This window comes from Meles meles, chromosome 2 (genome assembly GCF_922984935.1).
Source record: "Meles meles chromosome 2, mMelMel3.1 paternal haplotype, whole genome shotgun sequence".
NCBI lineage: Eukaryota > Metazoa > Chordata > Mammalia > Carnivora > Mustelidae > Meles > Meles meles.
The window spans coordinates 27431109-27492056 of NC_060067.1; the positions used below are offsets into that span (position 1 = coordinate 27431109).

The 60948-nt window shown below is 43.0% G+C and overlaps 2 protein-coding genes across 5 annotated transcripts; both read left to right on the top strand.

The window, feature by feature from the left end:
* Positions 1-7598: 7598 nt before the first annotated feature.
* Positions 7599-24091, top strand: SGCB (sarcoglycan beta). Its single transcript, XM_045992954.1, has 6 exons — positions 7599-7673; positions 12921-13130; positions 17684-17869; positions 18504-18695; positions 19010-19141; positions 23884-24091. Exons 1-6 carry the CDS (start codon positions 7638-7640, stop codon positions 24085-24087), a joined length of 960 nt encoding a protein of 319 aa, XP_045848910.1. The 5' UTR covers positions 7599-7637; the 3' UTR covers positions 24088-24091.
* Positions 24092-24238: 147 nt separating this feature from the next.
* On the top strand, positions 24239-52152 carry LRRC66 (leucine rich repeat containing 66). 4 transcript variants are annotated; one of them, XM_045992933.1, is made up of 6 exons: positions 27227-27546; positions 29507-30001; positions 42993-43162; positions 47915-48104; positions 49388-49774; positions 49811-52152. In XM_045992933.1, exons 1-6 carry the CDS (start codon positions 27318-27320, stop codon positions 51583-51585), a joined length of 3246 nt encoding a protein of 1081 aa, XP_045848889.1. In that variant the 5' UTR covers positions 27227-27317; the 3' UTR covers positions 51586-52152. The 4 variants fall into 4 exon arrangements, with proteins under 4 accessions (XP_045848897.1, XP_045848889.1, XP_045848880.1 ...); XM_045992941.1 differs by lacking the exon at positions 27227-27546 and adding an exon at positions 24239-24363 and having other exon boundaries at positions 49388-52152; XM_045992924.1 differs by having other exon boundaries at positions 49388-52152.
* The last annotated feature ends 8796 nt before the right edge of the window (positions 52153-60948 follow it).

Consider the following 60948-nt stretch of genomic DNA (forward strand, 5'->3'; position numbering starts at 1 on the left):
CATTAGTCAATCACCAAAAGTTGAACATTTTTCTTGAGTACAACTTATTCTGCAGCCTTGCCAGAAGAACTAATGCACCTAGCCTCCAGGAAATAAGCAAGTGTTTTCTTTGTAGTTGCACTTTAAATAAATTTAAACCACCTGAAACTGTCAAAATCTTCCTAACTCCCCCAGGCTCTCAGAGCTCATCCCCACTCTTCTTTATGCTTATTTTCTTTCACTTTTGAACATGTTGGTACTGTTGCAGTTATCACACGACATTAAACTTATTTGTCTGCCTCCTGTATGAGCTTCTTGAAGAAAGGGACAGAGGTTTAAAAGCTTGTTGAACTTGGAGTGCCAGGGTGGCTCAGTTGGTTAAGCATCTGCCTTTGGCTCTAGTCATGATCCCAGGGTCCTGGGATCAGGCACTGCATTGGGCTCCCTGCTCAGCAGGGAATCCGCTTCTCCCTCTCCCTCTGCAGCTCCCCCTGCTTGTTCTCCCTCTCTCTGTCAAATAAATAAAATCTTAAAAAAAAAAAAAGCTTGCTGAACCAAATTGTTAATAAAAAGTAAAAGAGAAAGAAAAAAGGAAAGAAGGAAGGGAGGGAGGAGACCACTGGCTGCTTTATATCTGATGTCATAATCCTGTTGAGGCAAAAGAAAGCAAAGTTTTAATAGCCAGTTGGTTGATTCTTATGGCATCATAATTCTGCCACCCAGCCAGGAGCCACTTGTTCTAGAGAAGTGTCAGGTGACAAACATCTGGATGGAATAGGAAAAGTCCTGACTTGTAGAGTCCTTAACTCTAAAGTTTACATGCATCTGTCAACTGGGGAGATTTTCAGCTGGGGATTTTAAGAAGCCACCGAAAGATTCACTGAAGCCACTCGGTGTAGTGAGAGGTGTGTTGGTGTGGAGTTCCATGCTGCACTAAGTAGAAACACATGTGAGGATATACGGTGGCATCCTCGTCATTTTCAGTTCCTCACTAAGGACAGTTGCCCATCCCCCACCCCCAGCCAGTGTGACTGAAAGAATGTTCTGCCCAGCTGTGGCCTGGATGCTTTTACAGGTACCCCTGATCCTCTTCTGTGCGCTTGTTTTTTTGTGTTGTTTTTTTTTTTACTTTTTTTTTTTTAAGATTTTTATTTATTTATTTATTTGACAGAAAGAAATCACAAGAGAGGCAGGCAGAGAGAGAGGAAGGGAAGCAGGCTCTCCGCTGAGAGAGAGCCCGATGTGGGACTCGATCCCAGGACCCTGAGATCATGACCCGAGCTGAAGGCAGTGGCTCAACCCACTGAGCCACCCAGGCGCCCCCACTGTGCTGTTTTTGTCCAATTGCTTCTTTAGGGTAGGGCCTGGTGCCATCTGAAAATCTTTTAAGCTTTTCTTGCCCACTTGCATGAAGCTTCCTTTAAACCCAGTTTTCATTGGTGAGCTTGCTGGGTGCTCTGTCTCCATTCATGGGGAGCAAAACGCTCATTTGTCCATGTACTTCGTGTTCTCTAGTCTGAGTCTCCGTGTACTCATTTTAGCAGCCTCATTGGGTCTTTTTTGTTTCTTTTTAACAATTTTTTAAAAGATTTTATTTATTTATTTGACAGACAGAGATCACAAGTAGGCAGAGAGGCAGGCAGAAAGAGAGGAGGAAGCAGGCTCCCTGCAGAGCAGAGAGCCTATGCGGGGCTCGATCCCAGGACCCTGAGATCATGACCTGAGCCCAAGGCAGAGGCTTTAACCCACTAAGCCACCCAGGTGCGCCACCTTTTTGTTTTCTGCTGCATTGCAGGAAAAGATTTTAAATGATTTTAAAGGGAGAAAAAATCCACCACCCTTGGAGAAAGAACCAATTGGTTGGGATCTGAGCTGAAGGCAGGCTCCCCCACTGCACAGAAGCAGGGATGCTGTCGTGCCAATAAGCATTCCCTGCTCACAGCAACAGTTCAGAATGTTTCTGTCAAAGTATTTCATGCCCTTTATTGGTTAAGCGACAAAAACAAGAGGAAAATTTTCATATATCACAAGTGTATCACCTTAGCACCTAAACAAACTATAGACCTTTTGTAGCAAATATAGCTGAGAAGGAGGGAGCCAATTTAGTGTGACTTTTGAGAGTCACAGGTACCTCTCCTGTCGCAACCCAGGTTTCCATCACCATTGTGATGAAATATTGAGACATGCCTTTCCTCCATGTTTTCAGCTCATTAGCTAAATACAATGGCAGATACTTGGCTCTGAAAATGGCCATCGAAGGGGTGCTCTTAGGATACATGAAGGTGTTGCAGTGTACATGGGGTGTAATCTACACTGTAAGATCTCCTTGAACATCCCAGGAGAGGACCTAGGACAGCATGATGGCAGTCCCTAAAATGAAGGGTGTTGAAACAGGTTTTTCCATCACATCTGATAAACATTGACTGAATTTCTAGGTGACAGAAACATCTGCCTTAATCATAAGGCAGGATTAGACTTGGTCTCTGCTCCCTAGCATCTCACAATCTATTCAGAAGAAAGAGACATTACCATAGATCAATGTGACAAGTTACAATAGTAAACATAAAATTCTATGGAAACACTGACCAACCCTTCCCTTACTTCCTCCTCCAGCTCCCTGAAGAAAAGACCAAAGGAAGTTGTAGAAGAGAGTGCCACTTAGAGCCAGATCTGGAACGATGGAGAGGAGTTTCACCAGGAAGAGAAGCGATGATGGAACAGAATGGACAGTAGCCAAGAGGCATGAAATTGCATGGACAGGCAGGGAATGATGAATGCTAGTCCAGGGTAACTTTAGGAAACTTGGGACATCAGAGACAAGACTGTGAAGATAGCCCTGGGTTCAACTGTGATAAGTCTGGTAGAGCAGGCTGAAGAAGTTGATCATGACTTTGTAGGCAGTGGGGAAGCAGCAAAGAGCTATAAACAGAAAAATGATATGTTTGAGTCTCTTTTTTTATATCGTGTTGGTGCTCCGAGAGGTGAAATTTGGAGGAGTGATGGATCCAGCAAGAGCACTGATGGGACACAGATTTGAGAGTTAGTAAGGTGGTTCTCTGGAGCAATGCATGGTGAGCATTAGAGTGGACATATGTCAGAGACACTCAGATGTTAGTAATATTTTTTACCCAATAGAAGAAAGTTAGTCCAATATTCATTCATCAGTTATTAAGTGCCTATTATTTACTTCGTTCCTAGTATGTTCAGGATCACAGAAGTTGTAACACATTGCCCCTGCTTTGTAACGAATTTACGGTCTACTCTGGAGCAAGCTATACGTGCAGGTAAAGTAAAATAACACAAGATCGTGTATTATTAAGTATCAAAGGGTCATCATAGCAAATCAGGGCAATAACAATTACTGAGGGTCACAGAAATCAGAAATTGCTGATGAGGAAGAAAATTAAGAAGGGCTTTCCAGAAGAGATATTCCTTGAGCTGAGTTTTGGTGGCCAAGTAGGAGAATTGGCAGATAAAATACAGAAATAGCCACATCTGCAAAAGCACCGAGACATTAAGAACTTGATACATTCAGGCAAACAGATGAGAACTGCAAATTAGACACACGACTGAAGGAATAGTTTGTGGAAGGGGCAGGAATTAGGCTAAAAAGAGGTAGATGGGGACCAGAAAGTATAGAACTTTATGTGCTAATATGAAGAATTTTCATTGCGAAAGTTATTGGAGGATTTTCAAGTTCAGGATGAAGAGTGTCGTGATTGGGTTTGTATTTTAGAAAGGTCGCACTACAAAGAGTACAGAATAACTCTGAATGTTGCTGGCCGGATGATGGTGTCATTTACTATGGGAATATGCAAAGAGCAGATTGAGGAGAAGGATTTTAAGTCCCAATTTTTTTAAATTAATTTATTTTTTCAGCGTAACAGAATTCATTGTTTTTGCACCACACCCAGTGCTCCATGCAATACGTGCCCTCCCTATTACCCACCACCTGGTTCCCCCAACCTCCCACCCCCGCCCCTTCAAAACCCTCAGGTTGTCTTTCAGAGTCCATAGTCTCTTATGGTTCGCCTCCCCTTCCGATTTCCCTCAACTTCCTTCTCCTCTCCATCTCCCCATGTCCTCCATGTCACTTGTTATGCTCCACAAATAAGTGAAACCATATGATACTTGACTCTCTCTGCTTGACTTATTTCACTCAGCATAATCACTTCCAGTCCCATCCATGTTGCTACAAAAGTTGGGTATTCATCCTTTCTTTTTTCTTTTCTTTTTTTTTTTTATAAACATATAATGTATTTTTATCCCCAGGGGTACAGGTCTGTGAATCACCAGGTTTACACAGTTCATAGCACTCACGATAGCACATACCCTCTCCAATGTCCATAACCCCCTCCCCCTCTCCAAACCCCACCTCCCCTCAGCAACCCCCAGTTTGTTTTGTGAGATTAAGAGTCATTTATGGTTTGTCTCCCTCCCAATCCCATCTTGTTTCATTTATTCTTCTCCTGTCCCCCTAACCCCCCATGTTGCATCTCCACGTCCTCATATCAGGGAGATCATATGATAGTTGTCTTTCTCTGATTGTTAAGTCCCAATTTTTTGATGTGTTGGGCTTGAAGTGTGTGTTAATTTCCTAAGGGCTACTATAACAAATTTAGTCCCTCAGACATCAGAAATTTATTTTCTCACAGTTCTGAAGGCTAGAATTCAGAAAATCATTAGGGTTGGTTCCTTCTGTTAGCTTTGAGGGAGAAGCTGATCCATGCCTCTCTCCTAGCTTCTGGTAACAAATCGTGGCATTTCTTGCCTTGTAGAAACATTACTTCAGTTTCTGCTTCTGTCTTCACATTGCCTTCTCCTCAGTGTGTCTTTTTCCTCTCCTTCTCTTTTAAGGACACCAGTCATGAGATTTAGAGCCTAACCCAAATCCAGGGTAGTCTCTCTTAAGATCCTTAACTTATTTATATAAGTTAAAACCCTGTTCTCAAACCCTATTTTGAAAAGCTTATTTCCAAATAACATCACATTCACAGGTACTGGTGACTAGGACTTGGATATATTTTTGTGGGGGGACACAATTCAATGCATTCTAAAGTAAATGAAGGATAACTGTCTTCCTCATCTGACTAGTACTCTAGCCTTGGTTTGCACTTCCAAAGGCAAAAGGAAATGCAGAATTAAAGACTGTGTTATGTTGTAGAAAGAGCAAAAACTTTAGCCAGAAGAAACTGGGTTCAATCCAGGCTCTATATTAGTTGAAAACTTGGGCTTTTAACCTCTGAGAGTCTTGATTTCTTTATTTTTAAAATGGGGCTAGGGGCGCCTGGGTGGCTCAGTGGGTTAAGCCTCTGCCTTCGGCTCAGGTCATGGTCTCAGGGTCCTGGGATCGAGCCCCATGTCGGGCTCTCTGCTCAGCGGGGAGCCTGTTTCCTCCTCTCTCTCTGCCTGCCTCTCTGCCTGCTTGTGATCTCTCTCTCTGTTAAATAAATCTTAAAAAAAAAAAATCTTTAAAAAATAAATAAAATGGGGATAGTATGACCTATTATAAAACTGGCATAGAAATTAAAGACTCATTCCCAGGTGTATGGCAGACCCTACTATTAAAAAAAAAAAGCTTAAAGATAACACACTTGGAAATGACCCACATTAAAGATGGGGTTATGTGCAAGGGACATGAAGAACTGGGAGGTGACCTGTCAGAGAGATGGACGTCAGCAATGAGGGTACCCAAGAGAAGGTGACTTTTCAGATACTCAAAGGAGCATTTGGCATCAAGAAAATCAATTACCAGGTATCTCACCACCTAAGTCAAAGAGAAGTTAGCAAAACAAAGGCAGGGCTTCTAGTCTTAAAAACTGGGGTATCAGGCAGATTTCTAAGATGTTATGAAGTTTCTGTGCTATGCTAGGCATTCCAGGTAAAAGGACAAGTAAGACATGGACCTTCCAGATAGAGCTCACCATCTTTCAGGTGACATAGACAGGTAAACAAGATAATATACAATGATGTGCTACAAAAGACAGAGCAGAGTTCAAGGACAGGCCAGCTAAAAACTGCCTGTGGGAGCCTGGGAAAGCTTTAGAGAGTGTGTGACATTTGGATGGATTCTAGGAGGATGGCTGGAGTGTGCTTGACAGAGACAAAAAGAGGAGCTCTGGGGCGCCTGGGTGGCTCAGCGGGTTAAAGCCTCTGCCTTCAGCTTAGGTCATGATCCCAGGGTCCTGGGATCGAGCCCCGCATCGGGCTCTCTGCTTAGCGCAGAACCTGCTTCCTCCTCTCTCTCTCTCTGCCTGCCTCTCTGCCTACTTGTAATCTCTATCTGTCAAATAAATAAATCTTTAAAAAAAAAAAAAAAAAAAAAAGAGGAGCTCTTTCCAAGCAGAGGAAAAAGAGGCAAAGCGTAGGAAGTAAGGCCTATGGTACCAGAACTGGAGTATCAGTCAGAAGCCCAGTTATCTGAGTGGATGAATGGGACCAGAGCCAAAGTGTTAACAGACTTACTGCTGACTCCCAACACTTTGTGCTATAATTTACAGTGATCCTGATTAAGATGCAGGTTTGTCCTAGAAATCCTAGCAGGACCGAGCACAGAGATGTGAGTCAGTAGTCCTGGCATTTGGGAAAGAAGATAAACACATTCATGACCAGTGAGCTACTGACATTAGCCAAAATCAGAGAGAAGGGGAAAGTTTATGAGGGATTTCTTATGCAACAGATGATCTAATTTAAGCTTCACAGCCATGTTCTGATAGAAAGCAGGCAGAGCCATGAAGTAACAGCCCCAGTCATCAAAAAAAGGCAAAATGAGCTGGTTCCTAGAAAAAACACTTTTGCCAGCTGGTCTCTTTGCTCTTTTCTGCTGCTTAGGCGCCCCTGGGGCCCAAAGGTGCTTTCTAGAAGTGGTTTCAGCTCCCTGAGAAACAGTTCTTACACCTCGGTAGCTACCCACTCACTGCATTGAAAACAAGAAAACTAAATAAGATCAGCGTTGGATTCTCTGAAAACAAGGAACAAGGAATGTGTATTCAAGTTACTTGTACCTTTGGGCGGCACATTCCGGATGTGCAGTGAGCATCTGTTAGCTTGGGTTTCCCACAATGTGTACCGACAACACTGTCTCCAGTAATAAATGGAAAATCCACCCCCAATACCGCGGAAGAAAGCAACAAACTGCACAGGCTCTCCAAAGCTAAGAAGCATCCCTAAAGCGATTTTACGTCCTCCTTGAGTCCTCTCACTTCCCAAGATTTTAGCTGGCTAATCGCCAACGTGCTACCTTCCATGCACCAGGTCACCACCCCCGTCCCCATGTGTTCTCCAAAACGCCCCTTCCCACCCTGGCCACCACGGCCGGCCCGTAATGCAAGGAGGACGCCACAGCTCGGGACCGCGCCAGCCCTCGGTGTTGGGAACCGACGGTGAAGGAAGGGGCGACGTCGTCGTTCGAAGCGCCCCTTCGGGAGAATCCAGAGGTGGCCGGGGCTCGCGTGAACACCCCCCGCGCGGGAAGGCGCGCCGGGAGGCCACAGCGCTGGAGGCGGGGGCGGGGGACTCGGAGACTTGCCCCCGCCGCAGGGGCGGGGGTGCGGCGAGCGGAGCCCCCTTCCCCCCCCCCCCACCCGCGGCCAGGGCGCAGGCGCAGGCGTACGGGGTGCGGCCGCTGCGGGGAGGGCGGCGGCGACGGGCGCGGGAAGATGGCGGCAGCGGCGGCAGCGGCGGCGGCCGAGCAGGTCTGGGAGCCATGCTGCAGCCGGGGGCAGGAGGGGTCGGGGAGGCCGGGCCGGCCGGTGGAGACCGCCGTGGGGCGGGTTGGCGGAGGCCGGGACGCGAGGACGTGCGGGCGCCGCCTCGGGCCGGGCTCCGGGGGGCGGAGCGGGCGGGAGGAGCTGTCCGCAGCCGGGGATGCTGGCGAGGGCCGGGCGGCACGGCGGACGGGGGCTCCGGGTCGCTGAGGGGAAGCAGGCGGCGGCCCAAGGCCTGGCCGGCTGCCCCTCGGCGGGGCTGAGGAGGGGTCGCCGCCTGAGGGGCGGGGAGGCGGCCGTGGCCGGGAGCCTGCGCCAGGACGTGCCGGGGACGTGCCGGGGACTTGCCGGCTTCGGTGGCCAGCGGAGATGCCGGTAAAAATAGCCCGAGCCGCGGAGCCGGGAGGCTGCCCTGACACCCGCCGACACCCGTCAGCTGTTGCGGGATGTCAGCTTGCGGCCACTGCTTGTGCCTGCCATCCCTCATACGCAGGCATCGGGTTTCTCCCCGCCGCTTTGGTTTTGGAGATTCGGTCATCAGTTTAAAACTGCCTCCATCCAGTTGGTTTAAAATTATTTTTTTAATGCTTTATCAAGTATTTCCTGATCTGAATTGTAAACGTGTACCTCCGAGTAGTTTAAAAGACTATTTTCCCCCAAAAGCAAGCTAAACATATACATACACATACGTGCATGCATGTTACATACACATACCTAGAGTTGCCAGAGTATTTTGTTGTAATAAAAATAATTTTCATAGTCACTTTTTTCCTTAACTGTTATTTCCCTTTATGAAACTATGACATGAGAGTTTCCTTTGAAAAAGTCTCATTCTACAGCATTGCTGAAAAAATAAATTCTGTTCTCAGAAAACTTAACTGCTTTGTGTGTCACTGGGACAGTCATTCTAAAGGACACAAAAAATAGAAGAGATGAAATCCACCTTTAAGGAGCTTAAAGTCAGACTTCCAGATAAATACAGCGAAATCAGCTAAGAGGGCAAGCTACAGATCATAACAGTAAATTAAAACCTAAAGGAATAAATAAAAGTAAAAGGAGGCAAAGCTTCTTGGGGTTGTTGAGATTAAAATTGTTCCTTGGCTTCCCTGATTTCCCTCCTGACTTCTCAGCTCTTGTTTTAGATGGTTCTTTTTTTATCTGCATCCCCTGTTGATGCTCTGGGGGTTCCACCAAGGTTCTATTCTTGCTTTTCACATAAACTGGGCAGTCTGGTTCATTCTTTAGTTTCCACTTCGGAGTTAAGCATTTAGGTCTCCAGCCTGAACTAAATTTTCCACAGACACCCCAAACAAAAAATGTAGAGAACTGGATTGCGTTGTATTTACCATTAAAAGGGCTACAACCATCTGTCCTTGGTTAACCCAGCTAGAAACTTGAGAGCTGGACCCATCTAAGGGAGCTCAAAAGGGACCCACACTTGGTTTGATGTTCTGCTGTTCCACGTGTAATATTTGAACAAAGAGCCCCACATTTTCTTTTTCCTGCAGACTCCACACATTAATATAGCAGGTCTCTACCTGAGAGTCATCTTAGATCCCCTCTGGGTCACAGTCACAGCCAATCCATCACCAGGTTCTGTAGTTCTTCCTCTTAATGCCTCTCCCCATCTTCTCTTCGTCTAAAGCTCAGTCAAGCCCTCCTTTGGACTAATATCAACACTTACCTGACAGCTGATATCTTCATCTCTAAACTCTTCTGTTCCAGTTCATCTCTTTTTAGTACATGACTTTGATTTTGCTGTAATGCAAATCTGATTGTATCGCTAACCCATTTTAAAATTTTAGTAGTTCTCCATCACCTTCAGGACAAAGTCCATTGTTCTTGACACAGTACTTATGTCCATTCATTTGCTGGCCCCAAACCATATCTCAGACCTTATTTTTTTGTACCATTTCTATACTCATCCTCTTCCCATCCACAGAAACTACCAAAATTAGTTCACACTGAGATAACTTGTATTCAGAGTTTCCATGCTCTTCTCTCTGCCTGGAATGCCTTTTCTGTGCTTTTGCCTGGCTAATTCCTATGTATCCTCTCAAGAGTCAGATGAAATCTCAGCCTTTCTTAAAAACCTTTCTTAAAAACCCTGCTGCTTCTGCTTGCTAAGTCGAGCTGCAGTCCTCTTTGGTACCCTTTCAGCCTTCTCTGCATTTGCCACCACTGTTGAACTGCCGTTGCTAGTGACCTGGCCTGTCTTGGTGATCTGGGCATTTGGCATATAGTAACTCTTCAATAAATCATAAATGTATCAAATTGAATATAATAATTTACATGAATTGGCAGAAAAGAGTAAAGAATGCACCCCAGGAGGGATCAATTTTGTCTTGTCTCTCTTTGATGTAGACCTTTTATTCAAGCTCCGCCTTTTAAATTGCCCATACCGTGTCTGTGAGAATTAGAGGAAAGCATATCTCCCTTAAGGTATTCTACACCTTCTTGCAAAAAGTATCAAAGTGCACACTCCACTCTAAGATGTCAGCAGTATGAGTGTACCCTCACGCAGACACACAACCTACACAACACTCAACAACCTGTTTTGTGAAAAAAATCTGGTGAGTAGACTGAATTATCTTCTATAGAGCCTTCCTTACTGCTTTGTGGAATTACAAAAATTGTATCTGCTGCATTACTCACAATGATTAGTCCTGTCTTTTTCATTTTCCATAAGCCCCTAACCAGTCTACCTCTGCCACCACGGTAAGATTCCAGTAGCCTTCTCCACTCTTCCTTGGCAGATGACCTTGCCTTTCACATCCCAAAGAAAAAGAAGAATTGTTTTCTCTCCTGGGTGTGAACTGTGTCATTGAAGTGGGAAGCCTATCCCGAAAGCCTAGTCTTTCCGCAGGTACTCTGTATCACTTTCTTTCCTGCCTCCTAGAGGGTCTCGTTTCCTACATTATCCTGCCCTATGTGAGATCTTCTGTCTTTGCCCTTCTTGGCATCGTTCCCTCCGCCATCAAACATACAAGTCTTCCCCCAAATTGGCAGGGGATGGGGGGAGGTGGTTACTAACAGCAACCACAAAAGCACAGTTTTCCTCTGATAGTACATAATTCTTTAGCTATAGTCTTCTCTTTTTTCCTCTCTTCTCTTTCTAGACTGGAAAGTAGATGCATACATGTGATACCTTTTTAGACTGTGCCCAGCTTACTAGTTTGCTTCCCAGAGTTCATCTTTGAAGGTTGAAGCACTTCTTGACAAAGCAGGTTCAGCAATACTACATATCCTTGGTTTTCCTACCATTCATTGTATTTCTCATTTTCCACCGTAGCTGCACATTTAAATTTTCCCAAGACTGTGTCCTTGTGCCATCATTCTCTTTCATGTGTGCTGGTTTTCATAGTACACTGATGCACTCTCACGAATTTAATTTACATCGGGGCAAAGCTCTCAGATATGTATCTCTACAGATCTAATACCCCATTCTGTCCTTCCTTGCCTTTGAGCCATGTGGTTATTTCTCATTTAGTTTAGGTGCAGTATGTGCAGAATCTTCTGCCTCCTCCATTCCCCATATTTAGCTAGTCACCATTCAGTAAACATGAGATTCTTTGAAGCTGGCTGCCAGTTCAGTCAGCTCCTCTCACGAAGTACGTTTTTAATCTTTCCTTTTTCATCCCACGTTGGTTTAGGCCCTCATTACCTCATTACTTCAAACCTCCATTATGACAACGTCCCCAACAGCCTGCTCACTGATTGTCCTGTTTCCTCTCTCTCCTACAAACACCCACACATTTAGCATCTTGAAATGTGTGTTATTCGTGTCCAGGAACCTCCAGGGACTCCCAGTTAAACAGACAGAAGGACTAGAATTTGTACCCAGCAGTCTAAGAATTTTCTCAACCTGCTCTAATTTGCCACTGTATTCTCCCTGTGTTGCCCGCTCTGACCCACCTACTTCCGGTTTCCTTGACAACAAATGCGAAACCATCCTGTCTCTCCTCTGGTTGGATGGCATGAATTGGCCATACTATTGATTCTGGCATCTGAACATACAGATTACTTTATTGCATTGCTAACTATTTTATACCCACATCACATTTGTGATACCTAGAGAATAAGGGTCCTGTCCTATATTTCTTCAGTATTGCTATTTGTGGTATTAGTGTTTAAGCATAAAATATTTCATAAATGCCTATTCAATAAATAAGTTTTCTCAGAGCTCTAACATATATGTAAGTTGGGCGTATCCATTTCTATCCATTTTGTGTTCATGACATATTACCAAAAATACCATTCAACCATAGTCTGTTAGAGGTTCTCAAACTTTCTGGTCTTGGGTTATTTTTATGCCCTTAAAAGTTACTGAGGATCCCAAAGAACTTTAATTTATGTGAGTTATAGTCATTGATATTTACCATATTAAAAATTAAACCAGAGAAAATTTGAAACACAGGAATACACAAGCACACATTCCATTAGCTGTTAGAGCATTGATGTCACATACAGTCATTTAGCCTCTGCAAAACTCCATTGAACATTCATGAGAGAAGAAGAGTAAAAAAGGTAAATGACATTTTGGTATTATTTCGAACACAGTTTTTACTCTCCAGGCTTCTGTAAGAGTTCAGGGGGCTTCTCCTGGTCTCCCTTGCCCATACTTTGAAAACGGCTGATAGAGGATAATGTTAGCTTTAGCCAATTGGGGTGATAAATAGCGAAGTGTGTCAGCCTTTCCAAATTTTTTTCTTACAAATGAAATATATATATATATTTTATATATATATATAAAATCTAATGAAACAAATCACTATAAATTATTAATTTAAAAATTATTTTTTATTAATTAATAAAATATATAAAATATATAATTAAATATATAAAATATAATTAATTTAATATAATTAAATTAATTATAATTTTATAATTAAAAATAATTATTAATTTAAAAAAGATGAACCATGTGGAATGTGTATGTGAATTCTTCCCCCAGATGAGCTAGCTGAACACTTCAGGTACACTGGAAATGTTCAAAGCAGTGGGTAGAAATGTGTTATGAAGTGTCACACTGAAGCTTCTCCACTACCCCTCGAAGCATAACAACATCCTGACTTGGAGCCTACAGCTCAACATGACTTCAAGTTTATCCATGGAAAATATGTGATTCAGCAGTTCAGCAGTTTGGCTTTCTTTCATTAGGAACTTACACTTCGTAAATAAATGCATTGAAAAGAGTGGGTATGGCTGTTCCATTGTGTTGTATTTTGTTTTTAGCAAAGTTCCAACGGTCCTGTAAAGAAGTCCATGCGGGAGAAGGCTGTCGAGAGAAGGAATGTCAATAAGGAGCATAATAGTAATTTCAAGGCTGGATATATTCCAATAGATGAAGATCGCCTCCATAAAACGGGACTGAGGGGGAGAAAGGGCAATTTAGCCATCTGTGTCATTATCCTGTTGTTTATCCTGGCTGTCATCAATTTAATTGTAAGTATGTGGTACAGAATTTTCTTTTTTTAATTACCATGGGGAATTTTTTAGTGAAATCGTGGACTTTGTTTCTAAACTCTTTTTTTTTTTTTTAATATTTTATTTATTTAACAGAGAGAAATCACAACTAGGCAGAGAGGCAGGCAGAGAGAGAGGAGGAAGCAGGCTCCCCGCGGAGCAGAGAGCCCGACGTGGGGCTCGATCCCAGGACCCTGAGATCATGACCTGTGCCCGAAGGCAGTGGCTTAATCCACTGAGCCACCCAGGCGCCCCGTGGACTTTGTTTCTATAATTTCTTTCAAAACCCTCTTACCTTCTGCTTTTCAATACATGTTTTCTCTCTTTAAGTTTTTCTTAGATGCACAGTTACCCTTCACAGTGTGTGCAAAGAGCCCCTGACTTGCTTAATCTCCAAATATTGTCTAACAGAATCCTGTCTTCCTAATTTCACAAGCCACAGTGCCTTTTATCAGATGTTTTTGAAACAGGAGATTCCATCTTTTACACACATAGAAAAGACCCACTGGCCTTTTTTAAAAATTTATTATTAAAGTGTAGCTAACATACATTGTTATTCTTAGTTTCAGGTGTACAGCATAAGGGATTGGACAGTTCTATACAGTACTCAGGGCTCACTGTAAGTGTAGTCACCACCTGTCACCAAATAGTGTTATTACAGTGTTATTGACTGTATTCCCTATGCTGTGCTTTGCATCTTTGTGACTTAAAAAATAAGTCTGTACCTCTTCTTACTGAGTTGCCATAAATATGTTATTTATTTTTTAAAACGTAGCATGCTAGTATTGCCACATGTTCATTTTATTTAGAAGAAAATGTGGGGCGCCTGGGTGGCTCAGTGGGTTAAAGCCTTTGCCTTCCGCTCAGGTCATGATCTCAGGGTCCTGGGATCGAGCCCAGCATCGGGCTCTCTGCTCAGCAGGGAGCCTGCTTCCTCTTCTCTCTGCCTGCCTCTCTGCCTACTTGTGACCTCTCTCTATGTGTGAAATAAATTAAAAAATCTTTAAAAAAAATGTGCATGGAACATTCCCTTTAAAAGACTTAGCTTTTGGAAGGGTAAAGTCAGCTGGGTAGGAGACACTTGACTGCCTTTACCTCTCTTAAAAAAATATGATCCTTTCTGTTCTCATTCAGCTTTTCCTAAATTTAGTATTACTCCTCAACCAGATTTTAAAATCGTAAACCCTTGTTTGACAGCAGAGAGTTATCTTTTGTAGTGTTGTCTCTATTATAGACTGGAAGGGTCTGGTAGGCCAGTTTACTCTAAGGTGCCGAAGACCTAGCATGTTGCCTTTTCCAAAGATACTTGCTTTTCTAAAGAAGACTTAATCCAAGGTTGTAACTACCTGAGGGTTAAACTTGAACCCCTCTGGCATGTGTGTAGATGACATATGCCGAGGGTGGTTATTGGTCTACCTGTGACAGATGAACATGGGCCACAGTGGGTCTAAAGCAATTCCATTTATTTTTATTTTTGGCTCCTAATACTTTTAAGCCAGTCCTTTATAGTTTATGTACATCCCAAACCTTTGTGTCTCATTCTTCCCATACATTGGAAAGAGCTGGTACTGTAAATAGCTTTTCTAGGAGCACGTGTTCTGAATTTATTCTATTTTATACATTTTTGTTGTTGTTGGAAACTTCTGGTTAAGATGGAAGAATGAAGACATTTTTATCCCCTTCCTCTTTAAAAAGCCCATCCCAAGGCAACAATGTCAAGAAACAGAAATACCTTGAAAGAATGTGGGAGGCAACCGAAATCCTAAACCATAATGTATGAAGACAAAAAAGCAGGAGGAGAAATGGCAGTTCACTTACCAGAGAAGGGAACCTGTTCCTTTGTGTTGGTGACAGTGCCTTGCACAATCATCAGGCATTGGAAATACAAGTACCGTGAAAAGCAGGAGTGAGGCAGGAATGGGAAACAGCTTTTCGAGAACCCTGTAGAAGCAGTCAGAGATCCCTAGCCTTCCTCTCCCTTCCAGCCAGCAGTTAGGCAACCTTGCCTTGTAACCCCACACAACATGTCATGGAAGGGAGAGGATTCTTCCTGCCTGAGGAAACTGCGCAGAGGAGGGGAGGGATGCTGGAAGCAGGCAGGTCTGAATCCTGAGTGCTGAGACTCTTTCCCAGCTCTCTAGCTCTCTAGCTCTCTTCTCAGTCTCTTTCTCCAGCTCCCTGGTCAGGCTTATGTGCCCCAGGCAGGAGATGAAGTAGCCTGCTCTGGGGAAATTGAAGCATCTGGGGAAAAAACCTGTAGATACTGACACCTGGCCGGTCCTAGTGGAAAAGCCACCTCATCTCCTGCTGTGAAGCCTGTCTGTCACAAGCCCCACCCCACACAGAGAACTTTCTGTGCACTTTTTAAAACCTCACTCTTCAATATGAACACTGAGCCACTAGGGACCAATGGATCTCTTGGAAAACTCCCAGAATTGAAAAATGATGGAGACCAAAAACACACAAACCATAGGGAAAATAGGAATTCAAGGAAATAGAGAAAATACAATGAATGACAGAAAACTTAAAAAACTAAAACCAATATCTTCAAAGAAAAGAGAGGATATTACATCCATGAAACAAGGGTAACATGCCATTAAGAAGGAGCTATTAAAGAATAAGGAAGAACTTGCAGAAATACAAAGGGATGGATGGATGGAAAGACAGAGCGATTGGAAGATAAAAGGATTCCTTCTAGAAAGCTCAATAAAATTAAAGAATCCAGGAAGTGTAACATTCTGTTAATAGGAGTTTCAGAAAAAGATAAAAAGAATACTGGGGAGAAAGTTATCAAACATATAAATCAAGAAAATTTCCTAGAACAGATTGAAAACTAGCATTCTAGGTCCAATGTCATGCATAAAAAAGACTCACACCAAGGCCATGACTGAAATTTAAGAAAACCAGGGATAAAGAGAAGATCCTAAAATCTTCCAGAGGAGAAATAAAGCAGGTTATGTATGAAGAACACAAAATCAGAGATGTCACACCTCTCAAATGTAGCCCTGCAAACCAGACAGCAAGACAGCAGGGGCCTTCAAAACTCAGAGGGAAAATAGCCCCAACCCTAGAATGTCTGTCAAGCTAGACTAGTATTCAAATGTGAGGGCTCTCAGAGACGTTTTTTAACCGTACACACTCTTAAAATTGCCTTCACATACATTCTTTCTTTTTTTTTTTTTAAGATTTTTATTTATTCATTTGAGAGACAGAGCATGAGAAGGGAGAAGGTCAGAGGGAGAAGCAGACTCCCCGCGGAGCTGGGTACCCAACGCAGGACTCCAGGATCGTGACCTGAGCCAAAGGCAGTGGCTCAACACATTGAGCCACCTAGATGCCCACATACATTCTTTCTAAGGAGGCCATTGGAGGAGGCTGCCAGAAGGCACTAACCCAGAAAACTGAAGGCAGGGATGTGGGAAACTGGGTATCCAGCACGGGAGAGAGAGGGAAGTTCCAGCATGAAAGTGAAGGAAAGGTTTTCAGTGACAGCTGTGTCATCACAGACCCAAGGGGAACAGTCTGGATTGGAGCAAGCTCGGAGTTCCAGCAAGCTTTCCTGAGAGAGAAAAATAGAACACTTAGAATAAATTATCCGAGAGGTTTGGACTTTGAGAACCTTTTACTGAGAATTTTTAAGAGACAAAAATTGTCTCTTTTATAGAGACATTGGAGGTTTTGAAAAGATTCAGTCGAGTTTTCAAAGAAACGAAGCAAATGTGGTCCTGTGCCGAAGAAAGACAAGTATGAAACTCCAGGAGACGCAGAGTACAAAAAAGGAACTGCTCTCTTAGAGTATGTGGCTTAGCAATGAACAGTACTTACACTGTTGCAGTACTAAAAATACCAGACCTGGGTCTAGCTAGCACTCGAGACGGGAGCCAGGGGAGAAGAAATATAAATGAGATAAGTTCTCATCTGCTAAAGTAAGAAATTAATAGGTAAAGCCTTAGATTGATGAGTGAAGAAATAATATACTCACATCACTTAAAAATCTGGAAAAATTCTAGATGAAATACCCAAAACTTTGAAAGTGGCTGTCACCAGGGGCGCCTGGGTGGCTCAGTGGGTTAAGCCTCTGCCTTCAGCTCAGGTCATGATCTCAGGGTCTCTGGGATCGAGCCCCGTATCGGGCTCTCTGCTTGGCAGGGAGCCTGCTTCCTCCCCTCTCTGGCTGCTGCTCTGCCTACTTGTAATCTCTCTCTCTCTCTCTCTATCTGTAAAAAAGAAAAAATAAAAAATAAAAAAAAAATAAAAAAAAAAAAGAAAGTGGCTGTCACCAGACAAGATGTGGAGGAAGCAGAAGAAATGAGAAACTGCTCTTCTAGCCCTTTGACTTTCAGCGATTTGCCTGGAATACCTTGATCAAAATGAAATGGGTTTAATTTTCAAACGGAAAACCAGGTGACGTGTTCGTATCACTGGTGAGACATCTTAGGGAGTTTAATCCTTTGGCAGTGGTCTTTTCTGTTTGTTTTCTAATTATGTTAAATGTGTGCTACCAATTAACAGGGGCTTGTTTTCTCTTGTAGATAACACTTGTTATCTGGGCTGTGATTCGCATAGGGCCAAACGGCTGTGACAGCATGGAGTTTCATGAAAGCGGTCTGCTCCGGTTTAAGCAAGTATCTGACATGGGAGTTATACATCCTCTTTATAAGAGCACAGTAGGAGGAAGGCGAAATGAAAACTTGGTTATCACTGGCAACAACCAGCCTGTAAGTTCCCACATCAGTCGAGGGACATTAGAGGAAAATTCTTTGTAAAAACCTAGAGTGGATTATTGGAAATGGATATTTTCCTCGAGAGAATATTCATAAGCATATTTAATAATATTGTTGGTCTTGTAATCTGTAAATATTACATACTTTCTTAATATCTTAATATGGTAGCATTTTCTGTAATAGATTAATTACTCTAAGAATAGTGTGTTCTTTCTCCTCCACGCAAGGTAACCTGCAAACAGAGCACCTTCCCAGGTTGGAATTCCCTGTACTTCTGGGAGTCTAGAAGGGAATATGACAATCGAGTCAGTGGCAGCCCATGCAAGTGGCTGCTGTAACACAGGTTTTCAGTGGAACAGAACCTCAAGGAGGTGTTCTTACCACCGCCTGCCCACCTTAGGTCTAGGTCTATCTGTCTGCCCTGTGATCCATGGATTTGTGCAGAGCAGTACAACCAAACAAGCATATAAATCCTCATTTTAAGGAACTCTTTTCCCAAGTGGATAGAGAGATGCCATTAAAATTATTGGAAATTAATCTATTGTAAAGTGTTTTTAATAATGTTCTTGATGAATTTTGGATGCAGCCTTCTTTGAAAACATATTCATGATAAAGTGTTTCTCTGTAGATTGTTTTCCAGCAAGGGACAACAAAGCTCAGTGTAGAAAAGAACAAAACTTCTATTACCAGTGACATTGGTATGCAGTTTTTTGACCCGAGGACTCAGAATATCTTATTCAGCACAGACTATGAAACCCATGAGTTTCATTTGCCAAGTGGAGTGAAAAGTTTGAATGTTCAAAAAGCATCTACTGAAAGGGTATGATTTCTTTTGTTTGCTTTATTAATGGAAGAGAATTACTGTCTAAAGTTACAAAGCGGGAGGGGAGTTTTGCTGTTTTATAGTGATGTGAAAGAATAAGTTCTGGAACAGTGGGAAGGACTGATTAGTTCTAGATTCGTCATCTGATCATTATCAAGTCACGTCTCTTTATCTCAACCCGGATAAAACGTGACTGAAAATTCTTGCCTTTCATATTCCATGGGTGAAACTCCTGTTCCTCTGTCTCTGATAATAATTCTCACTTTAATTTAGAAATACTTTTTATTACCTTTTTTTTTTGTAATTTTCAGATTACCAGCAATGCTACTAGTGACTTAAATATAAAAGTTGACGGGCGTGCTATTGTTCGTGGAAATGAAGGTGTATTCATTATGGGCAAAACCATTGAATTTCACATGGGCGGTAATATGGAATTAAAGGCAGTGAGTATTAAGAGTTTTAGAGAATTAGTAGATTCTTGGGCATATAAATCTATATGTGGAACAGTATACAATTATTTAAAATGGTATTGTAATTGTATATTTTTTGACATGGGGAGATGTTCAAAATGGACTCTGAAGTGAAAGACAGTTACAGTTTGTGAAATGTCTCATTTTTATTTTTCAAAACATATGGACATTCATAAAAACCTAGAAGGGTATGCCAGAATGTCAACAGTGGTTGACTATGGGTAGCAGGATAACAGATGACTTTAATTTTATTTTTCATTCTGCTTGCCTCTTGTTTTCTAAAAAAATTTTTTACAACATGTTACCTGTATTATTTTAAAAGGTAAAAATAAATAAACTTCCAAAATTCTGGAAGAATTCTCAAAGTAAGAATTACCAAAGTAAGTATCCATTCCCTGAAGTTGTGTTTTGCCTTTTTTTTATATGTATAATTTCTTTTTTTTTTTTTTTTTTTTTTTTTTGCAAACAGCAAGAGGATCTTTATTGTAACGCGGGCGGTCAGCAGCTCCTGCCAGCTGAGCACACCAGGCTGGGGTGGTGCAGGGTTTTTATAGACAGGTACAAACAAGTTTTGGGTGGGGCAGAGCTGATTGGCTGACAGTTTGAACATTTGAAAAAAGCATACTTGGCGTTAGCGGATTGGCTTTGGAGGACCCGCACGCGCGAAGACGAAGGCGGGAAGCGGGGGTAGAGTGGGGGAGCGGGAAGCGGACTTACAGAAGCAGATGCTTAGTTACAGGAACCTGATTGGTCTATTTAAATTAAGCATAGTCAGGCGTTGGGTTCAAGACAAAGACATAGCTGTTTGTTCTGGCGTGGCGGCCTTGTTTCAGCACTCTGGAAAAAGCCCTCAGCAAGGAGGAAGGGGGTCTTTCATTCCCCCCTTTTTCTTTATCATGGATAGAATCTTATATCCATTTGTCCTGTACTTATATTATATCAGTTTGGGGATGTTGGTGGCTTATGGGGATCATCGTGTTGACCTATGTCCCAAGATCCCATAGCCAGTTTACAGAGATCCGGATACAGGGTAGGCCACCATGTATTAGGGGCGTGTTGGGCCGTACTGGACCAGATAGCTTCCCCCGTTTGAGAGAGAACCTGCCAGGTTAATTGCTTGGGGAGATGTGGGCTGGTGCCATTTATAGGGGAAAGGAAAGAGAATAAGCAAAAGAGTAAGATCAACGGCGAATGAGTCTTATCTTTAGTGGGTTTGGGGAGCATTGGATGGTCCATTCCGAGTTCTGAGGGTGTCCTGTTTGTTCTTCCGGGTGTGCCGCTTTCACATGGGAGGCGTGGATCCAGGCTGCAATCCCGTCAACTTTTAGCGCCGTGGGCGTTGTCAGGAGTACCGTGTGGGGTCCTTTCCAACGGGGTTCAAGGTTTGTGGCTCGATGTCTGCGGACCCAAACGATGTCTCCGATTTTGTAGGGATGAGGCCGCAATGAGGTGTTAAGTTTTTCCTCGTAGGCGGCAGCCAGGGGTTTCCAGACCTCTTGTTGCACCAGCTGCAAGGCTTGCAGATGGGCCTCCCGGTGGGAGTCGGTTGGATCCTTGGGCAGGAGTCCGATGATCTCGGTGGGACCTCCAAATGAAAGACCCGCGGATCCCCGTACCCAAGAATTCAACACTGCCACAGGATGCAAACAGCAAGAGGATCTTTATTGTAACGCGGGCGCCTGCGGGTGGTCAGCAGCTCCTGCCAGCTGAGCACCTCTTTTTTTTTTTTTTATAAACATATAATGTATTATTAGCTCCAGGGGTACAGGTCTGTGAATCACCGGGTTTACATGCTTCACAGCACTCACCATAGCACATATCTTCCCCAATGTCCATAACCCATGTTGGGTTTTTTTTTTTTAATTAAAGATTTTTCATGCCCTTTCCCATGTTTTATATCCAGCGATGTGAAAATCAATTAGTAAATGTACAAAATATATTTTATTTACCCATCTATTATTAACTGCAAAGGAAAAAGATTTTGCCTTTAGTATAGCTATTGAAAAGTGAAGGGTTTTTTTGTTTTTGTTTTTTTTAAGATTTTATCTATTTATTTGACAGACAGAGATCACAAGTAGTCAGAGAGGCAGGCAGAGAGAGAGGAGGAAGCAGGCTCCCCACTGAGCAGAGAGCCCGATGTGGGGCTTGATCCCAGGACCCTGGGATCATGACCTGAGCCGAAGGCAGAGGCTTTAACCCACTGAGCCACCCAGGAGCCCCGAAAAGTGAAGTTTTGTCCTTCACAGATTATATCTGAACTTCAGTAGGTAACATATATAAGGGAGCCAGAAATCCAAAAACTGTTTACCTGCTTAGTTTTGATCAAAGCATATTTATTCAAAATGTCCTTGGCCACCAGCTATGTGCTACTTAACTAAAGCTAATTAAATTATTTTACCAAGCATCATATATGACAGAAATAAAATTAAACCTAAGGACTTATAAAATAATTATTTTATAAAATATTTATAATTATAAAATAATTATATTATTTAAATTTAACTTAAAAAAATAAGCTTTAAAAAATTGAGTTTTCCATTTTCATAAATAGTGTTCTCCTCTAAAACACATATTACAATTTCTAAATAACAAAAACAAAAATGTGTTTCTTGCCAGAAACTCAATAGCAATACTGAGTATGTTTTGCCTGTATTGTAGTAAGAAGCCATTCCTCTAAGAGAATAGTGTTGAGGAACCATCACTGTGGGGCTATTATTCTCAGCACTGGAAAGTCAAAGAAGCAAGAGGTGTGATAGCTGGCATATAGCCATTAGCAAGTTACCTAAATCTTTTTTTTTTTTCCTACCTGAAAATTCTGTCTGTTGTTGATATGGGAAATATTAAGATACTTTGAAATACATATAGCTATATACTAGTTTCTCCACAATTAAAGAAAAACAAGCCACCAGTACTGAAAAGATAATTAGCTTTATAATCCAGTTAATATCAGTGGTTAGTTTTTCAATGTATAGCTAATTATAAGAAAAATTTTTTTAAAAGTAAGAATTTTATCAATTAAACTGCATTTAAAGAAATAACTGCTCTAGCAATTTAAAGAAAGTAAAATTAAATGACCACAAGATGGCAACATTGAAACAAAATTTCAAAATTCATCACAAGGACTCTGGTTATACCATATGCATACTAACACTACATAGTCAGTTAGTTATTAACATTTCTTCAAACCCAACTTCGTCTCATTGCTTTAAATGCCTTCTATAACCCAATGACTCTCCAATTTGGAACTCCTGCTTTAATCTCTTCTCTGGACTAAGACTCACATACTCAGCTGAGTTCTTCTCCACTCCAGTGCGTAATAGGCATCTCTAATTCAACAAGTCTAAAATCTTCATACCCTCTCTCTCTCCCCAAACATGCCTTTCTTTTAGTGTTCCCATCTTGGTAAATGGTGCGCATCAGTCCATCAGTAAAGCCTTAAAAAAGAGTCTGACTGCTTCTCATTGCTTCCACCACCACCACCAATGGTATAAACCACCGCATCCCGCCGCACTGTTGGAATGGCCTCCAAAATGATCCGGCTTCTCTCTCATTCACCCCTGTAGTCAGTTCTCTGTGCAGCAGCCAGAGTGATCCCGTCTCAGAGATCACATCACTTCCACATTCAGACCTCTCCAAATGGCTTCTCATCTAACTGGGGATAAAACTCAAAAGTCCATTCTGTTCCCCAACATGTCCGGCCCCGAGTTATTTCTTTGACTCATGTCCTACTAGTCGACTCCCTTGTGCTCTCTGCTTTAGTCACACTGGCTTCCACCTGTTCCGCGAACACCTAGCACATCTTCACACTGGGGCCTTGGCACGTATTGGGTCCTCTGCCTGAAGGGCCCTTCCCTGGTTGCCCACATGGCTTACTCATATCATCTGGTTTCTGCCACACTGTGACCACATCAGAGAGGCCTTCCTTGACCAGCCTGTGTAAATAGAGCCCCTGCCTGGTCACTGTCTCTCTGCTTACCTTTTTTTCCCAGTGATGTTATATTTATTTTACCTGTTCACCTGTTTATTTTCTGCCCCTCCCCATTAAAACGTCAGCTGTATGAGAGCTTGGACTTAGCTCTCTGTTAATTGCTGGATCCTCAGCACCTAGAATAGTATGTAATACATAGTAGACACTTAATAATTATTTGTTGATTGAATGAAAAGAAAAAGAAAGAAGAAGGAAAGGAGAGAGGCTTAGGAGTTCCCAAAAATAAAGGGGCTACAATACAAGAATGTTCCTGAAACAGTACGCATGGAGAAGAGAACCTCAAGGCAGTTTTCTTTGAGTGCCCGGTCTTCAAAATTATCTGGTTTGAGTCTTGATTTGTGGTGTGCAAAAACATTAGAAATTAAATTTTCTATAGGAGAAAAACAGTGTTTTTCTTCTCATCATCAGAAACATACCAGTCAGTAACTTTGTAAAAACTCTCTTAAGAAGTAACAAGTGAAAATGACCTGTATCAGTCTTACGCACTTAGGAATTTTGATATAATTTTAATAGAGGGTGTTATAACTGTATTGATACACACTGTGAACTAAAGAGGTCACTAGTTGAATCTTGACATTGGTTTTGTTTTCCCTATTGTTGTTTTGGTCATGACTTTACTGGTTTTTTTTTAACCACTTATTTTCCTGGTTACTATTCTAAGTTTTATTAATTTTGTTCTATCTCCATTTGTGGAGGTAAATAAATCATGTTATTATTCTCCTGATAGGAAAACAGCATCATCCTAAACGGAACTGTGATGGTTAGCACAAGTCGCCTACCTAGTTCCTCCAGTGGAGACCAGTTTGGGACGGGCGACTGGGTGCGCTACAAGCTATGTATGTGTGCGGACGGGACGCTCTTCAAAGTGCAAGTGACGGGCCAGAACATGGGCTGCCAGATCTCAGACAATCCCTGCGGAAACACTCACTAGAAGAACCCGAGAGGTCACCCGCATGTTCATATCGTGATATTTTTTAAGAGTGTGCATGCAAGTCATGTTTTTAGAGAGTTTGCGGTAACTCTCACCTACAGAGCACTACTGTACCTATTATGTAATCTCCATATTTAAAAGATTATCAGCTTAAATTTGAATACATTTCATTAAGTTGCGCTGATCTTCAAATTACAGTTCTAAAGTAATTATCAGAAGTGAATACAAGCAAAATTCATCTTTAAAGAAGTGTTTTTAAAAGCCCGCTGACTCACTGTAAGTACATTTGGTAACTAACGGGGATACACCCATTTAAGCGGTTTGAAAGGTGCACCGTTAGTAAATGTTACATGCTCTGTCTTTTGGCTTCTAAGAGAATGGTCTCAGATTTTTAGTGCATTAATTTTCAGCTGTGTTCTCAATGCAAGTGAAGTCATTAAAGAACGTCACATATGTGATTGCTAAGAAACTATGGTTTCTTAGTTTTGCACTAGGATGAAAATACTCTGTAATAGAATATTTACTTGCTAAATATTGATGAGTATGAAATGTTCACAATGTGGTAGAAATTGAAACACCAGCTTTAATTGTTAGATCCTGATGACAGCTGTCGTTTACATGACTCATCCTAGCCACTGTCCCAGGCACTGCGTCTGTAACATCACTGATTCTCACCACAGCTCTGGATGTAGGGGTTATTATCCCAGGTTTTCCCCTTAGGAAACTGAGGATCAGAGGACTTAAGAGACTTACCTTATGTCACACAGGGTAATAGCTGCCAGGGTTGGGATGGGAGCTCACATGTGATTCAAACCTAAAATGTACCTGCTTCCAAATACTGTGTCCTTTTCACTATCTGCACTGAAGTCTTAATATTTAAAAATGGACAGAGACAAATTCAGACTCACCTAAGCAGGTAAGGATCAAATAAAACAGCTATGCTTACTCTAGTTTAAAAAATTAAAAATCAATCTCATGTCAAAAAAATTGGCCAACTGCTATCAGATTTTAAACTAGCTTGTGCCAATTCCAAAATATTATGCGATAGAGAAGTCCAGTTAGCCTCGCTGTAGGCTACTGCAGTTTCCTAACTGATGGGCCTTGGCCCCTAGGGGTACCCGAATTGGGTAAGAGGCACTAAGATATTTAGGCCCTCAGGCCTCAGGGCAACACAGTGAAAGTCTGAGGGCCTGGGGATGGCTGGTAAGTCCGCCCCACTGCGCCATTCAAGGAGCACTCGTTGCAGTGTGTGCCGGGCCTGAACAAAGTTGGGCAGCATGGTGTGAAGGGTGCTGATAGAGAAAATTCGTCTTTAAGTAGCTTTGGAGTAAGTATGAGAACTGATCTCTGCTCCTCATATCCCTATCCCGTTGTCATAATTTACAACCCTCAAGCCGGTTGATTTTTAATGTATTTTATAGTTGACTTAAAAGGAACTCTCTGGTATTATTAATCACACACAGAGCATCAGGGGCCAAGTTTTCAAAATAGTTTGCTGTAAAATAAGCAGTAGAGATAAATCATAAGCCCCGCTCTGCGTTCAAGTCTAACAGTATTCTGCCGTGGTCACTTTGAACTGTGTACATAAGAAAATCGATACAAAAAGCGATCTGCATTCAGGCTACGCACAGTTTTCTCTGATAGGGCAACCAGATGCCTTAGAGATTACGAGCAGTCATTAAAGTGCACTGAAAGAGATGAGCTTCATATATAATACTAAGTGCAGTTTTTAAATGAAGGGGGAAAGTGAACTTTATTTTTTTTATCTAAATCCAGTTAGCCAATTTATAGTACATTAGTTTCAGATGCAGTGTTCAGTAAGTTAGCAGTGACATACGACACCCAGTGCTCATCACCTCACGTGCCCTCCTTAATGCCCGTCACCCAAGAAGTGAACTTTCTGACCTCTGAGTATTATTAATTGTTGTGGTAGTCAGATCTTATTTGAATATATGCAGTGTCATTTCATATTTGCATGATCAGAAAAATCCGTTGGAATTTTCATTCAGATGCATAGTCTATTTTTAATTTCACATTCTTTACTTGTCTGTTCTATTTAGATTTGCTTTGAAAGTCTCTAAATATTTTTGCAAAAACCACAAAACACTACGTTACAAAGTATTTATTGAGTATAATTCAAGAAGCAATCTATTTTTACTCCTCTTTGAGAAATATTTGTGTTTTGATACATCTCCATTAAGTGCTTTTAACATGAGAGGATATTTTGATGTTTTTATAGGACTGTAAAGGTAACAGGTACAGTATTTTAGGACACTTTGCAGGTAGCCTTTGCTTTTTCACTGAGATGTAGACCTGGAAAACTCACGGGAAATGAGATCAGGAACAAACCGTCCATTTCACTTGCGATCTGTTTTGCATAATGGTAAAACTTCAGCTCCTCATTCTCACCACCAGATGGTATTTTTCAAAAACCGAAATGTTAACTTTGCCTCTTTCTCCTGGTTGTTCATCCCCTGCCTTGAGCACTGATAGGCCAAGAAGCAGACTCCGGGAAAGTAGACAACGACAGGCTCCCAGGAGAGGGGGTAGATTTGTGCTTGTTTAAAAAACCGCACTACTTCAGAGAGAGATCGCGATGACAAGGGAGACAAATGAAATAAAAGCAAAGTATTTCAGAAACCGTCCAACAGGCAGCAGGGAAAATGCAAAACAACACAAGGGGGGGACTGTCTATATATGCTCAGCAAGATTTAAATATATCCTTATTTGTATTCTTTGTGCGTTATGACAAAAATGAAATAAATTTTGTGTGATAGTTCTAATGATGAAAGGTGGAAGTTCTACCTAGCTTTGAAAGGATTTTTTTTAAAGCAGATAAGAACGGTATGGTGCTTGATGAAAAAGAGGCCACTGAAATGCTAATATTTTTAGTAGTCTTTTAAAAAGTGTTGAGGGGGCAAAGACTACAAATTATGCCATATAAAAATAAACCTATAACTGTTTTGGATTGCTAACCTGAGTTTCAGTTAATTCAGTTTGTAATAACTATTAATCTTTCTTTGCAATAAAGATTCTGTAAATTGTTTGCTGTTGATTTTTTAAATGATTAAAACTCTGACAGGTTTCTACTTAATCATACAAACATGATAGATTTAACTATACCTTGAGTATACTTAAATACGTTGGTGTTTACGTAATCCGTCTGGAATCCAAGAGCTCATCATTTCGAAGCTGTATGGTTGCTGTTTCGATAGTCCTACCCTCTGTGCATGGCAGACTGTCTCTCTCTAGTGGCTCTTCCCTCCGTGTCCCAGGGGAATGTGCACACGGTCACTGTGGCAAGAGGCCAGAGCCTGGAAGACGAAAGGGCGAAGGTTTCCAGGGGCAGGGAGGCTCCAAGGGCAGATGGGTGGAGCTTTAAAGGCTCAGGTCTAAATCCCCACCCACCTGGCTGTATCCAGACAGAGACCCATTTGAAAACTACCCCAGGACCAGAAGGTATGCCTTAGAAACTGTTACTGTTGTTGTGTTCTTCCTACACCTTATCAAACATACCTTCTGCTTTCTTCTAATTGTTTTAACTTCCCTTTTATAGAAGAATGGCCTCTTGGTTTCTGTTGTGCTTTCTGTTTTTTCCTGAGCATTCCTATCTCACTCTCTGACACACACACCTCCAATATCTCGGCTTCCTCATACTTAGGCTTGAATGTGTCCATTTAAAGACTGACATTTTACCTAATTGTTTTCCAGTTTCCTTGGAAAGTTTTTTCTGGAGTTCTCAGGAGTTCTTTACCTAGTACATGAAAGTCTGTATATAATACACATAATTTTCCTTTACAGATCAGTGTCTTTCATTTTAAGACATAAAGTTATCTAGCTTTTTGAACTCAAATTTATTAGTTAATATATAAACCTCAACTTAAAAAGAACCAGGTCAGTGAAAATTTTTAACATGCCCCCGTAAGTATTGACAAATACTTATGTTTTCTCTTCAGTACTGCAGAATAAGGTGCCTGTGAATGACCGTGTTTTGGGATTGTTCATATTGTTACATTAACATGGTCTACAATTGTATTTAAAATGATTGTGGCTTTGAATATAGAGACAAATGTCTTTCTGGCTGGACAAGTTAATTCAACGTCTGATATTGTGTAAGAGGTACACTATCAAAATAAATCACTGCTCTATGCTGTAGGGCACCGTTACGGTTCGTGGACATGTGTACCTCGATTTAGGTGCCCTTTAAAATGTAGGAGAGTTGACCTTGTATAAAATCAAAGTTTAAAAGTTACATGTTTCATTTCATTCACTCCGTGCACTTATTTATCCAAACAGCATAGCCTTGGGACAGACTACAGACTATTGAAAATATAAAACATGGGGAGAAGGGAGAGGAATTATATATATGTGTAGTTCTTCTAGTCATAAAAAAAAAATTGAGTCTCTTGTGAATGGAACTCTCTCTCTTTCTCTCTCTCTATATATACACACACACATATATATTTGGAAATATGTGAAATATATATATTTGGAAAACATGGCCCTTCTGGGAACTTATAGTCTTTGGGGGAGTTTACTATCCATTTTCTTTGAAAATTTTTGTGTATGCACATTTAGCCATTGTAGATACTTACTTTAAAATTTTCAATTGCTTCTCAAACTTTGATGAAAATGATACTTGATATTTATGTATCTCATTACACCCTGATGGTGCTGATGCAGAACATCATGTTTATAACCCATTTTGCTTATGTTGTGTCTAATTTCAAAATTTAAAGTAACAAAAAATGTAAATTTAATTTAATTCAGAGTCTGCTTTGTGAGTTGAACTTGCCCTTCATATAGTTCATAGTTTAGTGTAACTGGATGGCTTGTCACTCACATAATAAACCACATAGCTGATTACAGGTTGTAGATAAGCATAATAGACTTTGCTCAGTACTAATGACCAGCAAGAAAACAGAAGTCTTTAATCTTGGTAGGTTTTCCTCCAAAGCATACTGCACGGTGAGTGTTCCTGGAATAACAGGCACAGAGGTGAGGCCCAAGTGAATATTTCCTAGAAAAACAGGGGAGTTATTTCTTTAAATTGTGACATAAGTGTAATTGCATATTATAGCTTTACCATTTTGTTAAAGCCTTTGAGAGAGAAAGAAATCGAGCACGTGTGTGATTGGGGTAGGGAGGAGGGAAGGAGGGGAAGAAGCCGACTCCGGGCTGGAATTGGGACCTGAGCCAAAGCAGACACTTAACCGATTGTGTTACCAGGCGCCCCATAGCTCTACCATTTTTTAAGCTACATTTTAATGCTCCAAGTTCTAAGAAATCAAATGTACTTAAATTGGCAATCAAGGCAAAATAATTTTCCTAAACCTTAAATTGAAAATTGAATTTTCTGCTTCTTCGATGTTAATTGTCACATACGTTATTTTGAATAAGTCCATTTTCCTTCCTCTAGGCATTATGAAAAACCTACATTTCCGAGTCCTAACAATGCTAACAGGTCTTTATTTCACCGGAACAATGACAAATCCATCCAGAAAAGGCAGTATTTTATTCAGTTTGGCGTGCCAGCGGAATGGACATCTGACAAATTGTTCATTTACTGGAAAGCATGATACCCCTGTGGACATGCCCCAGCCAGCGGCCACACTGGATGCAAGTGCCAGTTTCCTTAGGGATCTCGTACAGTCTCGCGTGAGAAAAGGCTGGAATATAAAACATCTGGACCTCAGTAACAATCACATTTCGAACATCAGCTTAAGCCCTCTTGCACACTTCCACACTTTGGAAATACTAAACCTCAGCAACAGTTCCATCCACTCGCTCTCTCTGGATCTACCCAGTGCCAAGTCCTGGTGGGGGACACGCCACAGAAGCAGCGGCAGGCATGGGCTTCCGTTTCTAAAGTTGTTAATTCTTCAAAGAAACAAACTCACCGACATTCCCAAGGGTAAGTACAGTTTTAAAAGATGGGCTAGCCCAAGAAACAAAGAGATGTTTTATGCCCGTAAGAATTCCATGTTTGTTTTCAGCTTTGAGGACATTGCTAAGAGTAAAGCAGTTTCATCAGGACAGATAAATGAGTTTCTTAGCGGAATTTCAAGTTAAAATATGTGGAATTCATAGCCAATGCAATTGAATCTCATCATTATAACTTACATTAATGTAATAGAGCTTTGTTGAGAGAGACTAGGAAGTATTTAAATGCTAAATAATGACTTCAGATTATCTACATTGACTATCATATATTTGTTACTAAATATAGAAAGTACTAAGAAATAACTAGTTTATATGTTTTCAGTGTATAGCACAATTCAAATTAAGTATGTTGCCATATTTATAATTTTTATTTTCTTAGAATACATTTTGCATCTGCTTGTCCAATTGTCCTCCAAGTGTAGACGAGAAATATGCTAATGTTGTATGATCACTATGTAAACTTTCTTATTATCAAATCAAAATCAGAATTCTTTATCCTGGTTTCTAACAGAATACTCCACATATCCTGTTGTTTAATAAATTCTTATCACTTCTGGCATTCAGTAATCCACATGTTGGTCCTCCTTAACTAATCACCAATATTTTATTAAGAAAAGATATCAGATTCATAATCTGCAAATTCCTTTGCCTTTTTTAATATCCAGGAGTGCTAGACAATTTCCTTTCCTTGTTTGTTTTTAGTCTTGGTCACTATTTGCTAAGTACTTACCCTATATAAGAAATTCTGCTAAAAAAAGAAAATGTAAGGATATTGTCCTTTTTCCCTCTATCCCAAGTTATGCATATTTAGTTTTTTTTCTTATTTTCCATTCTTTCCTTTCATATTTTATTGTTTTGCTTTTTCCCCAGCTTTTGGTCTTGTTTGAAGCATCATTTTGGCAATAGCCTGCCAAGTGAAGGAATGACTATTCCAGTCATCAGATCAACAGAATTATGTGGGAAAGGGAAGAGTCTTCCCATCCTAAGCTTTTTCATGAAAGCAATGTGCAGGATTTTCAGTGTGAAGTATAAACTAATTGCACCTTATTTTATAATTTTTATTGTATTCTTATTTTTAAAACCCTGCTATTTGTAGAACATTAGTAATTTAAAAAAAAATTTAGGGGTGCCTGGGTGGCTCAGTGGGTTAAGCCTCTGCCTTCAGCTCAGGTTATGATCTCAGGGTCCTGGGATCGAGCCCTGCATCAGGCTCTCTGCTCCACGGGGAGCCTGCTTCCCCCCCCACCCCACCCCCGCCTACCTCTCTGCCTACTTGTGATCTCTCTCTGTCAAATAAATAAATAAAATCCTAAAAAAAAAAAAAAATTAAAGGAGAAAAGTTTTAAGTCCTTCATGTAATACAGTTGACCTTGGTACAGATCTACTTATATATGGATTTCTTTTTATAAGTACCACAGAACACTGTAAATATATTTTCTCTTCCTTACAATTTTCTTAATAACATCTACAGTATATAATACATACAACATACAACATATTTGTTAATTGACTTTGTTATGGGCAAGGCTTCCCGTCAAAAGCAGGCTTTTAGTAGTTAGGGGGAGCTAACGTTATACATAAATTTTTTACTGTGCAGGGGATCAGCACCCCTCAATCCTGTGTTGTTAAGGATCAACTGTATATATTCTTTAAGTCTATTCCTCATGCCTATGTACATATTTTTCTTTCAAAATTGGATCAGACTTTCCATAATATTTCATAATTTGTATTGTCATGTCACAGTCTATTTTGAACATCTTTCTATAATTAAGCAATCTCATAAATAGTATTTTATATTATTGAATAGCTTTGATATATACATACATTATAACTGGGTTAATCAAACAACATTTAGACTACTGCCATTTTTTTGCTATAACTATGACGATCAGCACGGTAGCTACAATATGCATATGATGTAACATAATTTTAACTAGTACGGTAGATGTGAATTTCAACCCATAAGTTCAAGTGTAGTAGAGATATAACCTTCTGTTGTCTATAACCCAACATAATTTCTGATTCTGAGCTCACATTCTAGTAGACTCAGTTGGGGATGGGGTGTGAGATACTTGTACTTAATATCAGTCTTCCATCAGCTTTCCTCTGCTTTTCCCCAAATTTGTACCACAGCTCTAGAATCTTATACCCTGACAAGGCATCAAAGTGTGCATGTGCACGTGCGTGTGTCTGTGTGTGTGTCTCTCTCCGTCTATGTGTGTCCCTTGCCAACCGTGCCAGCCAGAGAACATTTCTTTTCAGTTTTTTCAGTTTGAAGAAAATTCTTCACATTTTTCTGTTTCTTCAAAACCCTCTGTCTAGATCTAGAAATTCCTTTCATCTAAAGGTTTAGGCCTTTGGAAACAAAAGCCAGAAAGACTTATAAACTCCTCTGTTTTCTGCCTTGCCCTGTGCCTCCCCTGGGGTAGTTAACACAGAGCCTACTTTCTGGTTGAATGGGGAGAAATGGAAAGAGAGACATAGAGATAAAAGAGTAATATGTCAAAATATTATCCCACCACTTAACTTATCTCCTTAAGGCAGATGTATTCCCCAGAGCTAATTGGAGGTCAGAGGGAATACAATACCATTTAAGGACCAAACACCCCTATCCTATAAAATGCATACACAACCCCATCTTTCCTTTCCAAGTTGAACTTCTGCCTCCCCCAGAAATCGGGGAAAATGTTACACTTACATAGGAGAAGAAAAGGTGAAATGAGCCAGTCCTGTATTTGAAACTCTATTAGAATTCTAGCAGATGACACCGTAGAGAGATGAAACCAGTTGATGGTGGAAGGCCACTGTAAGCTGTGAATCTAACTGGATATAATTCAGAGTTCTTTTATCCATAGCATTTTGTGATTTGAATTATTTTCCTCTAATCGCCATATCCTTCAGTCGAGCCCCCTGTAACATCCCTTTGCCACTCTACGATTCTGTGACGGTGGCTCAGTCACCCTGACTTTGAAATCCCATTTTGGAGGGGGAATGCTGGTAAAAGAAAGCGAGGTGCTGCCTGGAGTACCATTCTATTTCTGACCCTCCCTTTGCTCTTTGATTCCTTTGTTCTGAGCCTGTTTAAAGGCAGCATCTGGGGGCCCCTGGCTGGCTCAGTTGGTAGAGCATGCTGCTCTTGATCTTGGGGCTGTGAATTTGAGCCCCACATTGGGGGTACAGTTTATTTTTAAAAAATTTTGTTACAAAGATAACATATTGATAATATAATATTTACTCATAGAATTGTTGTGAGGACTCAAGGAAAAATGTATTTCAAGAACCTACTGTAACATGGCATTTGGCATAGTAAATGGTAGCTCTTAAAATGTGGGAAAAGTACTTTGTAAACGTGTAAAGTACTTTGCAAATATTAGTTATTTTTTCTGTCTTGGCACAAACTGAGAAAAGCAGTCTACTTAGAAACAAATTATCAATTCGGTTTTGCCTAAATCTCAAGTTATCTTCTAAAATGTTCTATAGCTATTGCAGTGTGGAAGGCCTGGCCCCCATAATTCATGAGCTGAGACTCATTTGTGTCTGCCTGTTTATAGAAGTGCTTGCATTCATTGAAAATAATAATAAATCAGAGATTCTCACAAAGTAGCAATCAAGCAACCGGCCTTGTAACACATGTGTGCTTTTCTAAATCCTGTCCCACGTCTTCAAATGGTGACAGCTTACAGAAGCCATGAAAAGTCGCTTTCACTCGGGAAGGCCCACCTTTGTAGGAGCGAAAGCTCACACTGACTCACCCAGACTCAACTGATCTCATGTCGTCAGAGTCAGCTGTGATGTCACCAACAAGCTTCACGGTGGGGAAACACCCAAGGCAAGTGTCAGCCAATGCAATTTACAAAACCGTTAGCTGGCTCTGAATTTAAGCCTTCTGATTTGATTCCACCTTGCTCCCAGATCTTTGGAGTACAGTGGTAGTAGCAGAAAAATCAGTTTTCAAACAATGGGATCAATCTCCAGTTAAACTATCCCACAAGCAGTATTTTTGGAGTGCCCATAGAGTACCTGGAAATGCAGAAGGACCAACATCTTCCTGGGATTCCAGTTAGGTTGACAGACCAGATTTGACAGCCTAACATTTAACACATTAAGTTCTGGAACCCAAGAGATGTTAAAATAAGACAAAATAATACCTGAATTTGAAACTGGTGGAGAGGGGGGGAAAAAAAAAACATAACCAGTATATGGTAAAAACAAAAATATGTTATAATCTATTTATTTCATATTTCTTCCTGATTGCTGTTGAATCATGGAAATACCAATAAGCTGTATTCTCAAAACTGGGTCAGGTTCTAAAATAGTCACATGAATGTATATCAGTAAGCTAAGAGGGCCTGGTGTTTGGCTCACCTATATAAAACTGACCACACTGAGGGCTGACCTAATGAATAAAATATCTTGTCTAGGACCATTTCAGATTCTTCCAATTCTTAATACTCTTTGAACTTGAAGCCATAACCCCCTAAATATCATTGTTCTATGTTATCAGATTATCACTCTTAGGAGAGCATTTAAGAAGTTCATAGTCCAAAGTAACATTCCTAAGGCAATTTAGTGTCTGGGTGTACCCTCTATGGCCTTTCTTCTAAGAGATACCAAGACAATTTCTCAGAAATAATAAAAATGCCTCTGGCTGCTTAAATGCAAAAACTAATCAGATTCCTGCCTCCTATGGCTTATGTGATCATCAGAAAACAGTTCAACAGGGGCGCCGGGGTGGCTCAGTAGGTTAAAGCCGCTGCCTTCGGCTCAGGTCATGATCCCAGGGTCCTGGGATCGAGTCCCGCTTCGGGCTCTCCGCTCAGCGGAGCCTGCTTCCTCCTCTCTCTGCCTGCCTCTCTGCCTACTTGAGATCCCTGTCTGTCAAATAAATAAATAAAATCTTTAAAAAAAAGAAAACAGTTCAACAAATAATTCCTTCTCCACAAAAGTGCCTCCATATTTTCCTCCCAATGTTCAACTCCCCTCTCTTGAAACACGGAATCTACCTTCTGATGTCCACGCCCCAGCTGTCACTGCCCCTCCCAACTTCTTTTGTTCACCTGAGTACCCCCTCAACCTTGATTCACCATGCAAAATTTTTAAAAGAACACATTTCCCCATGGAGAAAGGCACCCAAGTACTGTGGAAGATTTACTCAAATTTCCCAACTCTACTCTGGGAAACCCTAAGCAAACAATGTCATCTATAGGACCTCACCAGTACTCTTTTTTTTTTTTTTTTTTTTTTTTTTTTTTTTTTAAGATTTATTTATTTGACAGATAGAGATTACAAGTAGGCAGAGTGGCAGGCAGAGAGAAAGAGAGAGGAGGAAGCAGGCTCCCAGCTAAGCAGAGAGCCTGATGCGGGGCTTGATCCCAGGACCCTGGGATCATGACCTGAGCTGAAGGCAGAGGCTTTAACCCACTGAGCCACCCAGGTGCCCCCTTCACCAGTACTCTTAATAGAATTAAACCTTAATTCTCTGAAATTGGAAATGGAAATTTTTCAGGTGGGAGGTGTAACTGCACTTAACAGTCTTAATTCTTATCTGCAGAAGTTTACCTTCCTCTTGGGGATCTTAGCTTGATATTATGAAGGAAGTCAAATAAGGGGGTATCCTTGTAACTCTCTGCCTTCAAAGTCCCTATCTGCCCCTGCCCAACCCATGCTTAGGATGTTCTGGTCCCATCCTTCTTATTTACCCTTATACCTCTTATATTACTCTATTTACCTGTTAATTGACCTTAAACAAGACACTTAACCTATAAAAAGCTGCCTGGTTCTTATTTTTAACTGAGGATGATGGCGTATATGGGGAGGATATGAGGGTTAGCGATAGTACTTGTAAAAACTTTAACACATAGAGTGATGATACACGTGAAACATTTCTCACAGCATCTGGTACGTATCAGGTGCTTGAACAATGTCAGTTCCCCTCTAACTAGGCAGAGAGGCAGGCAGAGAGAGAGGAGGAAGCAGGATCCCTGCGGAGCAGAGAGTTCGATGCGGGGCTCGATCCCAGGACCCTGGGATCATGACCTGAGCCGAAGGCAGAGGCTTTAACCCACTGAGCCACCCAGGCGCCCCCCCTCTAGTGCCTTTTGATCATCCTGAGTCTCTAATTCTCTGTTCCCCATCCCAGTCTTTGCTGTGATGGTCACTTCTGTGATCTGAGGTACAATGGGTAACTGTAGATGATTTCCATTCTTTTTCTGCAAAAGTTCAGAGTTCATGTGAATTTCAGAATACCCATCAACTATCTTGTTGTTGGTCAGACTTCTGTAAGTCTGTACGTTATCAGAGGCCCCTGCTCGTCTGTCTGCTAAGCACTCTTTGATCTGTCCTTTGACTCACTGAACCGCACTGACCCATGAGACCATCACCACTGTTGAGATAATGAACTAGCTGTACCCCCAAAGTTCCTCATGCCCTTTATGATTTATCTTTCCCACCCATCCTCTCCCTTCAGTAACCAATGATCTCCTTCCCAACATTATAGATTTGTTTGTATTTTCCATAATTTTATATTCATGCAGTTAAATGACATGTACCTTCATTTTTGGTATAGCTCCTTGCATTCAGTATAATTACTTTGAGATTCATCATGGCGTTGTATGTATTAAAAGTTCATTCCTTTTTATTGCCAGAATTCATTGCATGGATATACTTTTACCTGTTTGTGAGCACTTTGGCTGTCTTTTTCGGTTATTATAAATAAACCTGATAGCTAAAGGGATGGAGAAAGATAAACCATTAAGGGTACCGGGGTGGCTCAGTCGGTTAAGGGTCTGCCTCTGGTTCAGGTCATGATCCCAGGGTCCTGGGATCAAGCCCTTCATCAGGCTCCCTGCTCAGCAAGTAGCCTGCTTCTCCCTCTGCCTCTGCTGCTCCCCCTGCTTGTGCTCTCTTGCTCTCACTCTCTCTCTCCTTCTCTGTCAAGTAAAATCATTTAAAAAATGATAAACCGGGGTGCCTGGGTGGCTCAGTGGGTTAAAGCCTCTGCCTTTCGCTCAGGTCATGATCCCAGGGTCCTGGGATCGAGCCCTGCATCGGGCTCTCTGCTTGGCAGGGAGCCTGCTTCCTCCTCTCTCTCTCTCTCTCTGCCTGCCTCTCTGCCTACTTGTGATCTCTGTCTGTCAAATGCATAAATAAAATCTTTAAAAAAATCATAAAAAATGATAAACCATTAGATAAACACTAGTAAAAAGAAAAGTGGAGTGACTATATTAATTTCAGACAAAGGAGACTTTAGAACAAGAAAACTATCAGGGATAAATAAAGCACTATATAAAGGGGATAAAGGGGCAAATTCTTGAAGAAAATGGATTAATTTTAAATGTGAATGTGCCTAACAACAGAGTGTCAAAATATGTGAGGAAAAACTGAAAACTGAAAAGAGAATTTTAAAAATCCACTATAGCTGGAAACTTCCAGCACTCCCCTGTCAGTTGATAGATTAAGCAGGCAGGTAATCAATAAGGATGTAGTTGACTTGAGTATCACTGTCAGTCAACTTGATCTAACTGGCATGTATAGGATACTCCCTCCAACAATAGTAGAATTCACATTTTTTTCCACTGTACATGAAATGTTTACCAAGACAGACCACATTCTGGGCCATAAAACACAACTTAACAAACTTGAATAAAAAACAGAAAGCATGCAAAGTATGTTCACAGATTACAATGGAATTAAACTGGAAATCAGCAGCAGAAAGCTACAAACTCCTCAAATCTCTGGAAATTAAACAACACATTTCTAGATAACACATGTGTCACAGAAGAAGTCTCAAGAGGGATTTGAAAACATTTTAAGCTAAGTGAAAATGAAAATTCAGTCTATCAAAATTTGTGGGATATGGCAAAAGCAGCAGTTCGAGGGAAATGTATAGCATTAAAAGCATCCACTGGAAGAGAAGTCTAAAATCAAAAATGTAAGTTTCCACCTTGAGAAATTAAAGAAGCAAGAGCCATGTGTGCCTAAAGCAAGCAGAAGAAAAGAAATAATAGAAATTGCAGAAGTAATCAACGAAATTTAAAACAGGAGAAACAGTAGATAAAATCAACAAAGCCAAAATGTGTTTCTTTGAAAAAAATAAAATAAAATTGATAATTTTCTAAACTAATCAAGCCAAACTAACCAAGAAAAAAAAAAAAATAAGAAGACACAAACGGCCAGTATCAGAGATGATAGAGGGATTATTGCTACTGTTCCTATCAACGTCAAAAGATAATGAAACGAAGTCTTTGTGGGGATACATGCTTTCATTTCTCTTGGGTAAATAACCTAGGCAGACAAGGACTGAGTTGTATGTCAAGTAGATGTTTAACTTTTGAAGAAATTGCCAGTATTGTATGCAGTGGTTGTATCATTTTAAATCCCCACCAGCATTGTGTAAGAATTTCAGTTGTCCTACATCCTTACCCATACCAGGTATGGGCCATCTTTTTAATTTTAGCCATATATCATTGTGGTTGTAATTTGGATTTCCCTAGTGACTATTGATATTGAACATCTTTCTGTGTGCTTATTTGCCATCCATATGTCTCTGATGATGTATATAAATCTTTGGCCAGCTTCTAATTTTTTTTTTTAATTACTGAGTTTTTAGTGTTCTTTATCTCTTCTGGATACAAGACTTTTCACAGATATGTGATATGTAAATATTTTCTCTCCCAGTCTGAGGCTTGAGTATTTTTTTACTTTAACAATGTCTTTCAAAGAGCAGAATTTTAAATTTTTGTGAAATATATTTCATCACTTTGTTAGTTTATAAATTGTGTTTTGGTTTCATATCTAAGAAATCTTTGCCAAATCCAAAGTCACAAAGATTTTTCTATGTTTTCTTCTAGAAGTTTTATAACTTTACTTTTTTTACATTTTATATTTTAAGTTTATGATCTATTTATATTTAGGTTAAAATTTTGGATTTTTTTTTTTAAGGATTTTCTTTATTTGACAGAGAAAGAGACAGGGAGAATGGGAACACAAGCTGGGGGCAGTGGGAGATGGCAAAGCAGGCTTCCCGCCAAACCAGGGAGCCCGATGCGGGGCTCCATCCCAGGACCCCGGGACCATGACCTGAGCCGAAAGCAGATGCTTAATGACTGAGCCACCCAGGTGCCCTAAAATCTAGGTTTTTACATTAGGTTTATGATAGTTTTAAAATAGTTTTGAGTTTGGGGCGCCTGTGTGGCTCAGTGGGTTAAAGGCTCTGACTTCGGCTCAGGTCATGATCTCAGGGTCCTGGGAATGAGCCCCACATCAGGCTCTCTGCTCGGCGGGGAGCCTGCTTCCCTTCCTCTGCCTGCCTCTCTGCCTACTTGTAATATCTGTCAGATAAATAAAATCTTTTAAAAAATTGTTTTGAGTTAATATTTTGTATGTGGGGTGAATAACATATAGAAGTTTTTAAAGACGGGCCATTATTCCAACACCATTTATAGAAAAGACTATTTTATCCATCCTTTTACATGTATCCTGCTCATGTTCCTATATTTAAAGTAGGTTTCTTGTAGGAATTGTATAGTTGACTCTTGAATTTTTATCCAAACTGGGAATCTTTGCCTTTTATTTGGTATTTTTAGACTGTTATTTCTATCTATCATCTTGGTATTTTTTTCTATTTGTTCCTTCTCTTCTTTGTTCCCCCCTTTATCTTTTCCTGATTTTTTTTTTTTGCATTAATTGCGTATCTTTAAAATTAATCCTCTCTATCTCCTCTGCAGGCTGACTAGCCATACTTCTTTGCTGTTCTTGTGTTGTTTTGTGGTTGCTTTGGGATTCCCAATACACATCCTGACATCTCAGCCTGTTTTATGTCGTGTTATACTGTTGGCCTGTAACACAAGGAACTTACAACTATATTCTTCCACCTCTTTTCTCCTGGTGTTTGTGCAGGCATTGTCATACACTTGACCCCTACATATATAAGTCCTACAGCACGTGTTTACTATTTTTGCTTGTGTGTGTGTGTGTGTGAAATGTTCATGGTTAAACATTAACAGCTAAAAGATCTGAGTTTCAATCCCAGCTCCACAGCTCCACCTACTAAGACATGGGGCAAGTTCTTAACTTCACTGCACCTAGGTTTTGTCATTGACGAGATGCTAACAATGTCCAGGACTTTTTGATGATTTAAAGGAGATGTCTGTGAAGTGCTTAGAGCATAAAGAGAGTATACAATTAAACAGGACTTTTAAAATGATTTCTTCCGGGGTGCCTGGGTGGCTCAGTGGGTTAAAGCCTCTGCCTTCAACTCAGGTCATGATCCCAGGGTCCTGGGATTGAGCCCCATATCGGGCTCTCTGCTCAGTGGGGAGCCTGCTTCCTCCTCTCTCTCTGCCTGCCTCTCTGCCTACTTGGGATCTCTGTCTAACAAATAAATAAAATTTTTTAAAAAATAAATAAAATAAAATGATTTCTTCCCTCCACTGAACTCCTAGGTTCTGTGTTCCATTCAGATTAAGCAGCGAGACATTACAGGGACTATGAGCTCACAGCCACGTGGGGCCAGGCAAGTGCCCTGCCAGTGTTGAGGAAACTACGGCTTCTTATATATTGGGGTCTTATTGCTGCATTTTTTTAACAGACCCATATGTTTGCGTATTAAAATGTGTAGGAATACTCTTCACTCCATGAAGAAACATGTTTTCTCTAAGGGTTGTATTCAAAATATTTAACCACTGGGCCCGTAGCCTGGGCTTTCCAGCTTTGCACCTAGGGCCATGGGGCAGCACACGGGAACCTGGCAGTGGTTATTTACAAACCAATACAGAAGTATTTCTTACTAGCCTGTGCCACCTCAATATCAGCCTTGGTTCTCTCCAGTTGTTTTTTTAAAGATTGTATTTATTTGACAAAGAGGGAGAGAGAGAGAACACAAGTAGGCAGAGCGAGAGGGAGAAGCAGGCTCTCCGCTGAGCCAGGAGCCCAATGCAGGAGTCAATCCCAGGACCCTGGGATCATGAACTGAGCCAAAGGCAGCCGCTTAACCAACTGAGCCACCCAGCATCCCCCACCCCACCCCACCCCCCGTTTTTTTAAACATGCAGCTTCTTGGCCTGTCCTTTGTTTTCCTGTTTTTGATGGAGGCCTGAGTACAAAGAAACCATCTTCTTCTGTAAGCGCCCGCCCCAGGTCAAGCAGGCAGTCCTCCTTCAGCTCCAACTGAGCATTATCTCGTGCCAGTTGGAACCTCTGAATTTTCAAGAGAAGCTAGAAATGCAGATTTTTGTACTGAATCTTTATTGATAAAAAAAGATAAAAGATAAAAAAAAAAAGATAAAAAAAAAATCTTTTTTTTTTAATGACATTCTTTTTTGTATTTTTTTAAAGATTTTATTTATTTATTTGACAGAGATCACAAGTAAAAAAAAGATAAAAAAAAGATAAAAGATAAAAAAAAAAAAGATAAAAAAAAATCTTTTTTTTTTTAATGACATTCTTTTTTGTATTTTTTTAAAGATTTTATTTATTTATTTGACAGAGATCACAAGTAGGCAGAGAGACATGCAAAGAGAGAGAGAGAGAGAGGAGGAGGAAGCAGGCTCCCTGCTGAGGAGAGAGCTCGATGCGGGCGGGACTCGATCCCAGGACCCTGAGATCATGACCTGAGCCGAAGGCAGAGGCTTAACCCACTGAGCCACCCAGGTGCCCCTGAATCTTTATTGTTATCTCCATAATTTTTAAATCTCTGTGCAGGTCAAAGAATGTGACCTCTAGCTTATTATATATTCCAGGCATTGCAAGAGTTAATAAAGATGTGAATTCCTCCCCGAAAGGACTAATCATCTGACTAAGAGGCTGACAGGCAAACACCAGTTCCCTGTACAGCAGGATACTGGGGTGTAAGGGCTCGGATAACCAGGAACTTTTTCTCGTGTGTATGTCTTATCACTCACTCCAACACGAGGATGCTGTGCTCTGTTTGTCCTCAGCACTAAGTGCCTGGCTCCTAATGCTTTGATTGAGTTGTCCTAATGACCTCTTAATCTGTTCAGCTGTTGTGAACATATGATAACATCGATGTCCGACTATTTACATTAAGTCATCATCTCTGCATAATCAATTTGGTAATGAGTACCTTGCAGACCGTAGACAAGCAATACTCCCTTCTGGAATTGAACCAACCTGTTCTGCTAAGTAGCAGTTGGTTGAAGAAACAGACGACATGTGAGGGGTACCAGGGTGACTCAGTCGGTTAAGCGTCTGCCTGCGGCTCAGGTCATGATTTCCAGGATCCTGGGATGGAGCCCCACATTGGGCTCCCTGCTCAGCAGGGATTCTTCTTCTCCCTTTCCCTCTGACCCTCTCCTGCTCATGCTCTCTCTCTCTCTCTTGCTTGCTCTCTCTCAAATAAATAAATAAAATCTTAAAAAAAAAAAAAGACACAAACTGTGAGAACAGAGCAGAAGGGAATTGGGAAAATGCAGGGCATCCTTAGGAGACTCGTGTGGGAAATCAGATTTGGAAGTCGGCTATGACTGGCACCTCCTTCCCAGCCTTTGTGTTCTGTGCCGAATGGGCCTCCTGGCTACTCTCTGGATACAAAGACAGAGACTAAAACCCAAGTAAATAATTTTGCCAGCAAACAAAACCTCGCTACAGCTTATTACCTATGAAAAATAAGTGAATGCCTAGAAGTGTTACAGGACCAACAAGAACTGTGGAGTGTTACTACTACTGACCCATCAGTTCATCTCCCTCCTGGCCGTTTTCCTCCGCTTGCTCAGAACATGTGTTATCTGTCTGCGTGAGGCTCTTTTCCCCCCAGGAACGCTGGAATCCTACTCTGGGCTGTCCTGCAACCCGCAGTGACCATACACAGAATCCCTGTCCTCTGCGCCGCTGAGCCGGCCCTCCACGGACAGCCCCACAGGGTGTCCCCACGGTTTCACCGCGTTCTACAATGCTGCAGTGAACATCACCCCTGGATATTTTAACGTGCCTTTTCCTCTTAACAGGGCTGCAGAACCTGAAATCATTACAGAGTCTGGACCTGTCGTTCAATGGGATAGCGCAGATCGGTCTGTCGGACCTCCGGAACTGCCCGCGGCTGGAGAACCTCTACTTAAAAAGCAACAAGATATTCAGGATTCATCCAGAAGCCTTCAAGGACCTCAAGAAGTTACAGGTTATAAAGTGACTTTTAGAGGATTTCCAATACGCAGGCAGCCGGACAATTACATTAGAATATCTCTGCCAGAGAGTTTCTCCGCACCCAGGAGTGCTGGCTATTAGTCAAAAACTAGAAGCCTATTTTAAGGCTCAGCTGAAATTGCTTAAGTCTTTCTCTTGCCTCAAAATCAAATGCCTCAGTCATAGACATGAATTTCACTCGAACATAATACTCAGCCGCAAGAATTGGCACATTATTTTCTAAATCAAATTAAATCCAATTCCCCGTTTCCACTTACCGGTTGGCAGGAAATTCAATCCAGGTGATCCCCGAGGCTCCCGCCCTGAGCTGCAGGATGGGTCAGCGGTTCCTCGGGCTTGCACAGTCTGGAGCACTTGAGGCCGCTCCTCCCAGCCACCTCCGGGCGATGCTGAGCAGCCTTGGACAGGACATTGTGGGGCCGTGAAGGCCAGTGACTCCGTTGCTTCCAAACCCACATGGGGCGTAAATAATAAAAATAATCATAATAATAGCCCATACTTGTAGAGTCCTTCCCACGTGCCTATCTCTCAGGCACCTTGCAGTTAATCTCACTAACATGCTGACAGCTGTGAACGGAAGGGCATTCCCCCTAACCCCCAACCAAAGCCCTGATGGGGCTTGGCCGCTGCAGCTCCTGCCCCAAGCACTTTGCTCCACCCTCCCCACTCTTGGTGGTGGGTGGGGGCGGATTACAGTCTCCCTGCGATGCTCCTTTAGAAAGGCCAAGGGGCTTCCAGTGGGACATCTAGCCAGGTCTTAGGGAAAGATTCAGTCCCCCATACCCTCCATCACAGACCCTCACTCTTTACACAGCCCCGCATCATTCGGTAGAAACAAACTGCGAGCCCCGTAGGCAATTTTAGACGCTCTAGTAACTAGATTCAGGAAGTAAAAACAAGCAGGTGAATTTCGTTTAGTAATATATTTTTTAACCCAGTATCCCCAAATACTATCCTTAACTCATGTAACCAATATACAGATCATTAGCGAGATATTTTACATTGTTGTTCATGCTAAGACTTCAGAGCCTGGCGTATATGATCTGTACCCACAGCCCAGTGGGATGAGTCACATTTCTGTGCTCGAAAGCCATGTGTGGCTAAAGGGCCATCATACTAGACAGCCTCGGCATAGCTGATTTTTCCCAGTTTTATGAAAACTGTTATTCAAGTATACGTGGGAGACAAAATTCCAACTGCCACTTGTCAGCCAGGGCCCCCCAGGTCCTTCCTCTACCGAAGGGAGGAGAGTGAGGCAGCAGTAAGGTCAGTGGGCTCTGGGCTCAGCTGCCCGGGTTGAGACCTACCTAGCTTCTGCCACGTTGCTGCCACGAAATCTTGGGCAAGTCACCGCGTCTCTCTGTCCCTGTTTTCTCATCTGAGAAATGGAGGTAACGTCATTCCTTTCTCATAGAAGTTCGTGAGATTTAAATGTTTTAACGCACATAAAGTGTTTTGAATGGTACTTGGAATATAGCAAGGTCTTTCTGAGCGTGGACTGCATATAGAAATTCGAAAGTGGCCACAGCACCCCACCCTCTGAACATACAAAACTGTGCCACTTCTTGATAAAAATCCTTCTAAGCTTTCCCAGCAAGGGCTGGCCCCCACCTGCCTCTCCAGCCTCATTGCACAAGACACTCCCTTGCTTTTTCCTCACTGCATTTATCACAACTGAAACCATTTAGTTTTAGGTATCGTTCGTTGTTAGTGCCTCATCTTCATAATCTTCGAGGACGGACATCATCATCGATTTTGCTTTCTAGTGCTTAGCGTATGTAATTCATAATGTGGATCTAAAAACACTTGCTGAACAAAGGAATGGATAAATGAATGATGCTCATGAATAGGTAGGTCACAAATTTCTACCAAGTTGGCAGTCCAAAACCACACACATACTGTCTCATAAAACATCCTGATCTGGGGGGTCAGGAAGCCAGGCAAGGCCCTGGGTTCTTTGCTAAGGGTATTTCAAGAGGCCACAATCAAGGTGTTGGCCAGGGTTGGAGACTCCCCTAAAGGTCCAGCTGGAGATGGACCCTCTGCCAAGCCCACATGGGTGCTGACAAGATGCAGGTCCCAGTGGGCAGTGGGACTGAGGGTTCAGTTCCTTCCTGTCAGCCTCGGCCTGCCCTCAGCCATGCGCCACATGGGCCTCTCCATAGGGCAGTTCATGGCCTGGCAGCTCACTTTAGAGCCTCAAGGAGAGCCTGCTAGCAAGAAAAACATGACAAGCTAATACAGTGTCATCATGGGAGTGACGTCACACTGTTCTGCCATGTTTGCTGGCTTAGAACCAACTGGTAGGCTCTGCCTCCTCTCCAGGGAAGGAGATAGGACCATTGGGGACCATCTCTGCCGCAGTAATTATCAGAGCAGATGAGAAAAGAGCACTTGGCAGTGCTCCCCAACTCCCCACAAATGAGTTGTCGGATCGCCTGCGAACCGCATTTCACATACTGTATACTAACCGTAAGTGTATTTATGTGTGCGCTTGCCCTATGTCTGTTGTTATTTCCTACGCATCTTTACCTTGCTTCGTAAGTGTTCGGCAGCTCACAGGGAAGAGATGCTACAGGCAAACTAAAAATGTTTTTAGCATAAAACATTTAGCCCCAAGAATGTTTTAAATCATTTGCAATTCTCTCTTCACCTGAAATGCCCAGGATCATACAATGTCTCTTTTCCCATTATCCTATCTACATGTTTGCCAATGACTCTAAAAACTGGTGTCAGAACCTGATGAAACTATCTGGTACCAGAAAGCTAGAATATCAAAAGAGATGTTGATTTTTTTTTTTTTTCTTTTTCAGGAGAATGTATTTAGTACTTACACTACGCTCTGTGTCTTCCCACGTGGGAATCTTTTCAGAAGCCAGATCGATTTTTCAAAGCATAAAGTCATCATCGTGTTTCGCTGGAATGAAATAAGTTTCACTGGCATTTCAAATTGGCATTCCTTTTCTTAATCTTTCCCATTCTTCTTGGATACTGTGATTCATGTACAACATTCATTGCCTCCCAATCTTTCTATAATGCGCACCCCTTTCCAATGATGGTAGATGGCTTTTTCTTTAGGCAAATTAGACTGTTCTGCTTTCACCTTTATTCCTCCTGAATCATTTTATGAGTTTTCTGTCCTTGCTTCAGTTTTATTTTCGGTTCCATGGTTTGTAATATAAGATGCTGGTATGAAGAAAATGCAGATGCACTAAAAGGCAAATCACGGCCCAAAACACACCGGAGCATTCCCTTCTGTTGTTGGGATGGGGGTTTCGTAAGAAAGCTCTTGATCGCAGGCAAGGCCTGGCGAAGCGAAGTAGTTTTTTCTCCCCCAACCCCAAGTCTCCTCCTTCCTTTTCTCGGCAACCTTCCTTTGGGAGTCAAGACTGCTTGGTTACTCAGCACTAGAAAGGTTACCCTCACTACCTCAGTTCAGGGAGAATTCTGATTCTGCACGTGGTGGTCTTGGTCATGGTGCTGTTTGTCTGAATCAGCTCTTCTTAGGAATTTATAGAACCCAAGATGCCAATGCTGGTTTTCCCTGCTGTTTATGAAACAATTGACCTGGGTGACATTCAGCCTCTCTGGCTTTCATTCATCGCCTTTTTTTTTTTTCCTTCCAGCAGGGTTTCCATTTTCTCTTTTATGATTTTCTGTTCTTCTCCCTACCACCTGGCCCTCCCTAAGCCCCCTGCCCCCCACCCCCTGCTGCCTACTGCTCCCGGCCTCCTCACCCCAGCCTTTCCCTCCCAGGCAGTGGGAGCCCAGGCTCTCCAAGAGAGCATGTTCCAGAGTGGAAGGCATGCAGCCCTGGTGCTAGATCGGATCTCCGCTCTGACACTCCATTCATTCACTCCTTCCTCCATTATTTACTGAGCACCCGCTGTGTACCAGGCCCCAGTACTAGGGGCTTTGTGGTGTGTACTGTGTGACCTAGCCCAGTTTCCTCCTCTGTGAAAAGGGGAAGGAGAGGTCAAAGCACCCAGTAAAATGCTTGTTACACAGCAGCACTCTGCAAACGGTAGCAAGAGCTACACCAGCTCCCTTCCCTGCCGTATCATGTCATGGCCAAAGTCAACTTCTGCAGGTCCCTGCTCTATGTTTCCAGAGCCACTGAGACTTTTTGTTCCCCAGGTTCCCCCTCATTTCTGATTAGACTAGAAAAGTTAGTCATCTGGTATATACCAGGTGGCCATCGATGCAGGGAAATGTACTACTACCCTTGAGATAATTGTTGATCCAAAAGATCTCTCTTTGCTACTTCTCAACCACGGTTCTTTTGTGTTCTATGTTCTCATGGCCCAGTATCTTTGGTCACTTTCGAGATCACAGTGCTTCCAGAAATTCTAGACCTGGTATCTAATTCTAGACCTTGATAATCACAGGGAGTCTCGATTTTATCTAAAAGTACAAATTACCACTCAGAGGAGAGAAGGAAGGGGAAACGACTGGGCATCTGATATAGGCACATACTGAAAGCTTTCACATACACCCTTAAAACCACCCTAGAAGGGAGGCTCCTAAAAAGTGAACCATTTTCTGAGGCTCACAGAGTTGTTAGGGGCAGAGCAGAAATTTAAACTCAGTATTCCCTTAACTGTCAAATCAGACCTAAATTTGTATTGCCTCCATAGCAATGTATACAATATCTGTAACTATTGTTAATTTTGTCTCTACATGTCTTCATTCACAGACTGCCCTATATTTGTTTCTTCTCAAATAGGTTGTAGACCTCAGCAACAATGTTCTGACCGCCATCCTGCCCATGATGGTCATTGCTCTGGAACTTCCCCATCTGGAGGTGGACTTGGCCGACAACCCGTGGCAGTGTGACTACAGCGTGGCAGCCTTCCAAAATGTCATTTCTGACTCCTGGAGGAAAGCATGGAATGGCATCTGCAGCGAGTCTGTGGGTAAGTCGGTGGCGCCTCTCCTCCCAGCGATGGTGTCAGCTGAACTGAGAAAAGCACGTGAAATAGTCAGTCTCCTTGGAAACCACGACAGTCCCCTTGAAAGCCAGAGTGTTGATTTGGGCATCTAGTCAGCCATGGGCTGTGTCACAGAAGAGTCACTGGTACCTGTCTCCCTTGGTTCATGAATGATTGTCCTCACGTGGTCACAGAAACCTAGTTCCAGTGGCTCAGAAATCATTGGATTTGGTCAAAAACAGTAATTTCACAGGGAAACAAAGCCCCAAAATGTCACATTTTTATCCCAATTTTCTTTCTTTTTAAAGATTTATTTATTGGAGAGAGTGTGTAAGCAAGAACACACACAGGAGCGGGGGTGGGGCAGAGGGAGGGGGAGATGCAGACGCCCTGCCGAGCAGGGAACCTGAGGCTGCTGGACCCCAAAATCACAACCTGAGCTGTTCCCAGGACCCCGAGATCATGACCTGAGCTGAAGCCAAGCGCCCCAATCCCAATCCTTAACAAATAATTGATCAAAAAATGAACTTTTAAAATGTGAGACATGATTATTTAAAGGGTTTGCCTCTGAAAACACTATATGTTAATTATACTGGAATTAAAATAAAATGCATGCTAACCCTATGAAAGTATAATCCTATTTTATGTGTGTGTGTGTGTGTGTGTGTGTGTATACACACAAAACACACATATTTCAAACTATATTTTTCTTTGATTTATTCCCTGACATTTTCCCAAAATGCTAGACTAGGTTACTAGAGTTGAACATTCTGGAAAACTATTGTTTGCCATTAACCATCTGGGCTAAATCTCCCAACACCTAACTGGATGTGGGAGTGGGGGGGTAGGGTAAGGTTTTTTGTAATGAGTCCTAGACTCTGTTCGGTTCATGACTCACGACTGCCACTTAGGTAGAAAAATAGCCATGCTTACTAGGTTCCGAAGAAATCAAGATCACAGAGAAGTCTTTTTTTTTTTTTTTCCCCTCAAGATTTATTTATGTATTTGAGAGAGAGAGCATGAGTGGGCGGAGGGGCAGCGGGGCAGGGGGGGAGACTCTTCAAGCAGACTCCCCGCTGAGCACAGAGCTCCACTCAGGGCTGGATTTCCCCACCCAGGAGATCATGACCTGAGCCCATCATCAGTTGGTAAAACTACTTGCTGTCACGCAGTGTGCCCTTGAGACATAGTCAGGTGAGGACTGAGGGGGACCCACAGAGCCTTTCTTCCATGTCCACTCACTGTGTTTCCCCCCACCCCGCTTGCAGGGGATGAGGACGCATACCGGTGGACCCCCCAAAGCAGAATTTCCGGGGAGACCCACCTTCCTCACCGTCCCACGAAGCCTGTGAAAAGCCTCCCGCCCGGCAGAGCCGAGAGGCCCCAGGCAGGCGGGTTTGAGCGCCTTGACACCCCGGGAACGGAGGGCGCCCCGGCCAGCGGGAGGCCCCACCGGCGGTCCAGGCGGGCTAGGAGCCCCGGGGATGCGCCCGCGGCTGGCAGAAAGGGGGACCCTTCCCAGGACCTCGCCCTGGCCGTCTGCCTGGCTGTGTTTATCACGTTCTTGGTGGCCTTCTGCCTGGGGGCTTTCGCCAGGCCTTTCGTTGACAGACTGTGGCACCAGAGATGCAGACGCAAGGGGCCCAGCTCGGACCGCGGGCCCAGCTCGGACCGCGCGGATAACGCGGATAGCGCGGATAACGCGTACTGGAATGAGGGCTTCTGCGGCGACAGGGAAGCTTCGGGGAAGGCCCAGCACCGGAGGACAGATCGGCCCCTCCAAGAGCCCGCCCGCCCCCGCTCAGCTGTCATCCCCGATGGAGCCGCAGGAGAGGGCAGACGCGAGCGGGGCCACCGGAGCCGGGGGCTGGGCAGTGACAGCAGAGGGCCAGGAGTGGGGAAGGATGACATACTTCTGAGTGACCGCGCAGCCTGTTCCGCTCCCCCAGGACGTCCAAATGCTGATCATAACCAAGGAATTCCAGCAGGACGGGATCACACCCGCAAGGAATATGTTCTCCGGGAACTAAATTATGCGACTGGGCCACAGGAAGGTTCTCCCCGCGCGCCTCCAGGAGAAATGGCAGCTTCACTCTCCAAAATGCAAATGCGCATGAACGCACAGAGGGCTGGAGAGAATGAGCAGTTCCCTTCGGAGTTTTCCAAGGAAATGCAAGGGGGCGGTTACCTGAATTTGGGGGACACACAGCAGCAAAGGCTCCGGGAGACCAGCGCTGAGGAAGGGTCTCCGGCCTCCCACAGTGCAGTCCCACTCAGGGACTGGGGAGAGCAGAGCCCGGCACCACCCGTCTTTCCTCCAGCCTGGGGCCATGACCCGCGTGTCATTCCTGCTAACGTGGAACCAGTGCAGGAACGGGCTCCTTCGAGCCCTCAGTACACAACGGACAGCAACTACGAATCTGATTCCGATGAAGGGTCTTTATTTACTCTAAGTTCGACAAGTTCGGAGGATGCAAGAAATGAGACCGAAGAAGAGACACATGGCAGGGACAGCCTCGGAGCCAGCGAGCCCCTGGAGGATGGGGACCCAGGGGTGAGGAGGGACTGTGTTACATCACTGGAGAAGAATCTGGAGGAGAGTGAGAATCAGGAGGATTGTTTTGAAAAACCTCTCATTTCTGGTCCAGACTCCGATTTGTGTGAGAATCGTCTGGAAGGTGCCTCTGACACGGATACATGTGAGGGTCCACGGACCTTGCCTGGATCGCTGGGCGGTAACAGTCCCACCAGTGATGAGCTCCCAGGCACGGTCCTCGGTGATTACGCCGCAGCTCTCCTATCGGAGACCGTAATGTGGCATCACTCCCTGAGAGACTTAGAGTTTTTCAATGCGGATGTTGTACCACAAACACCGCCATGGTCGGCTGAAGGTCCCCCAGACCCTGACGAGAGCGACGGTGGTGAAAGAGACTCAGACATTTATAAACACGAACCCTGCCTTCAGGAAATAAACACAGTTCAACATGATATTCCTCTCAAGATCACTGCAGGTAAAACCTGGCAACCCACACAACAACATTCGGAAGGAGGCCACAGGAACTCCCACCCGATGGACACCGATGCGAGCAAGGGGTTCATATGCCCTCTGGAGGACTCAGATTCCAGAAAGGTTAGAAGCCGAACACAAGTGTTACAATCCAGTAGCGATGAGCCAACTCTCCAGTGTGAAAGAGGAGAGGAGGGTCATGCTGAAAACTGTTCCAGGAGCCAGACACCATTACATCAAGAGCCCCCAGATGAACTCAGCTCACCAGAAGCACAGGAGCCCGTCGCTGATAGACAGGGGAGTAAATACTCAGAAGCGAACCTGTTGCAGTCAGAAAGACACCACGTTCACGTCCATGTTCAAAGGCAGACCCGGGGCCACCTGCTGGGAGCTGGCTGGCTGCACGAGGACCTGCTCTACTACGATGCGGAACTTGAAAATCAAAGGGAACTCAAGTAACATTTTGCGTTCAGATTGAAGCCCTTAGACGGACCCAGATTTTCCATCTGGGTCTGCTGAACAGATCTTCAACACATTCTGCACAGAGAACCATACAGCTTTCTGGAGGGTGATCATGAAACTATAAAGTGGTGAGGGGAAGGTTTCAGAGCAAGTCAATATTTTTTCACAAGTGATGTCAAAAGAGAGACCATTTTGTAGACGGAAATGTAAATTAAAAATCAGTCTTCAGGAAGAGAAGTGGTATTTTTTGTAAAAAGGAGAAGCTATCCTGCCATTATCCTTAATTGGCCCTTCCTTGGCGGGACTCTCCAACCTGGGCTATCAGGAGCTGTGTTCTCCTCTGTGTATCCACCTGCTTCTCTGGTATTTTCTCCACTTCCTTCCCGACACCCCTTGTCCACCTCAGCTTGCCCTCTAAAAGAGCATTCCTCAAAGATCTAATCCCAGTCTTTTTTTTTTTTTAAGATTTTATTTATTTATTTGACAGAGAGAGAGAGAGATCACAAGTAGGCAGGGAGGCAGGCAGAGAAAGGAGGAAGGCTCCCCGCTGAGCAGAGAGTCCAATGTGGGGCTTTATCCCAGGATCCTGGGATCATGACCTGAGCCGAAGGCAGAGGCTTTAACCCACTGAGCCACCCAGGCGCCCCTGGGGCCCGCTGCTTCACAACCAGCTGCACACAGACTCCGCCCACATGTGCCCCATGAGGCCCCGCCTCCCTCCCAAGTTCCAGACTCACATTCTCAACCCCACTAGCCCAAATCCACATAGATGATCCCGGCACCTAAAATTCATCATTTTCCTTTACAAATATGATCTCCCACAGTCTCTTTCTTGACCAAAAATATCATGACATCCACCCAGGAAAGAGACTGAACTTGCTGTCTGACTCTCTCTCATGCATTTCCTGTATCTGAGTGACCTCTGAGCTCTATGCCAGGGAAGTTCGTGTATGTCTATACAAGGAGACATTTCAGTGTGGCAGTCTGGAGGGAGCCAGGAAGTTGTTGTCAAACCAGGGTTTGCCCAGAAAGCACCCTGTTTCTTCTCAGAGTGTGTATTTAGGGTGGATTACCATGGGAGCGGACTGAGTTTGGGAAAAGGAACTAACCATCCCCCAATCCATGTGGTAGCATCACCACTAGCTTCCTAGGACCTGGCTTCTCAGTGACTCTTAACTTTGTCATCTCCGCTCTCAACCCCCAAATAAGGCACACCCTTATCTAGCTCCTAGATCATTTGAAAGCTTTTTTGTGACCTTTAATACTTCTCCTTGCCCGCACTCCCCACCCCAAAAGTCTTACATTCTCTTCATCTCTCCACTAATCAAAAACCTTCGATGCAGGCGCCTGGCTGGCTCAGTGGGGAGAGCACGCAACTCCCGATCTTGGGGCTGTCAGCTCAAGCCCCACGTTAAGTGTAAAGATTACTAAAAAGACAAACAAATAAACAAACAAAAACCCAAAAACCTTTGATGCGCTCCATTGCCTATATGAAGACCGAATTCCATGATCTAGACTTTATCTCACCATTGTCACTTCTGCACACACTCTGCATTCTGGTTTATATCATGTAGACCAATCATTTATTCATTTATTTTGCCAACCTCTGAGACCTTCACTGGTCCCTGATCAGTTTCTTCCCTGTTGTTTGCCATTGCTATTTTGAAATCTCCTTGTCCTTGAACTTTCACTGCGAATATTTAGGCTGTCAGGAAGGAAGCCCCCTCATTCCCCACCCCACAGCAGTACACGTTGTGACTATCCACGTCTACACTCCTCAGCTCTGAGCAAAGAAGTCAGCATTCTGTGGTCAAGGTTAATCCCTCCCGTCAGCTTTTGCTGCAGTCCTGGGCATGGATCCATTCGTGTTTCCCATTCCTTCACTTCCAAGCTTTCTCTGTCTAGTGGCTCCTTCCCACTAGCTAAAAGCATAGCCAAGTCCCCCCAACATTAAAATAAAAGGAAGAGGGGTGCCTGGGTGGCTCCGTTGGTTAAGCATCCAACTCTTTTTTTTTTTTTTAAGATATCATCTATTTATTTATTTGAGAGAGAGAGAGAGAGCGCACAAGCAGAGTGCGGGGCAGAGGGAGAAGCAGACTCCCCGCTGAGCAGGGAGCGGACATGGGGCTTGATCCTGGAACTCCAGGATCATGACCTGAGCCGAAGGCAGATACTTGACTGACTGAGCCACCCCAGGCGCCCCAAGCATCTGACTCTTGATTTCAACTCAGGTCTTGATCTCGGGGTCCTGGGGTTGAGCCCCGAGTCAGGCTTCACACTCAGCAGGGAGTCTGCTTCTCCCCCTCCCTCACCCCTCCCCCTCCCCCCATGCAAGCTTCCTGTCTCTAAAACAAATAAATAAAAAAATTTTTTAATATTTTTAATATTTTAAAAAATCAAAGGAAGAATTGCTGAAATGCTTTGTTTCTGGGACGGCAGCTTTGAAATCCTCCTGTAACTTTACACGCACATCCTGCTGCCCATAGGACGTTTCTGTAGGAGCCTCCAACCAAGTGTGTCCAAAATGGAACTCCTTAGCTCCTCCTAACCCTCCAGCACCTCTGATCTCTGTGCCCCATTTCACTGTCCACCCAGTTACTCCACCCAGAAACCCTGGAGTCATTTTTTTGGCCTCCTCCTCCTCCCTCCCAATCTAATCCATTGATCATTAAGAGCAGCCATTTCTGGGCGCCTGGGTGGCTCTGTCGGTTCAGCGTCTGCCTTCAGCTCAGGTCATGATCCCAGGGTCCTGGGAGTGAGTCCCGCATCGGGCTCTCCGCTTGGTGGGGAGTCTGCTTCCTCCTCTCTCTCTGCTGCTCCCCCTGCTTGTGCTCTCTCACTCACGCTCTGTCTCAAATAAAAAAGTTCAAAAATTTTTTTTAAAAAATTAAAAAAGAACAGCCATTTCTAGCCCTTTAACTATTAAATCTAGTCCCTCCTCTGGGTCCATACTGTTATAGCTTTTGCTCTCACCCTGACCCGCTCACCAGGTCTAGGATAACAGCATAGGGCAGTGTGGTCTCTTCACCTCTAGTCCGGCATGCTGTTGCTATTCCCCAGGTTTCCACCAGGGGGCGGTTTTATAAATGCTAATATAATCACGAGGCTCCACTGATTAGCCTCCATTCAGAGGCTACTAGCTTTTCTGTCCCTCTAGGCGCCCTACACTCCCCAGGCCTTTGCCCCTGTCACATCCGCTCTCAATGTTCTTTCCAACCCCACCCAACAACTCCACCCAGACAAGCCCTCCTCTGACTCAGTAGCTCCTACTTGGTTCTCAGGTTCACGGTCACTGCCTCCGAGAAGCCTTCTAGGATCCTCAGATTAAGTTAGATGTCTCTGTTACAAACTCTCATGACACAAGCATCATCCTTCACGAACCAGAGCTTATCACAAGTAAAATTCCCTAGCTATTTGTGTGATTGTTGGTTTAATGTCTGTCTGCCCTTTCTATAATATAACCTCCACAAGGACAACAACAAAATGTGTCTTGCCTCCCCAAGGCCTGTCGTTTAGTACGTTTCAATATATCAATGTATTAAATAAAGGAATGAAAACAAACTCTTCAGTACAAGGATGAGGATGTCCATGAATCTGGCCCAGCTTTCCGGGCAGCTCTCCACCCAGAATTTATTTCATTGTGCCCTACCTCCTTCCCGCCCCCCAAAGTCACAAGCATGCTGGAAAATGTCACCGCCCCACCCCTTACCAGGCCCTGCTTCCACTTTCTGGATTGTACCTCTGACCTTTCCACTATGCCTGGCCTCGCCTACCTGGCAAATGCCTTCTCTGCTTTCAAGATACAGAGTAAGAAAAAAATAAAATAATAATAATAATAAAAAGATACAGAATAAGGATCACCTCCTCTGTGAGTCTTTCTCAGCTCATTCCACCCAAGCAGAGTGGACCACTTCCTTCTCCACCCCCTTCCCCCCACTGCACCCCTGTGTATTGTGGAAGAAAAACCAGGCTTCACATGACGAGAGTTCTAGAAGACCTTCTGTCAGCCAGCTTGCAACAGTTGGGTGAAATTCAGTTCTGACCTGGAGTCTATGAAGCAGAAAATCATCTCAGGGTGGGCGGTTGGTTTTTTGTTTTTTTGTTTTGTTTTGTTTTTTTGACAGAGAGGGTCACAAGTAGGCAAAGGGGCAGACAGAGAGAGAGAGGGGAAAGCGGGCTTCCCGCTGAGCAGAGAGCCCGACGCGGGGCTTGATCCCAGGACCCTGAGATCTTGGCCTGAGCCGAAGGCAGAGGCTTAACCCACTGACCACCCAGGCGCCCCACAGGCGGTTATTTTATGAAGTGAAAAATTACTTTCTATTCTGGCATCACAGAGCAAAGGGATACACAGTTTTGACTATTTTTGTTTGTTTTTCTTCACGCGTCCAAAAAAAAAAAAGGCTTCTGGAAATGTGGCATAAATACCACAGGCATGGCGGGTAAGTAGCTCTGTTTCTCAGCAAGCCCTTGTAAAATAAGTTTTTTTTTTAATTAAATTTTTTTTCAAGATTTTATTTATTTATTTGTCAGAGACAGAGAGAGAGCACACAAGTAGGCAGAGAGGCAGGCAGAGGTGGAGAGAGAAGCAGGCTCCCTGCCGAGCAAGGAGCCCACTGTGGGACTCGATCCCGGACTCTGGGATCATGACCTGAGCCGAAGGCAGCGGCTTAACCAACCAAGCCACCCAGGCATCCCATAAAATAAGTTTTTACAGCCCCTCTCAATGTGCCTGCTGTAAGAGTGACTGACACCGCCCCGTGACTTCCTTTGAGGCCTGTGACTTCCGGATTTCCAAAGCTGCTCACCTTTGGGCTCTGCCTGCAAACTGCCTCCAACTCGAAACCGCGAAAGTTCCATAGATCGTCCTTACCTCAATTTTCCCCTCTATTTTAGTTTCACTTATTTTGATTAGGTCTCTCATTCTATGATTACATACATGACCTTTAAAACTTATCTTACTTTGCATTAAGATAAATCTTTTTGCATTTTTCTAGCAAAGTAGCTCAAGTTTTTATCGACCTAACCATTCTGTAATAGGGTATTTTCAGCCAAGAAATATTTGAAGAGTTCCTTGTATAATTTACCTTTACATGTTTCTAAAGCTATTAAATAAGTCTCGGACCAATGACTATAAACCCAAAATAGGAAACATTAAGATCTTAGCCTTCTTAAGTCAAGTCATTGTGCTATAGACCTTAAATTACACGGTGTTATACGTCAATTAAATCTCAATAAAACTGGGGGAAAATATCTTATTCTTCTTGAAGACCAACCAACGCCATAAATGGTCTTTTTAACGTTCCCTCCTATAAAACCTTCTGGTTTAATATATTCTTTTTTTTTTTAATTGAAATAGTTGACACATGATGTTACATGAATTTCTGGATGTCAGTAAACTCATTTTCAATCAAGTTGGTAAAATTTTTTTTCTTATCCCTCTAGAATGTTTCAAGAAGTGAGGGGTTGGGCCTTTCTCTCCCTAGAAACCTTTGTCTGGTTCTTTGCAGTGGTCATGCAGGGCAGAGAGAAATCAAGGGAGTCAGGACAGGTAACTGCTTGAACCATTCAACAGAAAATATACGCAAGCAGCAGATGTCTCATTTATGGTCCATTTAAAAGACAAAAATCAAATCCACTCGAGGCTACAACTTCTTTGAAGTGCCTTCAGACCCAAGGGAAATGAAGGTGGGAAGAGAAGGGGTTCTCATAGCCTATGAATGAAAGGCTTCGATGCATTTCATTAATGCTTTACACTAGACTGAGAGGTCATTAAACAAACATGAGTGGCAGGCCCCGGCCTTACGAGAGGAGGTCTCATGAGCCTGCCCACCAATAAGCAAGGGAAGAGGGTACCTTTGAAGCGGGAGAGCGAGCTTCTTATCTCACGGAGCTGAAGAATGAATCTCATAGACAAGGGTGAATAAAGCGGTAGAAGTTTATTAACTGAAGATACAGAAAAAACTGTCAAGAGTGCGTGGGTTGGGGGCGCCTGGGCGGCTCAGTGGGTTAAAGCCTCTGCCTTCGGCTCGGGTCATGGTCCCAGGGTCCTGGGATGGAGCTCCATGTTGGGCTCTCTGCTTAGTGGAGAGCCTGCTACCCCCACCTCTCTGCCCACTTGTGATCTGTCTGTCAAATAAATAAATAAAATCTTTTTTAAAAAATGAAATTAAAATAAATAAAATAAATTTAAAAAAAAAAAGAGTGCCGGGTTGCCAACGAGGGCCTTTAGGGTTGGTCTTTCATAGAAAGCTAACCAGGGACCTTAAATCCTTTTAACATCTCTACTGGCAACACCTTCAAGGGCTTACTTCCTTTCTCCAGTCGGTTTTTCTTTCTTGGTCACAGGTGATTATCATAAAAAAAGAGACCGACCTCACATGCCTAGGGCAAGGGGGGCGGCTGGGTTCCCTTATCTCTGGCACCCGCACACCTCCACATTTTGGGGATTGCTGTGAGCGGGATCACAGAGCCTCCTATCTCTCCCTAGCCCCACTGGTCCCTGACTCACCTTTCTGTTGCCTGAAAAATCACAGACGGACGAGAGTTTGAGGACAAGACCTCTGGCTATCTGAATCTAGTTTCTGAACAAACTTCTGCCAATTTCTGTTTTTCAGCATCCCATTTTAATGTTCTACAACCATCTGAAGATTCTGGGTAATGTGAGCCATGAAAAGGGTTATTGAGTTCCTAAGTTTTACGGAGTCTTTATAATTTACCATATAATGAATGCCCCTCAGTCACCATAATAGACAAGACATCCCAAACCTGGGCCTACATTTTTTTTCCAATCTTTTCTTGACATATATTTCATCTCCCTTTGGGTGTCTACGTATCTACAGTCCTGGAGGAATTTGTACGATTAAACATGAGTGACATCTTTGTTCATTTGAACAAACACAATGCAAGTATACTATTTCTTATTTAAAAAGAAAATTCTTTTTCTTTTTTCATTTTTAATTTTTTTGACTCTTGCTTTTCATGACTCAACATATTGAATTAACCATTATTTTTTGTTCTTGTTTTGATATTTAAATTGTTGTAACGCAGCCAATAAATCCACCTTTAACCTGGTTTCTAAAGTGTCATTGCTTTCTGGCAATAAAAGTTCCACACCAGGCTAGACCATTACCCTGAGAATGGAATCAGCTTCTCTCCAAAGATTCCTGCTTTCTCGTAGCAGAGAATAAAGAATTCAGGTTTTCCTGCTATAATACGAAATTTGCATTTCTGAAAAATCTCCCATTCTGTAAAGTCACCATTAAAAGCCACAGGACTAAGGTATCTACCCCAAAGATACAGATGTAGTGAAAGGAAGGTTCATATGTACCCAGCGTTTCTAGCAGCAATGGCCACAATATCCAAACTGCGGAAGGAGCCAAGATGTCCTTCAACAGATGAATGGTTAAGAAGATGTGGTCCAGGGACACCTGGGTGGCTCAGTGGGTTAAAGCCTCTGCCTTCAGCTCAGGTCATGATCTCAGGGTCCTGGGATCGAGCCCCACATCAGGCTCTTTGCTCAGCAGGGAGCCTGCTTCCTCCCTCTCTCTCTGCCTGGCTCTCTGCCTACTTGTGATCTCTCTCTGTCAAATACATAAATAAAATCTTTAAAAAAAAAAAAAAAAGAAGAAGAAGAAGAAGATGTGGTCCAGGGGTGCCTGGGTGGCTCAGTGGGTTAAGCCTCTGCCTTCGGCTCAGGTCATGATCTCAGGGTCCTGGGATCGAGCCCCGCATCGGGCTCTCTGCTCAGCAGAGCCTGCTTCCTTCTCTCTCTCTGCCTGCTTCTCTGCCTACTTGTGATCTCTGTCTGCCAAATACATAAATTAAAAAAAAAATCTCTAAAAAAAAAAAGAAGAAGAAGAAGATGTGGTCCACATCTACAATGGAATATTACACAGCCACCAGAAAGGACGAATACCCAACTTTTGTATCAACATGGACGGGACTGGAGGAGATTATGCTGAGTGACATAAGTCAAGCTGAGAAAGTCAGTTATCATATGGTTTCACTCACTAGCGGAGCATAAGGAATAACATGGAGGACATTAGGAGAAGGGAAGGAAAAGTGAAGGGCGGTGGGGAATTGCGGGGGGGGGGGGAGACCCATCATGACCGACTGTGGACTCCTTCCATAAACTAAGGAATTTAGAGCAGAGGCAGTAGGGGGATGGGTGGGTCCCAGTGACGGGTATTAAGGAGGGCGGGTATTGCACGGAGCACTGGGTGTTATATGTAAACAGTGAATTTTGGAACACTGCATCAAGAACTAATAATGTATTTTATGGTGACTAACAACACGATAAAAATTAAAAAGATAATAAAAGCTGCGGGACTTGGGGGCAAATGAAGCTGGGAGACCACTCAAACCTTATGCAACCTTGGAACCAGAGCACTAAGGAAAACAGTCACTAGTACCTTGACAGTCACCTGGGGTGTCACAGGCAGGCAGGGAGGCATAGGTAGAGGCGGACAAAGGTACGTGAAAAATTCACGTAGCCCCTTGAGTAGAAACGGCGGCTGGTTTAGCCGGAGAGCGCTGGGGGTGCTGGGACAGTGGCGGCTGAAGGAAGTCAGAGCTGGAAGCGTCCCAGGCACAGCAGCCAAGAGCGGCCCCAGACCTGCCTGCCAAGCCTGGTGCAGGTGGTTTTCGTTTCCCTAACACACAACTAAAGGAATCCTGCAGCCAGTACAGCAGATTAGTTGTGGGATTTTTTTCTCTTTCTAATTCTGCTCTTGCTGTGCTAGATCCCCCTGGAGCTCGGCGCTCGAGGACCCAGCTCCAAATCCCGCTCCCCTTTCCATGAAGCCTCTCCTGATTGTTCTAGCATTAAACTTCCTCATTGCTCTCTCTCTTTTCCCTAAATGCACACCTTGTAATTTTCTCGAAACTTTATTTCAATCTGCTTTGAACTACCTTATATTTCGGACGTAGCTGCATCTTGGAAGAGGTCCCAGGATCGTCTTCTTCGGGAGCTTTACTCCTTCCCTGAAACACCATGCTTCCTTGAGTCATCCGACAGTCTTCCCGAAGTCGTAGACAAAAAAGCTGGCTGATGAAACTTGATTGCTAAACAGCAGTTTAAATTTGGACCCCAATATCGTGCTTGTGAAATGTAAGCCTGGGTCTCACTTTCTGCCATTTATTTTTACAGGATTAGTGGGCTGTTGTACCAGCACAGCCCAGGCCTTTCAAGCTGGCCTCCCCTGATAGGGACCTCCCCTGATAGCCTCCCCTGATAGGGCCTCCCCTAATAGGGACCAGGACCACACCAACAGCCCCATCAACAAGGAGCGCCCTCTGACTTTTGCTGCGGGGTGACCCAAGACAACAGGGTGTGCACTGGGAGACGCGCTGGGGTACAGC

Bases quoted from the DNA above. Each gene is read 5' to 3' on its own strand.
- SGCB (XM_045992954.1), top strand. From the start codon at position 7,638: ATGGCGGCAGCGGCGGCAGCGGCGGCGGCCGAGCAG. The intron at 18,696-19,009 runs GTATGATTTCTT...TGTAATTTTCAG, and splicing joins AAAAAGCATCTACTGAAAGG to ATTACCAGCAATGCTACTAG. The intron at 19,142-23,883 runs GTGAGTATTAAG...TTCTCCTGATAG, and splicing joins GTAATATGGAATTAAAGGCA to GAAAACAGCATCATCCTAAA.
- LRRC66 (XM_045992924.1), top strand. From the start codon at position 27,318: ATGGCAGACTGTCTCTCTCTAGTGGCTCTTCCCTCCGTGTCCCAGGGG. The intron at 27,547-29,506 runs GTATGCCTTAGA...TCCTTCCTCTAG, and splicing joins AACTACCCCAGGACCAGAAG to GCATTATGAAAAACCTACAT. The intron at 30,002-42,992 runs GTAAGTACAGTT...TCCTCTTAACAG, and splicing joins ACTCACCGACATTCCCAAGG to GGCTGCAGAACCTGAAATCA.